The sequence below is a fragment of the Chanos chanos genome, chromosome 6 (assembly GCF_902362185.1).
Source record: "Chanos chanos chromosome 6, fChaCha1.1, whole genome shotgun sequence".
Lineage (NCBI taxonomy): Eukaryota > Metazoa > Chordata > Actinopteri > Gonorynchiformes > Chanidae > Chanos > Chanos chanos.
The window spans coordinates 15,137,281-15,209,200 of NC_044500.1; the positions used below are offsets into that span (position 1 = coordinate 15,137,281).

General features: G+C 39.2%; 4 protein-coding genes and 1 non-coding gene across 5 annotated transcripts in view; all 5 read left to right on the forward strand.

The window, feature by feature from the left end:
* The window catches only part of LOC115815131 (zona pellucida-like domain-containing protein 1), a 3,846-nt gene extending 3,521 nt beyond the window's left edge, over positions 1-325 (forward strand). Inside the window, exons 9-10 of the mRNA XM_030778096.1 lie at positions 61-81; positions 189-325. Of these exons, the coding sequence (XP_030633956.1) occupies positions 61-81; positions 189-325 (158 nt within the window). The remainder of the gene's footprint in view (positions 1-60; positions 82-188) is intronic.
* An 18,644-nt stretch (positions 326-18,969) lies between these two features.
* Positions 18,970-40,421, forward strand: alcamb (activated leukocyte cell adhesion molecule b). The gene is made up of 16 exons (XM_030776514.1): positions 18,970-19,170; positions 31,025-31,131; positions 31,460-31,676; positions 31,793-31,857; positions 33,228-33,315; positions 33,486-33,659; positions 34,259-34,383; positions 34,525-34,657; positions 35,050-35,162; positions 35,325-35,451; positions 35,786-35,907; positions 36,992-37,124; positions 37,686-37,715; positions 38,152-38,269; positions 38,404-38,513; positions 38,865-40,421. Exons 1-15 carry the CDS (start codon positions 19,116-19,118, stop codon positions 38,492-38,494), a joined length of 1,698 nt encoding a protein of 565 aa, XP_030632374.1. The 5' UTR covers positions 18,970-19,115; the 3' UTR covers positions 38,495-38,513; positions 38,865-40,421.
* A 10,273-nt stretch (positions 40,422-50,694) lies between these two features.
* dyrk1ab (dual-specificity tyrosine-(Y)-phosphorylation regulated kinase 1A, b) lies at positions 50,695-55,124 on the forward strand. Its single transcript, XM_030776829.1, has 10 exons — positions 50,695-50,891; positions 51,079-51,171; positions 51,695-51,883; positions 52,141-52,288; positions 52,400-52,686; positions 52,903-53,049; positions 53,304-53,444; positions 53,534-53,837; positions 54,038-54,162; positions 54,509-55,124. The coding sequence occupies exons 1-10, from the start codon at positions 50,772-50,774 to the stop codon at positions 55,088-55,090; spliced, it is 2,136 nt and encodes a 711-aa protein (XP_030632689.1). The 5' UTR covers positions 50,695-50,771; the 3' UTR covers positions 55,091-55,124.
* A 3,675-nt stretch (positions 55,125-58,799) lies between these two features.
* trnap-cgg (transfer RNA proline (anticodon CGG)) lies at positions 58,800-58,871 on the forward strand. The gene has a single exon. It is a non-coding gene; the product is annotated as a tRNA-Pro (tRNA).
* A 4,205-nt stretch (positions 58,872-63,076) lies between these two features.
* map6b (microtubule-associated protein 6b) lies at positions 63,077-68,690 on the forward strand. Its single transcript, XM_030778658.1, has 3 exons — positions 63,077-63,789; positions 65,069-65,285; positions 68,484-68,690. The coding sequence occupies exons 1-3, from the start codon at positions 63,077-63,079 to the stop codon at positions 68,688-68,690; spliced, it is 1,137 nt and encodes a 378-aa protein (XP_030634518.1).
* The last annotated feature ends 3,230 nt before the right edge of the window (positions 68,691-71,920 follow it).

The window sequence follows — 71,920 nt, forward strand, 5'->3', positions numbered from 1 at the left end:
CAAAACCGAATGATTTAGTCATTAGAAATTCACTTTGCAATTGTTTTGTTTCTCTTTCAGCTCTCGTTTCCAAAGAAGAAGGTAAGTGAAGTCATAATTCTCAAGCTATGCTCTTTGCTGGATGATGAGCTTCATCTTACTCTCGGGAAGTGCAATAACACTAACTGTGTGTTTGTTCTTTTCCTCAGTCACCGGCGGCAGACACGATCCAGGGGATGGTGCTGCCGTAGGTCTCGGCATAGCAGTGGGCGTGCTCATTCTGGTTGGCGCCATTGCTATCCTCATGGCTTTCTCATTCTATCGCCAACTGAGGAGGCTAACTTAACTGTCCAAAACTCTGGCATGGAGAAGGACAGAATGGTAATTGCTGAATGCTGGTGGAGGTGTGAATTTAAACCTTGCACCATTGTCTTGTCAGTGTCTGGCTTAAGCTAGACCAGCCTAACTGAAACTTTATTTCCTTAGCAGTTTTGTGTAACTGTTTACTTAGCAAACTATTAGGGGAGTGGTTTTCAGAAGCTTTGGGTGAGAGGGTAATAAGTGACTCCCAAAAACAAACAGCATAATAAAAAGAGGTCGCAGCTTTAACAGCAGTTAAGTGCCAAATGTTTCAAACTTTTTTTTCTCATTTGGCTACTTGGAATCAGTTTTCAGGCTAATACATGTGGTCAAAATACTCACAGTTTAAGGAGCCTGTTGGGAAGATTTAAGAGGACAAAACAGACACAGATTTTAACCATATATCCTCTAGGCCCAAGGTCTAACCACTGAACTGAGTGAAAACAAAAGCAGAGTAAAACAGAAAGATGCACTTGACTACAAGAGTTCACAGAAGGTGGCAAAAAACATGAGAAGTCATATCCCATTAAAGGGCAAGGATGCAATTTTAAAGAAAGCATAAATATAAGTAGAGTGAGATCTTGACGGAACTTAGGTACTTAAATGCTGTGGAGGAAAACCAGGTCATTTTACCCACTGATGTTTATTTCCTTAGTTATTATAATAGGTCCATTTTCACGGAGGAGTGGTCCTCTTGAACCAAATTTAAATTGTTTCCATGACAAGACCAACACAATGCATAAAATGGACAAGCTATGGTTGATTAAAGACTGTCACAGGTCCACACTTCCATTATTCTGACTGACTTTAATATAGATTCAGTAAAAGTAGGATTGGTCTGAAACATGGTTTTTGGCATGTCTGGATATATAATTTAACACTAAATGTCTATGTTGTGATAATTATTCCTGTAAACATTTTGTTTACAAGAATGAAAATGGCTACTTATTTACAGCTGTTTTTATTTGGATGATTTGTCTTTGCATGCGTATGTCATCATTAAAGCTTGAAGTATCATGTGCATGACGTGAATGCTTTGGCTTGACCTGTGTCGAAAAAACAAATAGCGCAGTTTTAGAATGAAACAGATGAGCACATGCGGAAATACTTGCTAATTGATGCTGTTAGGTCACTCCTGAGATTTTTGGACGGTTTTAATAATGTCCACTAGGTGGCATATCTGTAAGTGCTGATTGTAGAACTTGCTAGACAACAACACAGAAAGGTGGCACAAATCAGCCATACACAGAGCTCTCTCCTATTCAGTGACATAAATATATACAGATTTAAATGAATACCTGCCAGTTTAGGAATTCAGAGTTTTGGAACTGATTCCCTTTTAATTCTGGAGATTGAGTTTGAATAGAACAGGCTACACCCCACTACGTGTAGAACATGAAACTGAGTGACAGGAAATGATTTTAACTCAGTGCAACCAACCCCCTTGTGTAATTCAGTGCAACCAACCTAGCTTGTTTCAATGACGGGTTGAAATTACTAGACAGGAAAGGAATCCTATGAAAAATTGATCAACATCAGCTTCTTCAGACAGTGAAGGCTCAATCACTCCAGCCCCTGGAGAGTGAAAATGGTGTGCAGGACACAATGAAAAGGTTCATGAATCCTGCAGTTTTCTAGAAAGCCAGTATTTGCTCACTGCTACAGAACACACCATTTGTTCACTATAGTTGAAAAATGTTCTTTGGAAAGACAGAGGATTGAATAAGGACAAAACATGACAATCACACTGGCTGCTTGGTCAAAAAAGAGACATTCTGAACTTTACTTTACTTTTTTCTTTACTGAGAAAGTAACAGGAGACAAATGTCTTTGCTTAATTGGTTATAAAATTGTTTAGACACTGTGTCAAAAAATTTGTCTATTCAAAAATATATGGCCATGCACAGTTGGTTGTGTACAATACTTAAGACTAGTTGTATAACTACTATTATACTAAGGTCTGAAAAAATTAAATCCTCATTTGCTTGAATAATTAACAATGGGATAATTAACAATGGAACACAATATTCTAGCTTTTATGTAGCTATGCTGCTTTGCTGTATTTGTAGATTTACTGTCATCTTGTGCAATTCTGCCTCATGTCTTGCTAATATAAATGATGCAAACAGTTGCTTGTTCAGACAGGGACTCCTGTCCATATCGAACAGGAATTTACATTTACTCTCAGGAACAAAAACCCAATCAATTTAAATCCAGTCAGTAATGTGCACCATGTCTCTGCCCTCACATTTCATTAATTTTTATTTCTATTTTGTACATGTCCAAACAAATACCAGAGTGGTATGTGAGGGTTTAGAGACCTGTCAGAAGTTGAAAACAACATTTCTCCATAAAGAAGTAACCTGATTACCAGACTACTGAAATTTTAAGCACTTCTATTATTGAACTTAACTTGTGTGAGTTGATGAGGCATTGTAGCATCAAAGGTACGGCTAATCAGCAGAAAACGGATGAAGAATTTTTCATAGGTTTATTAAAAAGGGGAAAAAAAAAGTGACAGTTCCTTGATGTGCAAAGTTCTGTAGTTCAGCAGTGACTTAATTCTGACTTAATCCAAAGGAATCCCTCCCAGGTTTGCCTTGTTTCCCCAGAGTCTACACAGCACAGCACAGATGCTAAGCCCCCAATTATGCCAGCAGGGCAATGGGTTTCCTGAGTGTCAGCAGGACGTGTACCACTCATACAATCATAATGTCCCTGCACAGACCACCTACTGAGCTTAGGCCAGGCACATCCATCCCTCAGTGCCTCATGGGAGTCGATCTCCATTTATAATTTATTAAGAGGTCCAGACATCCCAGTATACAATGCAGACTGCCTAAGGCCTGCCCTAAGAGCTAAGACCACTATCTTACATTATGTATGTACTGTGTAGCATTATGCGCCTCAAACAGAGTAAGGCTCTGCCCTTGGAATTATTGTACAAATGATTTCAAAAAGGTGGAATGCAGATGCCTGCCAGCACTGTAATGGCACAGTCTACAGAAAATACATCCACGCGCTTTGATGTGTGGGTTTGGAGGTGCAGGTGTCGTAGTCTTGTAAGAATTTGGAAAATATATATATATATATTGGTTTCCAAACAGCAGCTTTACCCAGCCTTTCATTCCAATGTGCATAAGACAGAGGAATGAATTTAGAATACAAAGAGTGGTGCATAACTCAGTTTACCCCGTGGCACATCGATTCCATTGTTTGTGTTGTATCAGTAACACTCCCCCACTGATTATGCCTTCAAATACAAAATATTCTCAAGGATATCTTAGATATTTTGGTTCCATGCTGATGTTTTATCCTGCTCTGCATGCAGTGAAAGGCACATGTTGTTTACGTAAATTAAATGTGTGTTTGTTTACTAATTTTTCAAAAAGAAGAGTAAGTGAATCATTTGCAACACGCTAGACTCAAGAAATCAAAGAAAGATCTCTCTCGGGTGGAGGGGGTTCTTTTTTTTTACTGACGTTAAAGCTGATGAGCAAACAGGCACTCTCTCACACAGTACAACAGTCTCATTGTTTTTATATTCCCATATGGGGTGTGGGGGGTGCTAGCTGTACCCTACTGATGTGTAAGTATGGTGCAATGAAAATGTGCTAGTTGCAGCCGGAACTGAATGTACAGATATGTGATGAATGCAAGAGCAGAATGTCATGTGTTGTCATGTGTTGTCATGTGTTGTCATATGCATATGATCACATTAGCACTAACTCAGTTGCGCACAACATAATTCCACAAAAGACCATTTTTGTCTCCCTCCTCTTGATCCTTCATACAAATAATTGATCAAAAAAACCCAATTTTTAAGCAAACAATCTGTTTTCACACATCTTACATAAAACAATCTGGGTCGCCAGTCCAGACAGTTTCCACATACAAACCAAAAGTTTGTACACCAAACAAAAATATAGTCTGTCTAAACTCATACTAAGTCCTTATAAGGGCAATATATAGTAGGTTTAATTATTGTTTCACAAGTTCTCCCCAAATCCCCTCCTTATCTTTTCCTTTTTTAATCTCTAACAAGATACTGATGTTTAAGAATGTTTTTGTGGATGGTCTCTTCATGTTTCTGATGCACACTTGAATTCCTCAGTCTGTTTTATTCATGACTGAAGATGGGTACGTGTACGCGTGACATTCAAGTTTCACAGAGTGATTACAAGGTTAGAGCGGTTTGTAAGAGTTAAAGAAATACCATAAAAGCAGTGCGATATCTTATCTGATCCTATAAGGACGGTGTGGTGAGTTTTTTACGTTGAATGGGAAGACACACCGTGTGAATGCAGTGCACTTTAAATCTGTTACGGAGCTAATTTGCTATGGTCTTGTTTCGACACATCTCTACCCGCTCTGTTAGGGAGGGTTGATGTAAGCAAACCAGAGGCAGCTGACTTGAGTTGTTAAACGATGAGCCGAGACTGATATAGATATTCAACTTAGTTTACTCCCAGTTAAGGCAAGGAATGTATAACGGGAAGCGAGTTGGGTGTTTCTCAATATGCTTTTTGTGTGTTCTTACGTTCTCATGGACTCCCCCAACGTCATCTTCCACTTCCCAAGTTCAGTTGACCCTTATCAATTGCCGCCTTTTGTCCTGCAATCCTTTAGTCACAGCCTCGCAACTGCCGCAGCCAACATAACCTAAGTCAAGCTCTGACAACATTTCAATGAAAGTACCTTACGTAAAACAGTAAGACAATTTTCACTATGATCAGGAAATGGGCCTGAGTGACAGGTGACCGTGATACCAAATATCTTGAACATGTGGCCTTTTTTTATCCTTTCCCTAAAGCCGAGACTCCCTAGCAGCTGATTCCAAAAGCCAAAAGATGCTCACAGCAACACCTTACAGCAACATCTTTGAAGGACAGTTGAGTAATGGTTATTTTAGCCTACTATTAGCACTAGTTTAATTAGTCACATCTACTTAAATTTGTTGCTGTTAGTCTTACTACTATTCTGCATGTCTGTGCCTAGACAGAAATCTGTGGAGACACAACTTGCAAATGAAACCAAGTCATTCACACAAATGATACAAGTGAATGTAGCATTCTTGCAGTGTTCAGTTTATTGGAACAGTTACTATGTTTAAAAAATTTATCACACAGTTTTATTGTTGAGGCTGAATTTCAAACTTGTAGATGACATGGCAGACATGGCAAATGGTACATCCTTGGGAACACACATTAACCCCAACGACAACACAATATGGAAACAACAACCGAATGAGCTGAAATTGTTTGTCAAAAAGAATAAGCATGATGTTTGTAGAGGTCAGTGCTGTGCTACACAAAGAAAATAGTACTCAGTAGAAGAGCGCTAAGATGGTGGCATAGCTGTCGATAGTGTTTTAACACCTGGGGTTTGTAGGGTTTATAATTAACATAAATTCATGGACTATTATTTGTGAATACCAATGATAAAAACATGACAATTTAAAAACAATTTTGCTTCAGTAGGTAAGGAGAGATGTGTGAGTTTAACGGTTATGAGCTACAAAGTTGGTGCTGCGGTTCTGTGAGACTCAGAGGTTAGCATAACAAATAGTAACACATTTGCTCATGCTGCTGAGCCATGAATGGTGGACTGCTCCACTGTGAGAAACTCCTCTAAAAAGTCCGCCCTCTAAAAAACTGACCGACTAGCTTGATGGAGGGGACAACTGACATCTTCAGAGTTGTCCAGGCCTTGTTTGCTTAACAGGATGCTACTTTCCTAAAGCCATCTGCCAGTGGCATCGTTAGGTCCAATCATTCAGGGCTATAGCCCTGAATATTTTAAGCCTAGCCCTGAATATTTTTGACCTAAACAGGGACGAGTTTACAGCAAAACAACAGACATACTGTGTAGCAGAGCAAAACTTGACTTGAAACGTCTGAAGGAGGGGGGAGTGATCAAGCACTGCACAGTGCACACAAAGTGGAAGACGCGCACCCAGATGAAAAGCTCCGGTTTTCTTAGCCCCGGACTTAGCCCCTGATCTTTTCAATAGCTAGAAACGCCCCTGCTGTCTGCCACGCAGAAACAGAATGAAGTGACAGCCAAGGCTGGCAAGAACCTTTCCAACACTGGGCAAAAGCTGATATAAAAGTTCATGATCAAAAGATGCAAAAAATGGAAGTGGATGTAATTTGAGCCACAGGCACTGAACAGGGAAATCAAATTGCATATTGTGGTGCTGGAGCATTATAGCTGGTGCTGGTATCTAGTTTTGCATGGTGTGGCCGAAGGTGAGAATCTGCACTTGGTTCCCCTGAGCATACTAAAGCAAGCTGCACCAATATACATGACAAACTTGATGATGTAGTTGATTTTCTGCAACATGTGGGAAAACATAAGCAGGACGGCTCTCATCATAGCATCATACTGAGATTCTCTATGAGGTCATTCCGAGACATTGTATGGAAGGCAGTGAAAAACTGGGCCTACCTACAGGAGAGCAGCAGTGGATTTGGGAACTCGTATCGTTGCAAGAGCTAAATTGTTGCTCATGGTAAAGAAAGCAAGAAATGAGTGTAAAAAGGCTTCTCTTAAAAGGGCCCGTTATCATCATAGGTGGTTGGATAATTGACTCTAGCAACGCCCACAATACCTCAGTTAAGCGATATTTTTCCTCTCTGCAAAAAAAAAAAAAAAAATGCTTTTGTCAGTTTGCAGTGTAGCTTTGACCACAAATGTTAGCTTAAAAACTAGCTTAAACACTAATCAGTGTTACCAAGATTGCATGCTTCCAATAAAGAAATCAGTTATCACCGTTACCATGACATACTGGTACTGAGGCAACTGTTTATATAGGAAGCGGGTTTGCTTTTTAGTTTAATAGCATTGTTTTTGTTTACAGGCAGCATTACTGAATATTTTTGACTATGTGGCTTTCTTTCAGAGCTCCTCCTCTAAGCCCAGTTGAGGGAGCAGTTGTTTCCATTGCTCCATTGGTCTCAGCTCTTCAATGGTCTGGTGAGGCTGTAGTGAGCTGTTAGCTCACCCCATGTCATTGTCACAGTGTGACTGTGTTGGAGTGTTTTGCTGCTGCCATGTCACCCACATTGGTCTTCTTTGGAATCAGTTGTGAGTGATGGCTGTTTCTCCTCCTCTCTCCCTATCAGAGGAATGCATGGTGTAGGAGCACATTATTTCCCTCCCCTTCACCGCTGATGACGGATGTGTCCACCACTTTTCGTCATCAAGCTTAATCCTGGTTTCAACTCAGGTAAGTTATTTACTCTGTTGAAATAAAAGGTGAGTTGTTGTTTAACTTCCTCTCCGTATTGTTGAACAAGGCTCCGGTCAGCCACTTGGGAATGAGGTTGTGCCCCAGATTAGACTGCATAGTGCACAATATTCTTCCCATTAGAAGCTCTGACCGACTCACATTGGTCAACATAGCTGGAGTGGCTCTGTAGCATAACAGCATGAACATCAAATCTTTTTTGCATAAGAATTCTTTTGGCCATCTGGAGTGCAGGTTCAGCATGGCCATTCTCAGATGGATGATGCAGTCTGGATGCAGCATATTCAAAGGTGAACTTTACTCAGAGTCCCCTCTAGGAGAAGCCCTCCAAGTCCATCACTGCTTGAATCAGCCGATACTGCAGTTGGTTGTTCTGCATGGACGTATTAGCGCTGGCAAGTCTGTAAGTACTTCTTTCCACCCTTGAAAAGCTAGTTCTTTTGGCCAGTCCCACATCTAGGCTGCGACTTTTTTGAGGATTTTTTGAGGAGTAGGCTACCATGGCGTGCTAAATGAGGTATGTAATTTCTTATATGACTGATCAGTTTGTGCAGACTTACTGGCAGTGGAAGTTCTCTGATCATGTTCACTTTCTTGGGATCAGGTCTCACACCACTCTCATTACAACATGACCTAAGGAGTGTAGTTGACTTTGCCTAAAGACACACTTGCCTTAATTCAGTTTCAAACCATAGCCATATCTGGCAAAAGATACAATGAACGTGGTCACAGGGCTGGTCACTATGGAGTGGAATTTGTCAAAAGCCACTTTCTGCATCTAGGAACGTGAAAACTTGAGCACCTGAAAGCCTCACTAGGATTTTGTCTCTTGTTGGTAGTATGAATCTACCATTTGATGTTCTCATTCAGACTCTAGATCTACACAAATGCACACATTTCTGTTGGGTTTCATTACAGACACCATCTGCGCACACCAATCTATTGACTTAGCAACCTCTTTGATTACTTCATTTGTTACCATTCTGTGCAATTCCACCTTAAGTTTTGGGACCAAAGGGAATGGAACTCTATGGGCTGTGTCAACAGCATATGTTTCAGCCTCCTCTGACTGAACTGACTTACTCGATTCACCTCATGATGCCAGTCTCTGTTGAAGTCATTCTACTCCAGAGATTGTTTAATGTTGGACCTTTTACCAGACACACAATAAGATCATATTGTGTAGCTTTGCATGGTATGCTGGTGCTAAAGTGTCAAATGCAATACAGTTGTGTTAGCTCTCTCTTCCTCTCCTATTGGTTTTAGAATTTGTAATGTCTTTTTGTTTATCATGGTAGCATCTTCCTCCGCATCAATCTTGAATGAAACTGGGGAGTCCCCTTTTTCCAACTAGCAGTCCAAATTTCTGCGCGGCAACCTTTATTTTTATTCGCAACTCCAAGGTAGTACAGCATGAGTGGTTGGCAAAGGGTCCAAGATGTCAACACCCACCCTCACCATGGGCACCCTAGCACAGAGAGACTGCAGGGGGGTGCGAGAGCCCTTGCTGGGTTCTTTTTTGGCTGTGTAGGCATCACAGCAATAGATGTGGAGCTCCACATCCTGATGGCACCCTGACACAGCAGTAGAACTTATGCTTCAGCCATGGGCTACAAGAATGATGCCAGCCTCTTCCATCTCCTTAACCTTCTCTTCCACTGCTTGCCTCTGTGCCAGATGAAGCCAATGGGGACATCAGAGGATTGAAGCTCTGCTGCCCATGGTGATATGGTGCTTCACTAGGTTGAAGGTCAGTTATTATCCTGACGGGCAAAGATATCAGGGAGGATGAGGAGCGGCTCCCTCTCTTCTTCTTGGGCTGCCCACTGCCCTTTCTAGAGCAACCTCTCATTCCGAGCAGCAGGAACAGCCCTCATTGCCTTGGTCTCTGAGGCTCACCTGTTTCTGAGGCTGCCCATTGTCCCCCTAGAGTGAAATCTTGTTCAGAGCAGCAGTGACAACCCTACATGTTGATCTTCCTCACAAGGCATTGTTGTCTGGTGACACCCCCCTTCCCTGACCAAAGTGAACTCTTGCCAGGGTTGGTCACTGCTGGCCGATGAACATCGTCAGTGATTTAGGGTAGTTACCTCCACTGGTGTCTGGAGTCCCAAATGAGGGGCACTACAACCCTTCCCAGGGAAAATAATCTCTAAAGCCCCTTTCACACATGCACTGCAACCCTAAAATAATCTAGACTCTAACCGGAGGGGCTGTATGTATGAAGGCAAACGTACAAATCAGTCGGATCGGATCCTAAACGGACTTTATTCTACCAGCCCCCTAGTCCAAAGTCCACTGTATGTTTGAGTGAGTCCACATGCGAATAGAGCGGATTATAGTCCAGAGAATGCACAGTGAGCAAGTGGGCATGTTGATGGCATTTCTAACATGCGTCTGGCGCGAAACCGGAAGAATACAAACATCCAAGGGTGAAGAAGAAGGGTAATTTACACAAAGACGTCAACGAAAATGTCTAAAATGGAGAGACAACGAGATTTGGGAACTTCTGTCGGTAATGGCCGACACCAAAATTGGCAAACAAAAGTTGGTAGCCTCGTCCACCATTTTTGATGTGTCGTAAACAAAACACTGCAATTTTCGCAGTGTACCTTTTGCATCATGTTCTGCCTCCTACACGCTCTACACAGGTGCCCCCCCTCGCCTGACTCAAACGGAGTATTCAGAGTAGGTGAGAACACATCTGACACTGACAGTTTCCTGTTGTGTACTAGATGTGTGAAAGGAATCTTCCGACAAAATACAAACCTGATTTTGTGGACGTAGTCTGTAGTGCATATGTGAAAACGGCTTTACTCAAGTCTAGCACAGTTCCCAGTGAAGAGAGGAAGTCCAGCCTCAGAAAATACAGCCCCTGGATACTGACAAGCCGGGGGATGTCCCCCACTGTCAATAATTTGCATGGCAATTCCTTAAAAGGACATATACAGCATTGTAAAGATGGAGATGAGAAAACCACAGCAGGTAATTATTCAACTGGGAAAGTTTCATGATGGTAAAACATACATTTCACATCACAAACACACACAAGTTAAGTCTACATATATGAACTGACTAAGTGAAACACTAAGAAAAGATGGTACAACAGTAAGGGAGAAATCATACTATTTACAACAAGTTTCTAACCCAGTGTGCACTTCCAGGACCAGTGCACACTGGGGGCAGAAAGTGAAGAGAAGGAGAAACGTGGCAGAGAAGCTAGAATATATTAACATCATTCATTAATACAAAAAACATTGGATTGGCCTGTGATTAAAGATAAAGACTAGAACCTTCTCCCTCCATGCTTCCTCGAACCTAGGAAATAACTTGCACCATCTGAAGCTGGGGTGAAAATATCTTTGCCGCATTTCCATGACAAGCAAGCTCTTCCTTTCCTCTCCAAAACCCCACATACTCCACACTTCGCTTTTGGTTCAAAGAGACCTCTGACTGGTTAGTCTTAACGTGAGCCCGCATGTGCTCAGTGTGTGTGTGTGTGTGTGTTTGTGTGTATATATATTAAACATATATATGCGCCCTAGTTGACTACATCTGAATGTGTTTATAACAGTTAAATGTGGTTAGAGTGCCATTTTGTTTTAATCACATTCTTCCATTAAATCAACCTTTTTCTCTTAGTATAATCTGTGGAACTGCATTAATTGTTCTGATTTGTAGATTTGTACATTGAGTGCTTGATCCCAAGTATTACTGCAGCAGTTTGATTTATTGTACACATATTTTTTATTATTGTATTTCTTTCCATTGGTGAGTCTGTTTTATTCATGACTGCAGAGAGGTTGATGTAAGCAGACCAGACCAGAGGCAGCTGATTTGAGTTAACTACATTTTGTGTATCTTGTATAGGGTGCCAGCTATTAAAGACTGATTGTATTGACAGGAACACACACACACACACACAATGTACAGAGTGCTAGACAGTCAAAGTATAGAACCATCTACACAGTCTTTAATTTTTGTAAACAAATCATACTAGGTAATATAAATCTCCACTGGAGCTCTTGTATTCTTCCATTAAGGAATCTGAAAAGTTATTTACAGTGAGGTTTTTTTGGCAATGCTTTGATAAAAGGATATGATTTCTTGGCTCTTAGCACCAGGAGCAACAAACAGCCGTTTGATTAAAGATTTATAGCCACCATGGACAAGTGATTTTGCTCGGTGCAGAGCACAAGCTCAGACACTGTGTCCTGAGCTCTGGAGATTGACCTCCAGAAGCTGTTCATTGCTCTCAGTTTCACTTGTTTTGTTATGTTCATGCATTAGAAAACAAAAAAGCTCAAAATGTCATGTTTGTATGAGTGTGTATTTGCTCCTAGGCATGCGTGTCTGTGGCACGTAGTTTGTGCATATGTCAGCATGTGCCAGTCTGCATGCATGTGTCTTTGTGTGTGTGTGTGTGTGTGTGTGTGTGCGTGTGCGTGCATGTGTGTGATGGACGGGGGAGGAGGATTGGAATGTGACAACCATGGGAAAGGGCACAATCCAGTTTCATTTTAGAGAAATTGCTGGAGGGCTCATGAAATCCAGAAAGTGCATCTCCAATTGACTCATGCCATATGGTAGTAGTGTGACAGAACACTACTGCCACCACTGAAACACACCTAACATTTCACCACTGCAAAAGCAGGGGCTGGAAGTAAGGACACTCCTTATTCTAATGCAGTTTCACAGTTCTGTCAAGCCAGAAAGTTTTATAAGCTTTGATTAGCAAGATTGTGTTTGAGAAGTGTATTTTGATCACTTTTTATTTCCATTAGGGATTTTCACATAGGACTACTGCTTTTTCTTTTCTTTTGAACTGATGATTCTTCAGAGTAAGAATAAGTAAGGTCTGGGGGGAGCAGTGACTTTAGCTTCCCTCTCAGATCAGTTCATGTGTTCTTGTGGTGTGAGACAGGTCTCTCTGGATTTGTGATGGAGATTTGCATTCTTATCCATGCCACATGTCATTGGCTTTGAGAGCATCAAAGCCTGTATCGTTGCCAACTCAAAGCAGTGTGGTGACAAGGTTTTTACTTACCACAAACCTGTTTTCGCTCCTCAGAACTGTCAGTTTCAAAACTATTCTGCTCCAAGATCCTCTTTCAGTTTCCTCCCACCCTGCAAAGTTCATTCAGTTTTCAGTTTGTAAGACTTGCATCATATAATAATCCAGCTTCTTCCTCAGAAACACATGTCTGAATACATCCCCTCCTCATGGAATTCTGCTTATTTTGTGTAGTTGTTTGCTGTTTTTTGGGGGGTTTTTTTGGCTATGTTTTTACTTAAAGTGGAAAATATCAAAGAAGTTTTGCCATTAGTCCATGTATATTCTTTGTACTGGGTTCACATTGCAGCATTAAAATATGTTTGATGTGAAACATCATAGGAGGGATCTCTTGTTGTTTGCTTAGTAACATGATAATATCTGGAGCAAGCACCACTGCCTCGTTTCAGTTTTATGACCTGTTGATGAAGCAAAAGATTTTTGATAGGGTTTAAAGCTGTTCTTGCTATCCATCTAGCAAGAATCTTATCTTTGAACCACTTGAGCCTTTTGGTAGAATAGATCATTTTTAAAAATAAGCTTAGGGCTATTTTGTTTCTTTTGTAAAAAATATGTTACACAATCTACTGGTTGTTCAAAGGATGAATGTCATAAAAACTGTAACCTTCATTTTCACCCCTATAATAGGACAGTCGTTCCTTTTCCATTCGAAGCTTCTTTGTACAACGTCCTTGTCTGATGCTTTGTAAATATCATAACCTGTTTAGCGTTTGCCTGGAGGGGAAGCCCTGACATTATGTTCTAGTGCTTGTTCAAGGTGTTTTTGGTTCAAAAGTACATTGTCCGAGACAAAACACGTGCTGCCTGAATTATTTTCTGAATATTTGTTTGCTTTTTGTGTCTGTTTTAGCTGTAGTCTTTTTTAACACGAATTCCCATTCCTCAGAAACTAATTTGTGTTGTGTTTTTTTTTTGTGAACAGAGAGAAAATTAAGATCTGAGTGAGAAATCCCACCTCAAACTGAATCTGTCAGCAATGACTGAAATGCCCATCTCAATGATTTTCAAACAAAATGTTAGTTGACCTCAGTTCTGTGCATACTTTGCTGTTTAGATCTTGTTTAGAGCCCATCAGATATTTACACTGCCTTTGATTTTAGCAACTTGCAGGCCCCTTTCATATTATATGACAGGCAGAACAAACACATCACTGAAAGAACAAAGCAATTCTTAAAAACGGGAGAAATAAATGTAAAGAAATTAGGCTCTTGTTTTGCTTTATTCAATGCTTCAAAGAAACAGTTTGTGCTAATTCAAGCATTTATTATCAGTTCTCAAAAGGTGGGGCTACGGGTCTCATAAATATTCCCTCTTTGGTAAACTACGTTTTAGATGAATGACACGGTGTGATAATCTCCATATGAAATAAAGACAAAGAGGCAGGAGAGTAAGCCCTGAGGTGAGCAAACAGACAAAGCCTATCAGAAACTCCAGTTTAAGGAACACCCTAACCTCACAAATTCCAGCCTGAACTTCTCTCTGCAGACATCTAAAATGAATTTTCTTCCAACCTCCTAAGTCACCATGATCAAACAACAAAGACTATAAACAAAGTTTAGTTGGTGCCTATAAACTTTACATCCATAGCTTCTATTTGATGTGAAAGCTTCATAGCTTCTGTTTGCTGGTGACTGTGACCAATAGAATGACTCAGGATTATTCCTACACCTACCTGAGCTGTGGACAATGAAAGATATGTCTGTTGTTACTGGTTACACAACATGCCTGAGACACTCGGTTTTCACACACTGACAAATTATTTGTAATCAAAAATTTTTGTGGTCCTAAGGTTGCCAATCAGAACAGTTAACAAGTTATATTTATTTGAATGTTGACCAAACAATTATTTACTATTTGTTTAGGTATTTGGCACTTTCCAAATCATCGTTAACTGGACATGTAAATGTGGGTTTGTTGGTACACAAAGCTGAAAATTAGTTCTACCATGTCATTTCTACACAGGCCAAGGAGGACATGAACAGAACAGTCTTTCCATTGTTATTCAAGGCCTCAGGCCAAAGCACAGATAGTCAGTTTAGTTGGACCCTTACTCATACAGCGTTTCCTGAAGAAGGAACTCGTATTTCTAGTAGTATTGGCCTAGGGCAGTGAATACAAATTTCTTTTACTCTACCATCCTTTGGTCATTATCTTATTTGGCTTATCCTCAACACCTGCTCCTTGGGCCAACAAAGAACTTCTGACCTGTTTGTAAGGGTTCCAAAGGACAGTAAACTAGAATATTGATATTTTCTACATAAGTCATGTTGCCAACAGAAAAAATAAGGAGAAATACAACATAATGGGATGAAAATATCACCCAATAGTTTTCAGTGCCCAGGACTACTGTTGTCCTAACAGAAAATTTCATCATGAACAATGAGACTGTTGCTAACATAAGCAGAGGTGCTGATCAAGCTTAAGATGCGTGAGGTTAGGAATCAAAACTAATTCTCTTTCCTTACACAGTCAGTACGATAGTTGACAGTACCAGGTTGTCTGAAATCCTTGCCAGTTTATCTTCAGTTTGAGACAAAAAGAAAACCTTAGTAGCCCTTTTTAAGGATAAGAAGGCAAATGCTATTTCTACAAGAACGGCATTTGTACTAAAAGTGAGGAGACCACAGGGGAGGCTGAGAGGGAAGTGTCCATACAGGAGAAAGTAATAAAAAGTTCTCCTCTCTGATATGGTGTCACCTGAACCTCAACATGAGAACAACATGTCCGTACTGACAACCAGAAACCCAGCTACACTTCAGCCTGATCAGAGATCATCTGAACCACATACCATTGTATCTCAGTTTGCATGCTTTAGATGGGCAAATTACAGTAATCTTAAATTCATAATATTCGTGTTAAAACTTATACTACCAAATTGTTAAATTAGTAACGTTAATAATTTTTTTTTTATTTTTTACAAGCACTACCATTAAGTCTGAGCCATGAGATTCAAAGAAAATCAAACTCTTTCTGAAAACACTTTCATGTTCTGACTGCACTTTGATTTTTCTCCACTAAACCATTTTACTGGGTCTCAAAAATGCTGTTTTTGAGGAGCAGTGTCTTTTATGTTGGGATCTCTCATCATCTCTTTGATATTCCTGTGGGACTCCTTTGCTAAAATAGAAAAAAAAATCTGAGCAAACATTTTATTTCAGCCATCCAAGGCAAAAGTTTCCAGACTAGTGAAATGCCTGTCTTTGGAATGAGTTCCAACAAATTATAGTCAGAAATTTGTCACAGAATTAATAGGACATAGAGATCAGTTTTACCCGATTTACAATTACATTTGAGCTAAAATATTAGACCTCTTACAAGCTAACATATAAGAGTGTTATCCTTGACTCTTGATTGTTCCTACAAAATCCCAATCATTTGATATTAACGGCTACTTTTCTGAATGGTGCCGTAAACTGCAGGGTGTTATTACTCTAATCACCTCAGTGACAAAATTGGAAACGACAACTTGGGTTAATACCAATTATTCCAAATCTGTTATTTTAAACTTGTAAGAAGTGGACTCTGGACAATTTGGAAATGTGTAAGTTACAGATCAGATGTCACATAAGCTCCAGGTAGAAGTTGTATTTCCTAGTTATTGACATGAAAATAAATATAGGAGATTAAAACTCCGAGCAATACAGAGAGACATCATCTTTACACTTAGTAAACAAAACTATGACCTTCACTGCCTCAGATCACAGAAAAGGTTTGACATTGACATTTACAGCATGGGAAGCACAATTACTCACTAGAACTCCATCAAAATGGAATGAATACTTGAATAAATATCAAACTCAGAAATATGGAAATTGTGAAAAATGTCATTTATAGGAATGAGATAAATGTCTCATTATCCATGAGCCTTACCAGTTGCATTGCACCTGTGGAAAAAAATGACAAATTGGTTTAGGAGTTATGTAAAATTCGACATCGGTTTTCATTAGGGATGATGACCAGAGCGACACAAACTGTTAGCTAACACCATTCTCCCATACATACCTTTAATTATAACCTCACAAAAATAATCTTAAAGTTTCTTATCTTAAAATTCTCTCCATTGCACCCAAAGGGTGCACCTGCCATTTTATGCAGTTCTCTAAAAACAAGTCCCCAATATGCAGATTAGTTACTGCTAAATCAAAGGCTATTTCTAACATAAAGTGTAATATGTCCCATTTCATCTTAAATTGTACAAAATAACATTTAAAAAAATAGAGAGTAGAAATGTCACAGTTATTTTGCACTATGACAATAATACAAATTAATGTTGTCTGTGTTTGTCTGAAACATTGAGTGTTGTACAGTGATAAAACAACATCACCACACAGGTATGCTTAGAGTTATGTAATGTGCAAGACCCAAAGAAAAACATGCAGAGTTCACAACATTCAGATGCTTTATTGTGGCTGGCTTTGCGTAACCCCATACCCACATTTTCTTCAAGCAACTGCCTGCCTACATTTCCCCAGACCACACTAAAATCAACTGAAACTAAAACTCCACACTAAACCCCTCTGGCACCAACCTGAAACTTGTACTTGCTTGATCTAACACACTAATGAAGCATTTTACTAGTTTAGCTGTGCTATTGACTGGCACAGAGTCACTCATTAAGTGAATCCACACCTCCTGCAGACCTGTCAGATCTGTCAGGGTCACTGTTTTCTCCTCTGCTCCTGTCTCCGTGTTCAACCGTATACAGTATAATGAGTTCCACTGCAGCTAAAAGACAAAATTGGACGACAGTAACTTATTCACTCTCTAAGATGAATCATTTTAAGTTCCCTTGAGTGTTGGAAGTGACTCCTCACTGTCTCATAATTGCTTCAGACCAGATAGGCTCTAATTACTAGACATACGAGTACTTTTGACAAAGTTGATTCATTTCTGAATGAAACATTAAACAAAGCTGATACTCTCAAATAGTTCAGCAGTTTAATTTCAACACTAGTAACAATGCAAAGCAGCATTCAAACATCATATAATGATGTAGAGAAAGGTATTGTGTCACACCTTGAATTGTTATTCTCTGAGCCCCAGCCCCATTACCCTAGCTATTAGAAGGTGTGGGAGCCACACAATACAAACTGAATGAGGTGAAAAGACACCACACCCAGAGCTCCCACAACTCAGTGAATAACAAGGAATAGCAGGGGACTTTCAGGTAATATCAATGTGTGTGATAAAATGCAAATGTGGCAGAGAGAAATAACTAATAAACTCTCTCTCTTCCTCCCTATGTCCCTCCCTCCCTTTCGCTCTAACCTGATTCCAACTTTCCTCTCTCTCTCTCTCACACACTCTCATATATATATATATATATATATATATATATATATATATATATATATATATATGTATGTATGTGTGTGTGTGTGTGTGTGTGTGTGTATCTAGCTATATATATATATAGTTCCATTCCTGCGTGTGAAAGCCTGTATTCCACACCACATCCCTTTAACTGTTATTCAATAAATGTCCGAAAAAAAAATTACTGGCTAAAATTAATTTTGTAAACAACTGAATAAAATTTCTGCAAACTTTCACGGATACATTGTAGAAGTATTTGAAGTATACAGTTACACCCTGTTTCGCAGAGCCAGAGAAATACGACTATAGTTACGATAGGTAAACCCCTGGCTGAGTTTGCTGTTTAAACCGAATTGTGCCAAATGGACGTAATGTGAGGGACTAAATTTGCAGGTAACAGGTTGAGAATAATGTGAAACTCAGTAGGCCTACATGTAGTTCGTGTATTTATTCTTAATACACATGTAAAGAACCAAGCTATAATACTTGATGCAATTACACAGACGTGCCGAAAACGCTACACAGGCATGCAGGAATGATATCACAAATGTAGCTAACGTAGGCTACATTGCAAAATCTAACAGTTAAGTTTTCTCTGATGAATCATCTGTCTCCGAAGTGCAGGCTTCATTCATCAGAGGAGATGCAACTGCGATTTTTTCACTCAAACACACTGGGTCCATGAATCTTTCATATGATTTGTGGTTTTCGCCGGAGGTAGCATGACTGCTGCGTTCTATAGAATAAAATATGTTTCCCACGCTTCGTAGAGTGGATCGAGACGACAAGCGGTTTAGCGTTGGCAAGATTTTGAATGTGGCTAGATTGATTCCAGGCTGGCTAATTACCGACTAAGGGTGGGCGAAAGTGGCGGTCAGTTCTGTGTATACTGGGAACCTGGGCGGAGCTCTGACTCAGACTTTGGGCGAACCCTTTTCAAACCCAGTCAGTTCAACAGTGTAGGTGCAAATCTCGGAGCACGTGCTGAGCTGCAGAATAAGTTACCAGACAACTTTAATGTATTGAGTTGCCTTAGAAACAGTACCCGAGCATATTTTATTAATTGACCCCGAGGATCAACATTTGCAGGTTCCAAGCTATTTTACTCATAAATAAGGAGCTTTCATTTGGCAAAAGATGCTTTCGGCTGCATTATCCGTGGGTGTCCTCCTGGCATCGCTGCTTTATCAAGGTAACGTCCAGTCAATAATCGTTTTATTTAACGATTTTGTTCAATTTCTTCGTTAGTCATCTGTTACTCTCTTACTCACAGAATATTCTGTGGTCTTAGACGCAGGTGGATGAACTTTTAAGCAAAAGCTTGTCTAATATTATGTCGATGAAGAATAATTAGCGAAATGTGAAGTCAAAGTTTAGCGGTTGATTCGTCTTATGTTGACTACTCTGCAAATGCGCTTTTGAAATTGACATGTAACAGATATTTGTTTATTCCAAAAGTAATTTAGAATTTTTTCCCATTCTCATGTGCCATGTTGCTTCATTGTAGGTCAGGACTGCTCTAGCCTACACTACTTGAATTCAGATAAACGTAAACTTTACATAATGTAAAGATCCCCCAAAGTTTAATGCTGGATAAAACGTGACGATCATGTTGACTGTTCACAATGTCATATGACTCTACACGAACAATAGTTTTTGTACTAATAGTCAAACAATTTATTTTGAAAATCGCTGTTTAAATAATTACGGGAGGGGGATTTAAGCGCATTCTGAAGGGGTGCGTGCGTGTAGTTTCGTGTTCGCCTGTGATATGAGCTTGGTAGGGGGCTTCCTCCAAAATTCGTCTTTATGATCGTCAAGTGGTTAGGCAGCAGACTGAGTTTCAAATTTGATCCGTTCTTCAAAAAACAGCCTTCTCCCATGACATTTCTTTTTAGCCACTTTAACGCATTGGCTCCATTTCTTCAAATATTTCCTATTTTTCCGTTAATTAAGATCTTTGTAGCTGTAGGTCTCGGTCATGGGTAATTTCTACAGTGATAGAGTTTACCTCTGAAGAGAATACATGGAAACTATTAAGACATGAATCACATTTCAGTAATGCCTTTACTTCTAAAACGTGATGCTCTCAGGCCATTACTCATCACCCTTTTAGACTCAGGTATTGCTGTTCTGGACAGGAGGAATGTTCTCCTAATCACCCTCTGCCGTGTGCTGAATGATTGGTGTGTTTTTCTGCTGTGTACTGCGGTAAAGAATGCTGTGTAAGACTCTTATTCCTCAAATCACGAAAGATGCTCTCAAAGTACAAAAGCTTCACTGCTCGAAAAGAAACGATGTTGTTGTAAGGATGTATTCACAGTGTTAGCACTCTAAACATCTCCAGTAGAGCAGAAAGAAGAAAAAAACTCTCCCTTTAAATGTACCCTTTACCTGTCTTTATTGTCTTGAAATAACTAAAAAAATGTCAGTTTTTAAACAGAAAGCCATAAATCTTAGTTATTTTTTTATACTACTTTTGTTTTATTTGGGTAATGTAGTTTTGCTCAGATCTATGACTGTTTGTATAAACCAGACAGGACTTGAAGATCCATGTGGGGGCTTAAGGGCGAGTTGTCTTGAGTGAACCGTCTGTTTTTTTGTTCTCTCCTCTCTCAGCACCACACCCCTTCCCCTCCCCCTTTCACCCTTCCTCACTGGTCATCGTTACTGTCACACCTGGTATGACTGGTTAGACTAGTGGGTTTCATCGAGCAACTGGGATAATCTCTCAAGAACAATTTTATTGTCCAGTTCCCTGGAGCGCTATTCCGAAATACAACCTCTTTCCATTAACTGTTAGTGAACTGTTAGACTTATTTTTGCGTCTTTATTCTCCTGGTGCTCTAAGCTGTAAGACTGTCTTTGTCAAGTGCTTTCTAAACATTGAGATAATCCTGACCGTGTAGGTATATTCTGTTGAATTTAGACACATCAAACATGTCTTTAAAAAGCTTTAAATAAGAATTCCCAGTAAATACTTTGACAACATACCCTAATAACAGAAGCTGGTTGGCAATAGCTGTACAGTTTGGCTGCACGCAGATGGTCTGCAGTAGTCTCACTTTGTATACAAGGCCTTGCAGTGCTGGGTAGAATTCATTTCTGTGTGTGCCCCTGACACGTGAGAGCGAGTTCTTCAGGTTTCTATCTGGTGCCAAAGACAAGCAAACTCCACAATATAGGTTTCCTTGGCTCCCAGATTCTGATTTATCAGGTTAAGGTAACTTCCTTACTGGAGAGTACTGTGTATTGTCTTTCGCATTTGAAATTGTTTCATCAGGAATTTTGGATGACTGAGCAATTTGCATATTTTTTGTAGCTAGACACCAACATGCTGTAATTTGGCTAAGTAAATATGAAAAAGGACATACTGATGTGATCAGTGGTGAGTGTGGATATGCTACTGAAGTTTAACATGAGTTAAGCAGCAGAAAATGGCAGCCATGGGAACTTCGGTTACAATATTCTGATTTTATCGCTTTTGCTTTGACCGCTGAAAAGAAACCCTTCCATTTAGCAACAGTTTGGTTTATTAAAGGAAGACTTTAATCTCCACATTCACTTGAATGTGTCAGTGATTGGATAAATGTGTAGCTCTTTGAAAAGTGACTGTAAAATTTATGATACAGAACAGTTATAAATCTATCATTGATGCTTAGAGAATTTCTTAGCAGTGTTTCATGGAAACTGAAGACAGTTTTATCTTGTTTTGTTTTTTTCCCCCATTTGTTTCTGCTCTACCCTTCTCTGTCCACTCCTCCACCGCGTTATCTCCCTCTTTACTTCACACCAGTCCAGCTATTCTCCAGAGCCACTTTATCTGTTATCTGGATGAACAAGAGAACAATCGGTTTGTGTGTTAAAAGAAGGGAGACACTTTTGCTTTACAACAGGCAGTGCATTCCTGTGTTTGAGCCCTTTACGGTAGCACACAGGCCAATGCAGAAAAGGGGTTTCCATTGAAATGCATGAAGGTGTCCATGGATTTGTGAAGCCTCCAGTGCACTTGCGTGGGTCTACTCTCAAGCTGAACAATAAGTCAGGCCCTTTCTCCTCTTTTGTTATTCAGTCTCCCTCTGCCCCCTTGCTGCCTGTATTGTTCACTAGGCTTTTCTGAACTAATGTGTGTACAATTGTGACATCTCCCATAGACTCCTGTCCTATTGTAATTAAATGGAAGTGTGTGCACCCCATCGAGCAGGCATTAGTATCTGCTTTGTGTCCTTCTCTTAAAATGCGCATCTCTCATTTTTATGCTGAGTTTGCATACATTGAATCTCAGCATGAGGTATATTCAAATGTAATATTATATTCTTTTCATGTTTCTGTAATAACACATTAATAATTGCAAACGATTCAACATTCCCCCTGTTCTGAGGATTCTTTTGTTGTTGATTTTTTTTTGTTGTTCTTTTATTACCCATGAGTGGATACAGAGCTATTTAAATTCGCCTTTGTCTTACCAACTCCCAATAAATGCCTTCTGCCTCTCCTACAAAACTGTGGAAAGCAGCCTAAAGGAAACAAAGGAGCTTTAGTATATATGTCCTCTTGAGAGCCCCTGATCCTCCTGTGAGAACGTCAGAGAACAGGAAATGAAATGAACGATTACCACAAAGGTCTTTCTAGCCGAGTGCGGTCGCATGTCAAAACTTCCTGCATTTACTGTACTAAAGGTAATACCAGACAGAGAGCTGTTTTCACTTCGTCCTTTGGTGGCGTCTCTACGCATTTTAAGGGACACAGTTTTGTCTTAAGCTGCAGACACGTGACTCATTGCTGTTCTACATTTACGGAGATTTATGCGAGACAGTCACTCTCTGTGACTGTTGTGACAGTTTGGACAGTGTTGACGTCTGTCCGTATCTCACACTGCAGGACTTACTGTCCTGTCACTCGGTTCCTTATGACGACTCAACCTCTCGCATGGCAATTTCACAGCACGTTACGAAGAGTGAGAACAGGCCTTGGTGAATTTCTAGTGCAGTTCTTTTTCCCTTTTTTTTGGAGGTTAGTTTATTATAGCACTGCTAGATGTATAATGGTTTTGTGAGAGAGTGTTTTTTTCCCCACACATGAGCAGTGCTTATTTATTACAGAAGTACTGCACTGAGACATGACCTCCAACCAACACGCTACTTTCGATGCTCTGCCTTTTATTTTGGTCACCTTGATTTCAGCCTCTCACCACAGAGAAGGTGAAGAGTCTCTCAGTCACAGATTAGATGCCAGTCTCGAATTTCTAATTTGAGTCGCTGTGGAGTCACGAAGCTTTTTTGAGTTTTTAAGTGGTTGTAAGTGTTTTATTTTCCACTGGAACTGTGTTTTTGGTGTTGGAACATCTATCATGTAGGGACTTCATTTGGTAGTAAAAAGGTTTCATAGCATGTAACAGATTCATATTGGGAACTGATGTGTGCTTACAAATCAGAATATCTGTGAGGAATTCATTTGTGATTGAATGAACATTGGACAGCCCTCAACTCTGTGTTCAGTCATTTGAAATATAGTCTCCACTCTGAAGCATCGTACTTTTAATTTAACAAGCATGTGACACATTCAACAAAACTTATTTTGTGGTGAGAATAGGTTCTCAGACTCTTTAAGCACAAACAAGTGTTGCTTTGCACTTTGCAACGCATGAGCGCATTTGTATGAGCCTTGGAGTTATTTGTTTACCTGGAGTGGGACTGGTTCTCATAGAGTGTCTTTGTGAAGTGACTTCCTGTGAGACTTCTGCTGAAAGACGATCAGAAGTCATTGTTTGTTTATAAGTAGACTTCAACAGGAGACTTGGATTAGGTGTTTGTACAACACTGATGAGTTCCTCCCAAAGAATCTTCTCCAGTCTCTCGCTAAGGATCCGCAAGAGTGCACCCCAGGAGTTGTCTGCGGTGCACCTTTGTTGACATTTGACACTATTTCATATACAGCCAGTTGAGTAGACAACGAACAAATGATCAGAATGATATTCTACCATTTATGAAAAGACTGGTTATTGGCCAGTCTAATCTTAAATATTCATTAGTGGTCTATAAAAAGGACAGTGCAGTATAGAGAGGTGTATTCAAATTTGAGCGGTGAAGACAAAGCATAGAGCAAATGCTTAAACTGATTTGACAGTGTTTAAAAGGAAACATAAACACCGACGTACCTTATTGGTTAATGGTTGTAACCTCCCACATGAGTACGGTGTCAGTTACAGAGGATCTTCGGAGTCTTTCCTCATTGGTTTACAGCCCGTTTCCCGCTCGACTGGTTTAAAAAAAAACTTTTTTTTTTTGCAGTTCAAAAATCAAATCTCAAACTGTCACTCAGCACCAGTGGTGCTACAGTCAGAGTTGCTGATAACACGGGCGTCGTAATTATATTTCATTAGAGGCGATGTGCTTCTGGCACTGCTGGCCCTGTACTCCCTGTTTGTCTAACTGCATAGCTCCACACATTTTTTTTTTTTTTTGGGGCCTGCTAAGCGTTACTTTTATCTCTCTAAGCCTTACAATTTATCTCTTTTATCTGCCCCCTGTGATATGTGCTCACGTTTTGCTATGCGGGATCAATGACGACCCGGAGGTCAACACTTGGGGCTGCTAAAACCTTAACCCCAGGACGTGGATTGTTTGAGGTTTACCAGAAAAAGGGGGGAAGGGGGAGGGGAATGGGCCCTAGTGGGGCAGGCTTAGCTTGAACAAGCCCACCATTCAGGCACCTTTGATGTCCCCAGTTGTGCACAAGCGTGCCCGTACAGGTCGCATAGTGGCTAACAGCAGTCACACCTGTTCCAGGTGCATGGCCACATATACCTCACAGCATGGCTAAAGAAACGCTTTCACTCGCTTCCAGCAGGACACGGGTTTACCGTTGTCCTTCATTGTTACAGTTTTGTTGTTTTTATTCTGCAATGGTGCACTTTAGTCAGCAGAATACTGTTCTCCTCATTTGGCTCCTGGAATATGGGACACCAGGATAGTAAAGCTAGTTATGCATTAACAGAATCATGAAGAATGGTAGTTCATCAAGCCATTCATTGCCAGAATGAATCATCCTCATCTTTAAGAACATTTGACTACGTGTGAGTCTGTGAGAGACTGTATTTGCAATGTTTTGGTAAAAGAGCTTTAGAGTAAGCATTTCTAAACGACCCCCCCCCCCCCCAAAAAAAAATCAGTTTTATTGGTTGTTTTACATTTGAGAAGGGCCAGACGAAACTTTCGTGACTTTGTAATCCACCATGCATTAACTGCAGCTTAGCATAGTTTTTTTCTTTAAAAAAAAAAAAAAATTTTGCAAGACCCCCAAGATGCTGAGCTCACAGGCCAGGAGACAACTTATGACCTCTCTGACCTTTTAAACAAACCACGGTCTGGACGGTTCCTAAAGTGCACAGGAATGTGAAATGGATCTGCTCAGTTGGTAATTGTATCACGGCACATGACAAGAAAAAAAAAAAGGACTTTCTGACTTTGAAACGTAGAGAAAGAATGCTATGTCCCTGTTGAGCTGCGTTGAACTGTGTTCATTCTTTTGTATGAAATAAAACCAATAAACACATTTTAGAAATGTAGGAAATGCTGATAAAACAAACAAACTTTAAGGGAAGTAAGGGAACTATATGCAAGGTTACTATATAACTATATGCAGCCTTACCTCTCATGCCACTTAACTAGTAGAAAATATTTGCTCTGTCTTCGTTTACACAGCTAAACATGATTCTGCTTTCGGGGATGGTCGGAACAGTAGTTACCCACATCTCGTGTTGCAATTAGGTTCCTCAGGGGCGGTGTCTGTTTGTAGGACCGGACACAGAGAAAAAGGGTTATTTACCTCTCAGCACAAGCTATCTGACCTCCATGTTTTGACATCAAATCTGATTTGTATCTGCCACCAGTGCCTGCAACCAAATGCAGCTATTGTGAACACAAGGGGCCCTGTTGGGATTGCGTGGAACGCAAATGTTGAACGCCCAGGGGGATTGAGACAAGAGGAGACTCCTCAAAGGGAGGAGGAGTAAAGGCACATGCCAAATGTATGCAAAGAACCAGACACCTTCCTGTCTGATACAATGACTGTTAAAGAAATATGTTCAACAGGAGCACTTTGATGTTTGGAATGTGTTTTTCAAAGACACGTGCAGAGATATGCGATTCCGGTCTCGACTAGTTGGGATTCCAGACAAGTTCATTTTGATTATCGAAACATGCTCTGTTTAAAATGAATGTCATCAGTTTCTTTTCAACATGGACATCACACTAAATTTATACAATTAGCCGTGATATAAGGCGGGGATACAAAATAATCTTCTAAGTGGCTGTAGACTGAATGCTTTACGTTGTGCTTCATGATTAGATGAGTTGTAATAAGTTGTGTAGAACAGCATATAACCTATGGAATGATGTAATCCCTTACTTTTGCTGTAGTGGCAAAATGATTTCCTCCTAACCTAGAGCTAGTAAATTTCATTAGCAGTTAATGGACCTCAGAGTTTCGGCTGTATTTTGTTAATGGATCCCCATTTGGTTTAATAGCTGGTCATTACTGGGAGCTACCGGTGAATCTTTATGGTCAGCACTGGCTACGCCGTGATCCGCTTGTCATACGGAGACGTACGTTAAACCCCCATGGGACCCCTCCCATCTAATACATAATTTAAAACTTAATGGATGGGATTTTAGAGTGCACTTGCCTTTTAACCTGACAGCCGCCTCCCCCTTTTTTTTGTTTTGAAAGTAATTGCAGTGTGCGGCTGTAGATGCACCCAGACTTAATTTATGCCATTTTCAAGGGAATTTAATGGCACGCGCATATTAGAGTGGATAAGGAGAAGAGAAAGTGAACTAATGCAGCCTTTAGATCAATGCCTACTACAGTCCCGCTGTCCTGGCCTCTCAGGATGTTGGCACTCAGTAATGAATTTGACCCCTTTCGGTATTTTTTATCTGAGAGGAGCACGCTCTCGCACGGTACTGACACATTCTCTCTAAAGTTAATTTTTAGTGGAGATCATCTCCCATACTCCACTTCTCTCGAGAGCTTTGCTCCAGTTCTGTCTGAGCTTACCTCTAGAGAGTCCTTTTCCTTTCATGCTGGAAACACAATTACATTTTTTTCCTACCTTATTTACATTGCTTAGAAGTTTTTGTTTTCAACCATTTAAATATTCCTCATATTTTATTGAACCATTTAAATAGAATATATAATACACAATGTGAAGGTTTTGGCAGTATTGAAAAGATTATGCTACTTTCCTTCAGAATTTTAAAAATGGTTTAATTCTCCAAGTGTCAGGAACTAAATGTATTTTCAGTCTGTTGGAGGTTGAAGATTAATTTGTTTTCTGCGAATAATGGGAGTGTGTTCATAGAGTAAAGAAACAGAGTAAAAATAAGAATTATATTTATAACATTTGTTGTGTTCTGAAAGGCATTCGGAGCATGTAGAATGAAGCACGCACACACACACACACACACACAGGGGCAGGCCGATGAAAAGCAAGCACCTGTTCACAAACAAAGCCGGGTGTTTAGGGGGGAAGGGCAGAGTCATTTGTTTGTCTCACCTGGCATATGGCTGTAGTTTTTAAAGTGACAGCAGCTTCTTTCTCCCTTCCTTTCTCACGTATTCCTTTTCTTTTCTAATGTAGGTCACTGTGGAGTTTCTCTTACTGAGCAAATAAAGAGGCTCCATTATTGTTCATATGATATTGGCCAAGAGGGGAGTACTGTAAAAACACACATTTAGTTAATGTGTAGCTAAGCAGGCTAGTTCAGTACAAGACCCTGCTGGTTGCTCTGTCCCGTCCATTTTAATCAGTCGACTAAAGCACGGCATGTTAACCATGTTAGTTTGATCACGTTACCTTACTGCTTAGAAATATGTTTTTGACTTTATGTTTTCTCGGATGTAAAAGATGTTTGCATGTTTCTAAATTACACAGAATGATTTTTCTGAATACTTTTCCAGAATACTAGGTTATTGATATTGCAACAGTATCAAACCTGATTTGCACTGCGAATAGAACAAAAAAAGAGTTGTTTTTTTCCTGAAGCTATACAGATATAGATACAGAACCATAGAAGTAAAGTGAAAATTTACTCTGAACACAATGATCCTTTCACTGTTTGTTGCACTTTTCCTGAACACCCTCCCAGAGGACATTAAAAACAGGAACAACATCCTGTTTTATGACATGTCAGCACAGGCCTGGACTAGCAGTCAAAGAACAGGCAAAAATGACAACAGCCTATGCAGAAATGACAGGAACTCCAGCCAATGCACAATATTAGACACATCATATTAATCACTTAGGGCAGTGGACCAGCCTTGACGCTGTGTGTGCCACTGTGTATGCCTTCCTGTTGATAGGTTAATACTGACTCATTCTACCAGGTAGTTTTTGCAACAGGAAGATGATTAGGCCCAACACCACTAAGGTAAGAATATGAAAAAATACTGAAAATTTGAGTGCAGACAGATAATTAACCAAGATTAATTTGTAGTTTTCACACACCGTTTACACCATGAAAGAGTGTCAGATCCTCTAAAGATGAGACATACGATTATAAAGACTAAAGCGAATGCAGTCTGGCACATCAGATTTTGGATGTAAATGTCTTTCATTTTCTTTTTTCTTTTGTGTGTGTGTGTGTGTGCGTGTCTGTGCAGCAAAGTGATGAACTGAGGCTTTTGAAAAATTTAAAAGCGCCCCTTTCCTTTTTTTTGTTGTTTTTTCTTTTTTCAATCCGAGTCGTGTCTGAATTATTAGAAGATGTTTTCTGTGTTTTTATTCATTTATGTATTTTGGGGGGATAATTGTGTGTTGTGGTAGGATACCTCATCTGGAATTTGTACTTTTGCGGGGTGTCTGGGGAGAAAAGGGTTTTTTTGGGGTTTTTTTTGTCAGCATGTTGTTCAACCGGTTTGTCAGTCATCAATCAACCAGTTGATCTCATCCCTTGAGTGGAGAGACACAGGCAGCTGTGTGCCATACGACATCCTATATGTCACTGTCAGGTGACCTAAGTGTTAAACAGTGACAAAGCTGCTAAAAAAGTCACACTGAAGGTGAGACATCCGAAGGCACTTCCTTTTTGAAATGTGGCTTGAGTCCTTTTTTTTTTTTTTTTTTTTACAAATCATAAACAGTCAGCTTTGCTTCAGGTCAATCTTTTACAGAGCGAGATTTCTCTAGATTAAACCACGTTATGCCTCATGCTTGTGGGGATGTTTTCACCAATCACACGCCATCTTTATTTCCTTAGAAAGCACAGGAATAGAACTTTATTGCACACTGTTGTTCTCTAACCCTTACTTTCTGAGTGCTGAAAAGTCGGTCTTTTCAGTGCATTTTGACAGCTGTAATCAGTAGTTCTATGTTTAAAGCTTTGACTCTAGTCCAAAGCGTCATCATTCAGTATACCGCTGGTACACCTCACTCTGGCCTTTGGTGGTGTTTGCTGCATTGTCCTTGTGGGTGTGTCCACACCTCTCTTTTCAGCTGCCAATTTTATCTCTCAATAAGCTTGAGCTTATATGTCTTGATCTCCCTGAGAGAGAGAAGGAGAGAGGGAGTGAGAGACAGAAAGAGCAAGAGAGAGAGAGAGAGTGAGAGACAGAGACAGAGAGAGAGAGTTATGACAAGAGATAAGAGAGGAAGAAGAGGGCATTCTGATTTCCCCGGTGCCCATATAATAAAAGTAAATGAAAAACCTAGATATCTCCTTGGACACACACACACACTCTCTCTCATACACACATATATTTGAGATTGCTGTGTCTGGTTGATATAAACAGTTGGATCGGTTAATGTAGTGAGAAATGGCCATTATCAAAATGACTTATCATAATAGTCCTTAAGTGAAGGCGTTTTTGATTGGAAGAAAGCCATCCTTAAATTAGGCAACACAGGAATCAGCTAATAGTTTGATGGACTTGAATAACTGTAATGATAATGGATAAATATGTCAAAGATGAAATTAATATTATATTGTCTTTCTCAATCAGGTAAATAGGATAGATGCTTCGTGTGTAATTTAGCACAAACATTTTTAGTCAGATTAAGTTATTACATTGAGTAATTGAGTAACTTTTTTTTTTTCAATGGTTAGGTAACCTCTTCTAATTACACGAGTTGAAGCATGTGTTTGACTCCATTTGAATAGTCAAAAACTGGTATTTGAATGTGAACAATGGGTTTAGCATTCAAATATTGCATGGCAGCCAGGGACGTGGTTGGGATGCCAAACTTCTATTAATCCTTTTATATTTGACTGACACCATCTTCAGAACTAAATGTGAATTCATGATCATCACCTACTGGTATAAATTGTTTCTTAAAGATGCTGTATGCTGTAAAGATGTTGTCACTATTAAGCTTTTCCAGTGTCCAAGTCATGTAGTCTATTTTTATAAACCTTACTTCAGATTTACCACCACAAATATTTAATAGTACAACTGGTTTTAATAGGAAGGTTATTTACTATTTTGGTACAGCATACAGTCACATCACTTCATAAATTTGCTTTAAAAGGACTACTTCATGTATTCATCTGTTGTGTCCCAGAGTTAGACAGCCCAGTCACTGTTTATCTTTAGGTCTCTTAAGATCCATGATTGTTTTATATTTCTTCCTTTAAAACTTGAAGAGCGGCCTATTTACCCCCGGTCCTTGAAATTAGAGGCTCTGTTGTTGTTGCTCAGTATATTTCACCAACCAGTGGACAAGTGCCCGCACACCTGTTTCCCAACAATGAAATCAGGCCTTAATTTGAAGGCAAGGGTGGAAGTCAGCAGGACTTTTGCCTTCAAAGCATTGAATAGGCTTATTTTAGACTTCTTTCTCGGTCATCTTCATTTCAGTGTGTTTGTCAATTTATCAAACAATTTCAGAACGAAAGAATCCCAAACAAAAGCCAGCAATCAGTCTGGCTGATAAAGCTTTTCCTGTTGGCTCTAGTATTCACACAGGGTAAAGATTATTGGAAGCTGACCTGTCTTTAATTTGTGAACTGGATTCATTTCCTCACTTTATTTGCTCTGTGTTTCAGCGAGCGGTTTGGCAACTGTGACTGGCCGTTATGGAGAGACAGTTGTGGTACCCTGCAATATAGAAGGCCAAAATCCAGCAGACATCATCATCACAAAATGGAAATACGTGAGTTTTGTGCTTTATCTTTCCTTTCACTGTTTTGTATCTTTCTCTGTTTATCAGCAGTAACACTGATCTGTGATGCCTTAACACAGCAAAGAGGAACTCAAGGAGGAGAAGTCACTCGATATTGAGGGTGACACACCTATATCACTTGTTTGGTTCAGCATTAACCTCAGAATAGCTTTGTAAACATTTAAATCCTAAGGATGCATCCAAGCAAATGAAAGCCACGGAGTACCTTCTGTCTTTAATAATGCATCAGATTTTAGAGCGGAAATTCAAACAGGGATTGTAAACACCATCTCTCACCATGCCTAATGTGTTTTTCCAGGCAAAAGCAGATGGGTCTTCTGGTGATCTGATAGTGAAAAGTCGAGGTCAGAATGCTACTGTTTCAGCCAGTGAAGAGTATCAGGACAGGGTGAGCGTCAGTGAGGACCTCAGTCTGCATATTGCCAAAACAACTCTGACTGATGAGAAAGTATTCACCTGCATGGTAGTGGTGGGTGCCGACATTTTGGAGTTCCCCATCCACGTGACGATTCAGAGTAAGTGTATGATTGGTGATGTTTGACGATATCTGTGTTATTATATTTTGGGTGGTTGGCATCATGTTTATAGATTGTCTTGTTTACTACTGAATGTTCTCTTTTCTGTCATACAGAGGCTCCTTCCGCACCAGAGGTCACCGACCCAGCGGCAGTGATGGAGCTTGGCAAACTAGCCCAGGTGAGTTTAACCTGAGCAACACGACACTTCTTCAGGACAAAAGAAAAGGGATGTTTACCGGTGGATGGTTTTTTTTTCCTGGGACATTTCAAACAGTCCGAGTTCACTGCGCTCCTCGGTCGATGTGTTTTTTTGTTTTTGTTTTTTTTTTTTAAACCTGTTTTCATGAGTTTCGGAGAAAAGAGAAACAGCCACTCTGGCAGTTTGTGTATTTTTCCATATGTACTTGTAGTTGGGGGTTTTTTGTTTGTTTCTTTGTTTCTTTTTTTTTGGGATGGATATGTACAAATTGCTTTGATTAAGAGAACTGTTTACCTTGTACCTAGAGCATGCAAGAATATAGGACTAATTATAACAGCTTGATGCCAGTAGAGCTGCAGTGCTCACTGCTATAAGAAAAAAAGAAGAGAAGGCTGTGAAAAAAAAGCTTTCCTTTAGATATCTAGAGAGGATTTAGCATGAAGAGAGCATGTTCCAGAGGCTTTAGATATCTAGAGAGGATTTAGCATGAAGAGAGCATGTTCCAGAGGCTTTAGATATCTAGAGAGGACTTAGCACGAAGAGAGCATGTTCCAGAGGCTTTAGATATCTAGAGAGGACTTAGCATGAAGAGAGCATGTTCCAGAGGCTTTAGATATCTAGAGAGGACTTAGCATGAAGAGAGCATGTTCCAGAGGCTTTAGATATCTAGAGAGGACTTAGCATCAAGAGAACATGTTCCAGAGGCTTTAGATATCTAGAGAGGACTTAGCACGAAGAGAGCATGTTCCAGAGGCTTTAGATATCTAGAGAGGACTTAGCACGAAGAGAGCATGTTCCAGAGGCTTTAGATATCTAGAGAGGACTTAGCACGAAGAGAGCATGTTCCAGAGGCTGATAATTTCAAAGTTAGCTTTGAATCCTGTTTGATTAAAAAAGCAAAAAGAGAGTAAGACTTTACTTTTGCGTGAGGACTCAAAACTAGAGCTTTAGGAATGAGCAGTGTCTTATTGACAACTCACTGATATCTCATAGTGAAGGTTAGAGGACAAAGCTTTTTCAGGGTGTCTATGGTTATCTAATAAACTGTATATGTACTTGTATAATCGCTGTTTTTCCTTCTGTGCTCATTTCTTTATTTTGTGTCAGTATAACTTTTTAACCTTCTGTCCCCAAAAAAGAATGGGTGAACTGTTCATTCACATGTTGATCATTATTCAGCAAAGTTATTTAGTGCTATTCACATATAACAATTCCAATTATGATCAAAACATTTAATTATCACTATGACCCCATTGGCTTACTTCCTCTACCTTTTCATGTTGAAATCTCTTTCTTTCTTTCTTTCTTTCTTTCTTTCTTTCTTTCTTTCTTTTTTTTATTTTTTATAGTTAGGAGTATGTACTACCACAGATGCCTATCCAGCTGCTAACATTACGTGGTATAGAGACAATATTGCTCTGGAAAACGATGGAACAGGTATGTAATTGACAGTGTGTTTCCCAACAAAGTTAGAGTTATTGCTACAAGTAAAAAAAAACTGCAGGATAATATTACATGAATATGCTAGAAATCTCTCTGGCTTAGGGTGTATGTTGACGTTTGATATCGCCAGAACAGCTGTAACAGATATCTGTTTATGATTTTAGATATTATCATCACCACCACTGTGGAGACCGACAGTGGGACGGGTCTTTCCTCTACCTCCTCAAAGCTTCAGTATACAGCAGGGAAGGAAGACAAAGACGCCAAGTTCACCTGCGCTGTTCAGCATAGCCTGGCTTCAGATCTGGTGTCTTCCCCTGTATTATTCACCATCAACTGTGAGCTCCCCCACAAACTTAATCACTGCAATAATAAGTCAGTCTGTTTAATTTAAATGAAATTTAGAACTAGCCTTTAATCAATAACAAAGTCGATAAATGTATTTGCTTTGGTTTGATTTCGCCACTCTAAACACACAACTTAGACAAGGCAAAATCAGTGTCAACACCCACATTAGTGTATGGTCAAAGAGAAAATAGGCGCTTATTATAATGCTTTGGGATGTTTGAGGACTTTATGTTTCTTTTTATACTTGAGGGAGGCTGATGAAATAAAATTGTTGGCTGTCTGAGTTGTGTCTAAATAGAACCATGAGTAATTTTCTAATTTGACTTGTCTGGAACAGCACTTTAAAAGCTCTGAATGAGTCTTTGTCTAGTGCCTCTGTGTGTGATTTTTTTTTTTGCAACCTGCCCTACTGCTGCATTCAAGAGAGATGATCACAGCATGCTCGTACTCCAAACCTGAGCTCTCAAAGTTCAAGGGCCACCTGCAGAATATTAGAGATCCCTGTGAAGTGCCTTTATCTGTCAGGTCTGCACCGTGGCCTTTGCAGTCCTCCACAAGAGCTTGTCTCACACAAGCTGTCTCTTCTCAGTCCCCACAGAGAAAGTAAGCCTCCAGGTCATCTCTGAAGGACCCTTCATGGAAGGCGATAGCGTGACCCTTAAATGTGAGGCAGACGGTAACCCACCACCTTCCAGCTTCACCTTCCACGTCAAGGTGAGTCTGGAGCTCCATCAGTGTCAGTCAGCCCACCAGGAGATTCAGGGTTATTTTACTGCCCATAGGATTAGACTGCTCCAGCCTGAGTGCAGGCTTGAATTAACTTGCTCAGAACTGCATGCCTTTGTACCTCTGCAGGGAGAAAAAGTGACGGTGGAAGACTCTGACACTTACACCCTGACCAACGTCACGCGTGCAGACAGTGGAGAGTACAAATGTTCTTTGGTGGACGATGAAGATCTGGAATCCTCAGCAAACATCACAGTCAACTGTTAGTGTTATATAGTTCTCTCTTCTTCTTTTTGGATTACTTTAATCGTGATAAGCGCACTCATACAGTATGTGTATGCGTGTCCACGCAAATACAGTACATCTACATTCTGTCCTCTCAGATACTGTATGTGGTTGTATGTACGCTTACTTCACACCTCATGTTTTTGAAACATACTCTATACATTCCATTTTTCTTTCTATTTTTAAAACATAGTACCGGAGAAGTGGATAAAGGGCCTTATGTCTTATGGCCCACAGAGGTTTTGAAGAGAGAGGCTTAACTTCTCAGATGTTTTCATGAAGTTCGTAGATGGTTTGGAAAGTCCACTGGTGATAATGAGCTGTATTAGAAGACCAGATCAAGAGTCATGTCTGTCCTTTCCTCCATAGATCTGGATGTCACATTCAGCCCTTCAGGCAAGATCACCAAGAGAACTGGAGAAAGCTTGGAAGTGACTCAGCAGGTAGATGCATCTGGAGAAGTCCAAGTTTCCTGGAAAAAGGTAATTGACCTTAATGCAGATGTTCAAATATGCTTATTTGGCATTTTTGGGATCTTAAAATAGTGCTCTCTATGGATGAATAATGGATGAAATTCACTATTTTATGGTTTTTTAAAGAGATCATTTGACTTGCAGTTAATTTAAAATGTCATGTTGTTTCAGGGCAGTGTCAAACTGAGCAGTCCGCCCAAGTTTGACAAGCTGACATACACTGACTCTGGAATGTACGAGTGTATAGTCTCCATGGCAGGACTTGTCAAAAGCCATTCCTTTGAACTGACTGTTGAAGGTAAGATGAACTTGACAGTGCGCCATCTTTTAAACATTTGGTTTTTGACAATGTGCCGAGTTAGAATGTGGTTTTTAAAAAACAGTCTAGGTCCGGAAACTTTACTGATGTCCACACTAAGCGACAACTAACCCCATGCAATAGCACAGGCAAAGTCCCCCATGTATTCAACTAGCTTTTTTTTTTTCTGCTGTATCTGTACATGTGTTTTTGGACTGTTTATTCTTCGTAGGCCCTCACTGGGAACATCTCCGTGTGAGCATATACCATGCTTTTGTACACGCGCCATAATTCTTTCAATCTCGTGTAGCTGAGGACGTAAGTCTTCTTGCAGGTGCTCCGGTGATCAAGAGCCTGTCCAAACAGCGCAGTGACGACGACACGCACAAAGTCCTCAGCTGCGAGGCGGAAGGTTCGCCCAAACCCACCGTGATGTGGAGCATCAACGGCACAGATGTAAGTGCGAGCTTCCAAATACGCTTCGATCGAAACACAAAAGCCTCTGTCAATTTCAGAGCCCTGTCCTTACTTTACTGTGTGCTGGTATTATGTGTTACTGCACTTTTAAAAAAGACTGACTTCAAACTTATAACGCGGTCTGTTTTCAAACTTCCATTTTATTGACGTCAAGGACTCGACTGTAAGCCCTGGCAAGTCTGCAATCGATGAGTCATCCGCATTGCTCTTTTGTGCGTGCAGTCTCCCCAACTTTATCTTTTCTCTCTATCACAGTGAAAGAAGTGTGTACGGTGGAGGGAAAGTTTGTACTAACTGTTGTATATGAAACAAAACCAGAGTTAACAGAGTTGTTTAAAATGCATGTGCTCGGCGTGTACCCTGAATTTGTGTGAAAGTTTGTTCAGTGGTTTTAAATGTGGTCAAGGCCAGTGCTGCATAGTTTTTTCAGTTTCCCACAGGCAGCTAGATTCTGCTGGTAGGACATACTGATAGCAGAGCGTGAGACTGAATCCACGTGCTAGTGTGGACAGTATGTGTAATCAGAAGAATGAGACTGCTGTTCAAAATGAGAGCTAATCCTTTTGCCCGGTTAGTAAAGGGCTAATTATCACTCACCACTGAGTTGCTCCATTAAGCCTTGCAGTTTATTTCCATGATGTAGTTCCATTTACTTCCATGTAGTTTCCATGCACTAACTCTGAGTATAGTCCTTGCTGCTAATACATCATCAAAAATGATTTCTTTACATAGGAAACCTACATGTATAGTTGTGAGCATTTTAAAATTGAGCAGTGCAAAAGAGCATTTTTTCCCCTCTTGCTGTGAAGTTGCAGTCTTATAGTCTTGGGTGCCCTCTGCAGTGCGAAATGCGTTGATGGTGAGGAGAACGCAACACAGCAGGACAGTGTTGCTATGCTGCCCTCTGGTGATATCCAGTAAAAACATCCCTGTTTCTGTTGTATAAAACCCTCAAAGATGATCAACAAGAAATGCCTGAAATGCAACATTGTTATGACTTACAACAGCCTAAATGTCTAAGACTTTTTGGAGACACACTGATAATAAATGCATGTGGTTTCAGGCAACGGAAACTCAATACGTCGATGGATCGATCACCTTTAAGATCACTATTGTACCCACTGCTAATCTCACCGTGTCCTGCACTGTGTCCAATTCTTTGGGCCAGAGTACTAAGAGTATTAATGTGTCTGCACGTAAGTATCATCCTTTTGTCACAGTGTCTGCTATTTGTTTTCTAATCATTCTCAGTGACACTGGATTGTCACCTATATCTAAACATTATCCTATCACACACAAAGTTATTATGGGGAGATAATTTATATAAAATCTCTGCTGAACTCCAATGAATAATTTTTGCTTCCCTTGTCAGTGCAACAGAGCGTTGCCCATGTTTAATATAAATTATTTCGGTGAAGTACAGAATAGTTTTCGAAGTTCACGGTATCTTCCCATAATAATGTAAGACACACCTTTCCTTTTCACTCCCGTCATGTTTTTGTTATGTTTGTCGGGGTGCTGGACTGTTTCTGTCTCACCGCATGACTGAAAAACTTCTGGCAGTAGACACTTGACACACCTCGCCTTTGTACTTACAATCTGCACTACACTACAGTCCTCCCCTGTCAATGCTGTGTATTTACACAAGTGAGGGACATCATAACAAACTGGCTAATGTAATCAAACTTACAATAGGGCAAAAAAGTCTTATTTTCTTTTAGAAGTGTAAGTTAATCTGGTTTTATATCTGATTTCAGTATATGAGGAGGTCAAATTGAACAGACAAGGTAAGTTCCCAAGGTCTTATCGATCTTTTCTTGTGAAGCAAGAGCTGTGAAGCATTGTGTAACGGCAATGATAAATGAACATGGATAATACGATATTTGGCCAAACGATATCCAGTAAACATTTAAACCATTCTGGACAATTACAATTTTTTTAAATATTGGGTAGAACAGTTGACTTTTCTTAGAGGTCTTTAAAATTTACATTATTTTTGTGCAGCCAGTTTGAGGGTGCTGAACCACCCAGCATCCTGACAAAACCTTTTTTTTTATCATTTTTATTATTTATTCGTTCATTTCCATATCCATAACCAGGCACAAATGCAGCATGAAGAACTGTTGATTTTTGAAAATATCTTTTCAGTGTAAGAAGCATATTATAGTCTCACAGTTACTGGTCTGCTCTTCCACTAATCTGTTTTCTCTGTTCCTGCTTCAGAGGAACAGACAGATGACTCCAATGACCAGGCCAAACTGGCAGTAGGAATTGTTGTTGGTCTTATTTTGGCAGCTGTAGTTGTTGGTCTGGCCTACTGGATATACATGAAAAAATCCAGGTAAAGTTATGTCATCAATAGTCACAAACAGTGTTTTTTGTCATCCTTTTCATTCTGTTGGAAATGAAATTTCTCCATTTGGTGATGGTGGTTATGGCGACACTGACAAAAGCTAACATGCCGCTTCTCTTTAGGCAAGGCACCTGGAAAACTGGAGAAAAAGAAGACGGTACTTTGGAAGAGAGCAAAAAGCTGGAGGAGGCCAGTCAAAAAGCAGAAGCTTAAATTTGAAGAGCCATTCAGGGTAAGAGTAGTAAAGACCATAAAGATGATGAATCTCTCACTCTCTCTTTCTGTCTCTGTCCCTGTCTCTCTCTCTCTCTCGCTAATACATGCATATACTGTATTGTGAAACAAGACCTTAAGATGGTTCTGTATTACAGGTGAAATCTACTGAAATCTATTATCAGAAATCTATACTGATTGCATTTATTTTCTTTGTAAAACAATTTGTGTAGTCATTAGTTGGATAAATTGTTTCTTTTTGAAATTGTTACATCATTGTAATTTAAATCATACAATGTTATTTCTGAGCTATATATATATATTGTTTGTTTGTTTTGGTCTTTTCAACATCCTGTTTTTCTTTTTACAGAAAAAGAAACTTCCTTGCACACATTGCAAGTTATGTGTCTGTGAAAAAGGGAATTCATTTTAAACAGATTCTCCCATCGACAGAGTTCTGCTGATCCCCTCTGAAGAGCAGTGTGTAGTTGTGTCTTTCTCACCACCTTTAAAGGCAGAGAAGACATAAACAATGAAAATATGGTATAAAGTACAGTTTGTGAACCTACTGCACTGATGATTCATTGTGTTATGTTTTTGTTCAAGAAAAAAAAACAAAAAAAAAACCTTTTTGTCTGTGAGCTGTGTATTATCATAGGTTGAGTCAGGTATTTGGTCATTCCACAAGAAAGTGATGCCCAATCAGTAAGTTTGATTGTTCAGCCATTTCTAGCAGATGTGATTCTTGTAGGCTAAGTTGCCTTATATGTAACAATGTGTCGTATTATTTTTTTTCTCACTTTGTACACTGGAGGAGGATATGGAAAAAAATGTAAAAGTTGTTACTTTTCCTTTTCTGACCTCACATCGTCACCACTAATTCATCGTCGTAGTCAGTTTACATCCACTTTCTGTAACTTTTTAAGTCTAGTTAGCAGTGTTTGACATGAATTGTGTAAATATTGAGACCAAGTGTCATTGCCTGTGACTTCTTTTTCCAGAAGTATTTCGGTACTATTGGGTTTTTTTCTGTTTTAAAAAGACCTATGAGCCAGGTGGTAACTTGAAGGTAAAAAAAAAGAATGCATAGGTGAAAAAAGCCCCAATTAGGCAGGAGTGAAAGATAAATAAATAAACCTTTTTTGATGCAGGTGTGATTAGTGGCCTTTTGAAAGATAAAGTTTGATTGTGTATGAAGTAAAAATTATTTTGCATAAATTCAAAAACATTAGTTTAACTGAAGAAATGCCATCTATTGTCCAGATTATTCTAATTGTGCCTTGTTTGCGTTGTGTTATTAAAATGGATAAAAACACAAATGAAGAAAAATCCAATAAATATGTAATGGTATCTAGCCTATAACATGAGCATTTCAGGTTAGGATATGTTATTATCTATATCCATATTGTTTGATTTTATTTTGCAAGGACTGTATTAAATTCGATGTTTTCTCAGGCTGTCTTCAGTTAGCTAAGGCCACATGAAAATTATTTTAAAAAAAAAGTTACCTAACCCCATGCATGTTCAGTTATTTACCATGCTCATGTACATTGCTGCAAAGTACTTTAGTTTGAGAGTGTACCTGTAAATATAACAAACTTTTTTTTTTCTTTTTGGTGGTTTATTTATATCGTTCAGGTGTAGCTTTATCCTGCTGTGTTTCAGCATTCTGCTAGCCAGGTTTAATCAATTTTCCCTTAAGATATACCTCTAGTACTATTGAAAAGTACAGAAAACTGATGTTAGTTACTTGCAGGCATTAAAGACATGATGTTTAATATGTTAGGCTTTTGTAGTGTGATGTTCATTTGATCTGCTGAACCTGTGAGATGAAACTAAAGAGGGTTACTAAGGCCATGCAAGTGTTGTACATACTGACTTGGTTTTGTACTTTTGTTGAAAATAAAAGTGTACATTTTGAGGAAAGCCACCAAGGGTGTTTTGTTTGGTTTGTTCTAGCCAGGTCAGCTGAATGGGACCCTGGAGCAAACCCTGTATGCTGGGATATATAATACTCAGGGCAAAAGGTTATAAAAAAAAAAAGTAGCAGGCCTTAATTCAAATCAGCGGAGGAAAAACCACAAGCTTTCCTGTTCCAGAGTTGGGAGATCTCAGATTAAGGACTACTATGGTTAAGGAGGTGATGGTGAGCAATGTAATTCAGTCCTCTAAAATGCAATTATCTGGGAGATAGTGCTATGTGAAAATGTGCAGAAGCTCTGGATAGAAATGCGAATAGGGCTTGCCGTCCCAGCTCACTCACCAAAGGCTTGAAGTATGTCTCTATGTGACTTCAACATGACATACAGTGATGAAGCTGCACAACATTGTGCCTTTCATATACATAGATACACAGATATACAGATCCAGGAAGATTTTCCCATCATCTGTGCAGTTCCACAGGTTTTTAGTCACTTGTTGAGACAATCTATCATGGCAAGGTATTCTTTTGTTAAGAAAACAGATCTCTCACAGTAAAACTTAGAGATCACAGGTGCAGCAATGTTAATGTCCTTGGCTGAAACAGATGACCATTGAAATGTGTTAAGCGGCGATCAAGGCTGATCTAGATGCCGAAATGTCAGTTTAATAGTTAACATGAGACAAGTTTTCATATGAACACATGTTTATTATATTCAAATATTTTAATCACTGTAAAAAATCGACTTACTTCACAAATTTCTACCTTCGCTGGGTCGTTCGAGTGGAAATGATGCTAACCACCACCGCAGAGAATTCCAGCACCGGTGTTTCTGGGCATTCGCACAGGTGGGAATCCGGCAGGGATCGCCTTCGTTTTCCCGCAACAGCGACTCCAACTGGTTGGTCAGGGCGCCAGATTAGTGGTGACAAGATCTGGGGAAGATGGCGTGAACGGCTTCCTGGGAAAGTCGTCTGCGGTTTGATAAAAAAGAAACGATCGATGACTCTACACGTGTCGGATGAGAAGTGCTACACCTTCGTCAACGCGCCAGGTTGTGCAATTGGCGAGCAGGGAATAAAAATACGAGGGAACTGGCCTTGATTACATTGGGAGTAAAGGAGATAAAACAGGAAAAACCCTCCGCCTCCTCTGGTTATTACTAAATTTTAAGTCAATATGAGGTTCCATAGAGAATCACGCAACTCGCAGAAGTAACCCGAGAATAATAGTTTTTCATTACGTTACTGCTCACCAAAGAATGGGGGTCCAGTTTAGACAGGTGAATGACGAGCTCGCACTTATATACTCACATATTTATTCATTATTTCTTTGGAGTAAGGTGTAAGCAGGAGGGGCATCAGGAGAGGGAAGAAGTTAGAACGTGTGCAGTCCTGGGGAAACATCAATCAGTATAAAAGGTTATTGTAAATGCCATATTTTGGTATAGATACATAGTTGCATTAAAGTTCTGTATTACTCTATTCTATTTTAGTTTAGAAAAAGTGAGAACTGTATTTTTAAACAGCTGTCATGTTATTTCTTTATCTGGCAAGCAATGACATATAGATTTTGATGGAAGCATTCCTATAATCCCATTGTTTCCAGATGACAATGCAAACTCATCCTCAACTTCATGTGAACTCCGCTGTGTAGTGCTGTTTTAAGGTAACAGAATAAAAGGGCGAGCCCATCCTTGAAGTGATCCTCTTCTAAAAAAAAAAAAAAAAAAAAAGACATTGAAAAATATTAAAATATTAAAAGACATTGATATAGATGAGAAAACATGAAAATTGAGTAAATTTATATCTATTTGTATATAGACAAACTCAACGGTGAACTCAGTGATGTTTCAGAATAGGTGTGCACAACTCAGACTTAATCCATAAATCCTGTTGGGTTTTTTTGTATCAACCACTGCACGTCTCTGACTAGCTAAGGAATGTGTCAACATGTTTCAAAAGTATAAATCAGCCTTAGATTATGATTTATGGTCAATCAGTGGGTTTTCTCTGGCCTTGTGGCCCAGTCTTAAGCACAAAAATGTGTTGATGTGTTGAAGGGATGCCATAACAAAATGACTTGTTTTTGCATTTCTGTTGCTTCTGACTATGACTGTTGCTGTCCATGGTGCTGCAGCATTTGGTGTTGATGCTTGAACTTTAGCTTGAACTCTGTGAATGTGAAACTTTATATTTGAAGCTGTGTTTCTCTGGACCGTGTAAGTATCGTGCAGAACCAAAAGACACAGAGATCTAATGCCTGCTAATGTGACTGTTTATATTTTCTGGGGGAGATCAAAGAGACTTTAAAAACTTTACTTTCTCCAACAAAAATCAAAATGCTTATGATTGACTTTTAGTGGACTAACTTGTTCACATAGGATGAAATATTATTGCTCCCCTCTTTATGCTAATCAGCATTTATGCTTGCATTAGACTTGACTAGGAGAAGGATCTTTCTCATTGTTCACCTTGAGACAGTGGTGCTGGGCCCCCTAGGCCTGGCATGGCCATTCAGAGTAGCTTTCTGTGTCATCTCTCAAGTATGTTTTTGGGATTATGTTGTTGACGCTTTCTTTGACCTGGCTGGTTATCTATATGATTGACAAGTTGGAACTTGCTTCCTGTTGAAGAGATAATAGCAAAAACACAATCACCTAACCACAATTCAAGAGCTTTCGGCAGCAAGTTGTAGAATTTCATTAAGTCTCATTACATTCCTGCCATGTGATCTTTTATGTAAAAAATTAATATCAGTATAGCAGATATATTTATATTAGTATAATTCTGGTTTGTTGGGAAGTTAACCAGTTAACAATGAATGCTTTGTTGAATATTGCAAGCTATCAAAATGAAAATAATATTTTCATTAGCAAATCAATAAATAATCCTGAAGGGTTTTTTTTATATAGAAATTACACCAGGTGCTCATTTCTTGATCATAGAAGCACAAATATCTAAAAATAGTCTTGCATCAATAAATGTCTGCTTGTTTTTCAGTCTTCAGTCTTCACCTCCTCCCTGTCTACAATGTTGTTAATTATAAAGATTTTAAAGGCTCTCTTACAATTATTCAAGTGTTTGCTCTCCTGAAATGTAGTTATCTCCCTTCCAGACTACTTCATCAATAAGTTATTACCATAATGTGCGTGCAATTTATGATAGTATTTCATGTTTTCAGAGAAAACAGAGCAGATACTTCGCACTGTGGCCATTACTCATTGGTTATAGCAGGGTCCTGAGCATGTGCTCATAATTGTGTAGAGAACGAATTCTGTCAAATTTCAACAACTTTATTATTTTTGCAATACTTTGAAAGAGGAACAATGATTTACCATCGAGGAATGGTCAGGAAGTCAGGAATGAAAGTGAAGTCAATACTTTCAAGTTACTGGATACCGTGCAACTTCACTCATCTTTCTCACCACTAGTGAAGTTATTCCCAATCTCTCACTGAATCCAGCAACGCGTCTCCAAACCTAGACGTCGGAAACAGGTCATCAAAGTGATTGTTTTGTTCTGTAACAATGAGGCGGTTAGGTTTGCGCATTAATCAAAAGAGACGCCATTTGATACAAATAATCATTTAGCGTGACATTCTGACAAGACCGCAAACTTTTTCCACATCTCTGTGCCATTGCAAAGAGATTATTTTATGTTATCTTGAGTAACTGGTTACAAAAATATATTATAGTCATCATAGCAACTAAGCGATCAAACCACGTGTTATTGATATGCAGCATAGGGTATTATTCAGAGTACTATTTCCTAGAACTATTGCATTGATTGACAAGTTATAGCGGTGGGCTCCGTTGTTTTTAGTCGTCATTGACACATCCGGGAACTACACAGTTTGATTGACAGTCGTCATGGTAACAGCCCAGGCTGTCGCCATTTTGTCAGAACCTTTTTTTAAATCTTTTCAAATGCTTTCTCTTCCCGCCGGAATAATGCAGTCATATTTTCTTAAGACTGACAGTTTTGTTGGAAGACGTACATCGACTGCATCGGACTGAAAAAATTACGGAGTGAACGTTCTGACACAGTTGGAATATATTTAGGCGGCGCCGAACTATCATAGCTAGTTGTCCGTGTCTCAGGTCTACCGGGCCGGTCCGCTGCGCAGGTTTGGAACGCGCGCCATTTTGTGAAAATTGTCATAAAATCTTCTGTATCAGTAAGCTTTGTGTTTTGAGGCATTGCCGTCATCGATATGTTTTATATCCTAGTCGTTTGGAATTAGCGGGTCTAGAATTATTATTTTCCATATTCAATTAGCTAGAAAACGAACAATCTTAATGTGCGTGTATGAGTGGTAGAATAGGCAGCTGGCTAGCTTACTGGCTAGCTAGTTAGCCACGTTTGTTAAAGTCACCTAGCTAGCTAACTACTTGCTAGCCAGCGCATTAGTGGTTCTAGCGCTATTAACCAGAAGTTGTACGACTGAGAAGCCATGGCTGACGCAGCGACGTTGTTTGACATTCATAAATATGGGTTAATTCGTCAATTTTGATACCTATTTTTATTAAGAAAATTGTTCTAAACGGGTTCGAAATTTTGGGTGTTTCATTGGAAGTATCGTTAGAGACGCTGGATAAGTTCACCATATTGGATCTGGGACTTTAAATGAAGATCGCATCATCAAAGGTGAGTTTCGTTGAATGATTTCATTTAATACTCAGAAATTAAGCTGTGCTCTAAAGACGTTTAATTTTGTCCGGCTCGCAACAGCCTTTGCTCTGTTAACGCGAAGTTGAGTGATCTCGAACGCTAGCCAAGCAGCTAGTTAGCTCTGTATGCCCAACCACTGGCCTAGCCAATGATGTTGCCAGATATCTGGGGGTAGCAAGACCGCTAGCCGAGTGTAGGTTTGTTGACTAGCTAGCTCGTTTGTAAGCCAACATTTGCCTCAAGACCTCGCTAGCTTGTTTGTATGATGGATGGGGCAGTTCGTATCATCCAAACTAGCAATCGAAAATGTTTGCATGTACTGCAGATGATTAAATCTGTGATTATTAGCAAGCGTGTTTTAGTGATATTTGCTAAAATGAAATACTAAAAATATTAACCTAGCTAACCAAGACATCGCTTAGCTACTATTTTCTGGATTCCGTTGCGTGTTTGCCAGCTAACATAATTATACAGGTAAGGGTGCTGAGCTTTGACACTTGCGCTTGCAGATGATAACTGGTTATAACATCGATAGCCCATGACTAGATTGATTGCTTGCAAGGTAGTTTGTGAAAATAAAGGGCTGACGTCTGTTAGTGAAATGTTATCGCTACCCATCCAGGGTCTTAACGTTAGCCAGCTACTTGGCTATATGACGTAGCCATCTTGTAAGGCATACTATGACTTGATAGCGTTTGAATAGACCGCGACAAATTTCGCTTGATGAATGAATGAGATGTTTGCCAGTAAGGTAAGATTTGATGTTTAACTTTGCCACCGCGCAACATGGTAATAAGTGTTCGAGATCCAAGCATCCAAGATTTTGTATGGGATGTTTGACAAGTTAGCTGACTTGCCAGCCACATTCCAAATTGATTGCTTGCTGTAATGCCTTGGTTGCTTGCTGTTGTCAGTCACATTAAGTAATTTTCTGAACTTTCCAATAAATGCCTTGTTATATTAGACAATGGACATGCCAGGCGTGGCTAGTTGAATTGTTGTTAACTTTGGTAGATGATCGGTAATGTCGCATTTTACTAGCCAAACACGCTTTGGGGTTGCTTCAACGGTTTACATGACAGCAAATTGTCGACTAAAGGCATGCTCATTTTAGTACCAAAGGGTTGTATGTCACAGAGATACTGATGACATTTGTTTACTTGCTTGCGTTAAGGGCCCTTATTAGACTCGTGCACTAATGTGTTGAAACATACCAGTCGATTCCAGTTGAAACATACCAGTGAGAAAACAATGGTCAAACCATTTTAACTCGACTCTGGGATTTCTTTAAAGTTTACGAGATTATAACCCAAGGGTTTTTATGAGCTGTTGTGCTTTCTAAACCTTCTCTGTTTTTTTTTTTCATCAAAGCCTAGGCTATATAAAGAAATGCTCTGTAACTTGTGTCCTCCTGCATTACATTTTACATGAGACACACTGTAAGACCTCTTATTCTACAGCTGTGCCAGGATAGGAAAATTAAAAAGATTTTTTAAGGATGTGTTAACTGGTTAGATGTAGGAAAATTCCTTCCTTCAGTATTCAGTAAGGGTTCTGATTTTGCGTGTGTGTTTGCAGTGAAACATGGATTTTGTACTACACTGCTTTGGGCATGTTCAGTTTAAGTTGGCACTGAACTTCCTTGATTGCACCCTTCCGACTTTGTGGAGTACCTGATGGAGAGAGCAGAACTTTTGTAAGCATGTTCAAAACTGTATAGCTAATAACCGCCACTCAGCCTGTTCATTGTCACTGCATTTTCATGCTCTGCATGTTTTGGTAACTTCTTAATCAGAAGATGCATCACAATAGAAAAAATACACGTTTACTTAGGTACACATAATGATAGATCTTAGGTTGGATGGTTGTCAGCAAGTGCTGACTTGGATTCTTTTAGCTTGGTGTTAAGAAGAGACTTAAGTGTACCATAAAGGTAAAGCTGTGACTATTGCGATAAAGAGGTGAGTTGGGCATGCAGCTGAAGAAAACAAAGAATACTGGGACATTTTTGTGTAGACTGTCGACAGATGGATTTTTTAGATGCTTTTAGAAGAGTTGCCTGAAGTTAAGACAGCAGGTCTCTTTGCAGCTGTGCCCACTGTATCTAATCTTACTCTGACTGTACCCCCCCTCATAGCATCTCTTACAACACAGATCATACCGTCAGCAAACTGGTTTACAGGGTTTTTGTTTTAGTGAAACTTTAATTTTCGAGTTGCTTCAACTAACTGCCAGAGCTTCATGTCTTAATGACCATTGTGGCAGTGGCTGCATGTGCAGTCTTAGATTTTGGGTTTTTTTTCATAAAGATACAGAGCTTGTGATCTTCAGCACATTCTGAGAGGAGATAAAGGGTTCACCAGCTTCAAATCACTTCCCAGTTTCCATATGCAGTGGTCACTTGGAACCTCCTGTTTCAAGTATGAAGACTGCACCAATCCCACAATTGTAGGTGCACACATTGTATTTGGGGATGCCTTGACCAGAATATCATCTATGGGGTCTAAATAGGTACTGATCAGAAGAACCCTTTTATGTCCACACAACAACCAAATTTAAGGAGCAGGAGGGTTGGAATGAAGTTCCTTGTCTTTATTTAACCTCAGTATCTTGTCTTTGTCCAACCCAAGCATTAATACTTTTTTTACTTACCTGCTTCTTTAAAGTAGTACAACATTTTGTTTCTCCATATCACTCATAAAATGCTCACTGAAATTGTGTTTTTATTCTTTGTAGTGGGTTGTGGTTTGCAGCTGGACTCTCCTCCCAGGATGATATGAAATTATACAGGCGACGATGCATCCAGGTTAGCGGCAATGGTCTGTTATTGTTTTTTAAGAGGGATGTCATGAGTTCTGCTTGTTTGTTTGTTTGTTTTTTAATTTCACATGGAATTATCTGTTTTGTCCATTTGGAATGAGTGCACCTCAAGATTCACTTGCTGTATGTTAGTGTTATAGACTAATATCAGGTCTCATACTTTGGTTAGTATTCATACCTAACTCTGGGCAGTTGCTTTATATTGCAGGAGTGAATTGCAGCAAAAAGTTTTTTAGTGAATCCAAATAAATCAGTCAAGACAAATCAGTCAAAAGTGTGTGAGTTCAACTGGTTGGTCTTAGGTGCTCTTTTTGTTTACTAAAGATAAACTTGATATCAGTTTAGCCTCTGAATTATTATCATGATTGTTGAGGTGTCCTTGTGGTCTGTGTAATTATCTGTGTTGAATTTGACAGTTATACCGAGTCAGGCGTATTTTAGAGCCTCTCAGAACTGTGTACCTTACCAAGTTTGTGTCCTAAATTTCACTGTGTCATGTCACCACCTTAGACTAAGGCCGTAGTTGGGTTATAAAGGGAGCAAAAGAAATGCATGTCTAAAAAGGGCATATCTTCTTTATAAATATTGTATATAACCTGAATGAAGATGTTTTTAACATTTGAAAAGTTTGCTGAGTTATAAGTTCAGACCTTATTTTCATTCTCTCTGTTAACAAATGGTTTGTGTTATGTGGGCAGCAAACTAGCATTAATTTATCTAGGACCAGTTAGAAGTATTATAGTGAAAAAATTAGTTTAAGGTATTTTGATTTACATTGAGCTATTTCTTGGGTAGAAATAGTTGCTGTTCAGATGTGACTGGGGAACCCAGATGTAAATAAGAGATGGCCTAAGAGCAAGCTGATGATTGTTTAAGACAACCAAGTCACCTAGTCCCCATTGTACACCCTAGTTGCTGTTGTGTTGCTTGACTTGACAACTTTGTAAACTGGCTGACAATGGTTGAAAATAGCCATCTTACTGAGGATCTTTTAATCATTTTTGTGTGTGTGTGTTTGTTTTCTTGTTACTTTGAGTCTCCCCCATCCACACAAGAGAATTAAAGCGTCATGAAATACAAAATGGAAACATTCTGAATATGAGCACAAAGTACAGTATTGCTTCATGGAGATGGGAGTGCGAGTTCTTACTGTAGGTTTACACAGTACATGGATGTCACCAAGGCAGCTCCACTTGTCTTTTAAATAGCTGAACACTACATTATCATAGTGAAATTGCAGGGATTCACAGTGAGGTTGACCCACTAAAGTAAAGGCAAAAAAAAAAGAAGAGAAAGTGACTGAGAGATGTACATGCAGACAGCTTCATAAGCAGTAGGAAGCAGGATACAGTACAAGACTGGGTTACATGAAAGTATAAACAGATCTTTCCTTCAAAAAAAGATGAAAATTACCAGTAAGCACATTTGCCCTTTGCTCAAACAGGGACATATTGAAAGGTATGTGCATGAGTCAGGAGGCAGGAGCAGAACAGATGGTTAGGCTATACAACATCCTGAACCACACTAATAAAGTTTATTTAAAAATGTGTTATACTGTGGTTTAAATGATTCACAATACCGAATTATTATATGTCAAGCTTGTTTTGAAGATGCATTTGTAAATTTTCACAGAATATTTTGGTTTTAAAATGAGCCATGTTTGTACAGTATATTTATTTTTCTGTTTTTATTTTCGTATTTGTGCTGTAAAATTTACTCTTGCATTGAATTCACTTTAAATTAATTGTTCTGTAGCCAATATTTAAGTGTTTTCATCCTCTGGTATTTTCAGAATCATTTGAATAGTTTGCCCTGCCTTAGTTAGGTCAGCTGAATCATACTTTCGCCTCTACAACATGAACAGTTTTGAGCTGCTATTTTGCTGTCAGGCTCCAATGTGGTGGATGCTGCCTCTAAGTGTGCCAAAGTTCAATTTTATTTCTTGTTTATTTCTTGTTTTCTTATTGGAAAATGGGAGCTGCTCTGCCCTGGCAACAAAAGTAGGTTATTTGCATACTCTCCTGTGATTGGCTTGAACATTGATGGGCTTGCCAAATCACACTGTATCTTCTTGGTGATAGGCTATGCTAATTAGGTGCTGTTGCTGGGATTCTGAATAGTGGTGGGATTCTGTGTGGCTGTGGTGCATTGTGTTGCCTGGTGAGAGATGTTGATAAATGAGCAAGCTCCTTAATAATTATCAGAATTTACACCAAAAAGAGGACAGATCTCTGAGCAGAAAACATTTCACTTAAATATTTGAAATTTGCATCCTTTAGCATATCCTGATGAGGTTAGTGAAGGGGTTATAGTTGTATTTTCCTTCATTTACAGTTTTCAGACCCATTTATTCCAGAGAATGTGAGCTTTTTGTGGATTGTGTCAGAATCTAGTCTCTGTTCTGCAGTTTTGCCACATTTTTTTGTCACAGGCTCTTGCTCTTCCTGCCCCTCCCTGTCCATGTTTTAATAGTGCATGCAATCAAAGAAATTAGCACATTGTAAGTTAATGACAGCAATTCAAATAGTAAATGTTTATGGTCTCATTTGACCTTTTTTGTGCAATTTTAATTCTGCAATATGGATTAGTGAGCCTCATACAAACAATTAGACAGGGAGTTCAAATGAAAACCTATAACACAGATTGAACTTTCTTTAACCCTCTGTCTATATTGAGTCACTATTTACATACAGTTGCATTGATGTTAATTTGTTGTGAAGAGGGTTTTTTTTTTTTTGCCAGAGAGAGTAGGTGATATGTTTTAATAGAAGTAAACTTTATTACAGGGGGAGAGACCTCAGCATGCAAACCTTCGTCCGTCCGGCTTGCACCCTCTTTTTCTTTCCATGCTGCTGGTCTTCAGATGGCTGCTCCGATGCCTCATTCGCACCAGCAGTACAGTGACTGTCACCAGCAGAGTACAGATCAGTCTGTCACTGTACTGCCATACAGTGACCAGACGCAACTACTCACTGCCAGCCAGGTACTTAGGTTCACTGGCACCTGTGCACAGACCTTTTCATATTTTAATGTAAAAAGCTTTACAGTTTGGAAGCTTAGTTCTTTGGCTATGTTATTTCTTTGCACATGTTATTATAGTGTATGTCATTGGTCCTGTATAATGTGATGCAGACAGACAGTGGTGAGACATGAATGTGATTCCTTTACAGAGGCACATGCCCCAGTGCTTTCGTGACCCAGCTTTAGCTCCTTTAAGGAAGCTCTCTATTGACCTGATCAAAACCTACAAACACATCAATGAGGTAAGATCTGCTAGTGACACAAACCCTGCCATTTTGGAACAAGTCATGTCATTACAGTATTACATTATTTAAAAAAGAAAGCCATGTGGCACATGTAAAGAATGAATTTTTGATGGAGTGTTTCCCTAGTCAGATCAGTATCTCTGGTATAGGGCAGTTACAGGTTAAAGTCAAAACACTTATTTCAAATCCATGGTCTGAAGTAACAGAAACATTTGTGTTGGACATGTTAAATATAGCTTTGTAAGAGTATACATTGACAGACATTAAATAGAAATGTTTTGGTTGAGGTCTTTATTGAGAATTGTTGGGGGTTAAAAAAGAAAGAATATTTAACAACTGATAACAGACATTCTCTTTTGCAAATGAGGCAGTTTGGGGTAACCCTTTTAACAGTCCACTTTGATAGGCGGTTATAATGCGTTTTATTTTATGCCTTTTGTTGTTCTTGTTGTTATTTTCGCTGTTGTTGTTTGCTTTCCTCCTGTTGACGTTTCTGATGCCCCCTTTGCTGGTACTCTAGGTATATTATGCAAAAAAGAAAAGACGGCATCAACAGGGTCAGGGAGAAGACTCCAGCCATAAGAAAGAGAGGAAAGTCTTCAACGATGGCTATGACGATGACAACTATGACTACATTGTCAAAAGTGGGGAGAAATGGATGGACCGATATGAAATTGACTCTTTGATTGGCAAGGGGTCATTTGGTCAGGTACAAGCACTTACCCGTTCATTGCTAACACACAACTTTTAGCTGGAAGTTACCTTCTGCTCCATAGGGGAGAAGCTAAATGTTATTGTTGTTTGAACAGGCATGCACACCTGTATTTGGTGTAATAGTATAAAATGTGTGCATGTGTTTGTTGGGATAGTTGTACGTGTTGTCTTTTTTTAGGGCAGACTGTGAAACTTCTTTTTAACATGAGGATTGTACTCACTCTCCCCCCCCCTCCCCGCTCTTTATGTTAGGTTGTAAAAGCTTACGACCGTGCTGAGCAGGAGTGGGTAGCAATCAAGATTATCAAGAACAAGAAGGCTTTTCTGAATCAAGCTCAGATTGAAGTGCGGCTTCTTGAGCTCATGAACAAACATGACACGGAGATGAAATACTATATAGGTAATGAACACTACACACTTGCATCTAAAACATTCACACAACACATGAAGTTTAACCTGACGGCAGGCCGTTGAATTAACTGAACTTTCTTTTTCTTCTTCCCGAATTTAGTTCATCTGAAGCGTCACTTCATGTTCCGGAATCACCTTTGCCTAGTATTTGAAATGTTGTCATACAACTTGTACGACCTGTTGCGGAATACAAACTTTAGAGGTGTCTCGTTGAACTTGACCAGGAAGTTTGCTCAGCAGTTGTGCACTGCGCTGCTGTTTCTCGCCACCCCAGAGCTCAGCATCATCCACTGTGACCTAAAACCAGAAAACATCCTGCTGTGTAACCCCAAAAGAAGCGCCATTAAAATAGTGGATTTTGGGAGTTCCTGCCAACTGGGACAAAGGGTTTGTTTTGCCTAAATTCTATTGCTAGATGACCCAACTGTGACCCAGTATCTCAATCCTGTGTCTAGTATTTTGTTTCTGATTTTGGCACACACTTACAGATAGGCATCTGTTTGCATTGAGCATGGATTCAGGTCATTTGCGAAATTCCGTCACCTGAGATGGTCTGAAGTTTTGCGCAATGATGGACTAACGACTTTTGGCATTTTTCTGCAGATATACCAGTATATCCAGAGTCGGTTCTATCGCTCTCCCGAGGTGCTGCTGGGAATGCCATATGATTTGGCCATAGACATGTGGTCACTGGGGTGTATTCTGGTTGAGATGCACACTGGAGAGCCTCTGTTCAGTGGAGCCAATGAGGTTAGGGCACTTGACATTTTGAAAGTGAAACATTAATTTCAATGTGGTCTTTCCTTACCTTAATATAAAATGGTCTTTCAGTGACTGGATTGTGTATTAATTTTTCTTCATTGACTTAAGTATCCACTGTGGACTCAGCATGTTAGAAAACGTGATGCAAGAAATGTTTAGTATTGTGCATCACAACCAAGCATAACACTTAAGTCTGGCTTATAGAACCTGCCAAAAACCTGCCATCTCCTCTTTTTTGTCAGGTGGACCAAATGAATAAAATAGTTGAGGTTCTTGGTATCCCACCAAATCACATAATGGACTTAGCACCAAAAGCCAGGAAGTTTTTTGAGAAGTTGTCAGATGGGACGTGGAGTGTAAAGAAGACCAAAGATGGCAAAAGGGTCGGTATAGTAACGGTGTTGTCTTAACGGAGTCTCATTATGATATCCTGTGTACACTGCTGAACTTTTGTTTGCTCCTCCCCCATCAGTACAAACCTCCGGCTTCTCGTAAGCTCCACGTCATCCTTGGAGTGGAGGCTGGTGGGCCAGGCGGGCGTCGAGCGGGGGAATCTGGCCACGCAGTAGCCGATTACTTGAAGTTCAAGGACCTCATCCTCAGAATGCTGGACTATGACCCCAAGACGCGAATTCAGCCCTACTATGCCCTCCAGCACAGCTTCTTCAAGAAGACTGCAGATGAAGGAACCAATACAAGCAGCAGTGTGTCAACGAGTCCAGCACTTGAGCAGTCACAGTCCTCAGGGACCACGTCTAGTACATCCTCAAGCTCAGGTGCTTTTCATATACATTTGCAATCCGTTTTTTTTTTTTTTTTCTGACCGACTGCCCTTTTTGTTTCTTTAAAGCATGTTTAGACACTTGAATGGATAAACAGGTGTGAATTAAGCGCAAGTTCCTGTCACACACACTTTAACTCACTTAAACCAAGATCTAACTGGGATTTGAATGCGTACCCTTTTCCGTGTATCCAGGAGGATCGTCCGGAACAAGTACCAGTGGCAGAGCAAGGTCCGACCCCACACATCACCACCGGCACAGTGGAGGGCACTTTGGCACAGCCATGCCAGCCATAGACTGTGACAACCTCTGTCCTCAGGTCAGCCCACACACCCTCTGAAAGCACAATGAGTGTCCTGGAAAATATCTCTAGATGCTTTGTAATACACTAACTACATTTGGAGTGACAGCTCCATCCATATGTGTGAATGTGCAGTGTGTTTTATAGTACCTGTTATACTTTTTTTTTTTTTTTGACACCTCAAGTTGTGATATGTGATATTGGTTCATATTATACTTTGAGTAATTTTGCATTGTCATTCTGTACATCTTCTATGATGTGTTCTTATTTGGCATTTAACTAAATATTGAAGGGGTTTCTTTTACCTCTTCTTTCATAACAGATGTGCTATAGTCATTGTTTATTTTATGTGTGACTCTTATAGGCAAGACAGCCTTACCATCCCCCTGTAGTATGGACTGGCAGTGTTGGACCAGAACCTGTCACTGTAGAAACACATCCAGTCCAAGAGACTACCTTTCATGTGCCTCCCCAGCATCCCAAGGCATTGCACCCCCATCACCATCATCACCACGGACAGGTCATTGCGACACGCCCAAGGCCACGCCTCTACAACTCGCCCACCAACAGCGCCTCCACACAGGATTCCATGGAGGTGGTACATGGCCATCTGTCCATGACTTCCCTGTCTTCCTCTGCATCCTCTTCCTCCACATCTTCCTCTTCCACGGGAAACCAAGGCAACCAGGCTTATCAGCGCCGCCAGGTCCCTGCCAATGCCCTGGACTTTGGCCAAAACGGAAGCATGAACATGGGTTTGGGTGCCTTCTCAAATCCCCGCCAAGAGACTGGCATGGCTGGACATCCTACTTACCCTATCGCCACGAACACGGGACCTGGTCACTTCATAACAGAGGGGCATCTGGGCATGAGACAAGGCATTGATAGGGAAGAGTCTCCAATGACTGGAGTCTGTGTTCAGCAGAGCTCAATGGCCAGTTCGTGACTAAGCTGAAAATGAAATTTGTTTCTCTGTGTGTGATTTTTCAAAGGTGGTGTTATTATTATTTTTTTGTTTGTTTGTTCTTTTTTTGTTTGGTTTTTGTTTTTGTTTTTGTTTTGTTTTAAGGTGCATAGAGAACAAAAGCTGCTCACACCCGAGGGGAGATATCACTGAACCGCTACAATTGAAGAGTATTTTTAAAAAAGAAAAAAAGACAAAAAAAGTATATATGTAATTCCATGATTTTCCTTTTTCAATTAATAGGCACATTAGTAATACTGCAAAATAACCATAGTGAAATTGAGACATCTATCTGCCAGTTCACTCACTGCACATAGTACTTATTTACCATCTATTATGTGGAAAACTAGGGTATGTTTTTTACAGTGAGCATTACAGAGTTGAGAGCTGTATAACAGCTAGCTATATGTAAAGCAATGCAAAAACATCTGTTTAGTTTGGACAGTGAAACATTTGACATTTTTGTTTGGCTGGTTGTTAATTTATTTACCCTTTAAGTGAAATTTCACAAAAGAGCTGTGTGTTTAAACCTGTAGCGTGTCAAGGAAGCAGTACTTGCAGTGATATTTCGTGTTGTCGGTATCGTGTAACTCTTCGAGAAGGGGCACATAGCAGTGGAGTTGAGAGATGGCGTGCACTTGCCCAGAGTAGAGGAAAAAACCCTGCGGTGAGCTGGGGGCCGGGCTTTGCGACGCAGACGCAGACACAGTACTCTTCAGGCAACGGGGTCTGCCGGCCCAGGCAACTTTGACTATGTGTGGCACCTGAGGAGATGCACTGAAGAGCAACAAAGGGGGTGGGGGGGTGGGGGAGGTCAGATCCAGAGGAATCTGGGGTGTTGTGGAGAGAACCCTTTTGGCCTTATGATTTTTGGACTTTGAATGAAAAGGAGCTGGACATTATCATTCAAATAAAGATGGCTTTCCTCTATTTTTAACATTTAAACAGTCCTTAATTGTGTAGGGAAATGCTGAATAGAGTAAAAAAGTAATTAAGAATGGTTATTAAGAGGCCTTTATTTAGCAAAGATTTCTCACTTGAGGGGACTCTTAATTGCAGGGTCTTGTTCAAATGTCACAAACATGACTTCCTAGAATTTTCTTACTGAAGTGGGATTTCACAATGAAGGTAATCATATATTTGAATCTCTTGATTAATTTGTATTATTATACTTTTTACCTTTTTTCCCCCCTCAAGCATGTGGTTCCCATTTTTACACATCTGCGCAAATTTGCCTCTTCATTATTTTTTTTTTTTTTAAACGCAGAAACAAACATGCCGAATCTTATGTGACTGCCTTTTTTTCTCCTCTCGAATTATGCTGTGAATTTTACACATTTCTTTTCCCTTTTGATGATTTTTTTTTTTTTTTTTTTTAAATACCAAAGCAGTTGTTTTATAGCACTAGGTGTCTGTAACCAATAATGTAGCAGTTCACCACTTCAATTCAAGGTTAATTTTTCTTTCCTTTTTTTTTTTTTTTTTTCCTGCCCATGCGTTTTTCCCAAACTGGAACTTTTGCTGAACATTTATCTTTTGACTGAATCCTGACCAGAATTGCTTGTCATGTGGTTTAACTTCCCTCAGTTGTGGTTTCCCCAGGGTAAAGTCTATGGGGAGCCGAGAGACACTGACAGTTACTCTGCAGGCTCCGGAGTAGCTGACCGATAGCAAATTATGCTAAGGAGAGGATAGTGTTTCTTTTTTTTATTGTTGTTTTTTCCCTTTCTTTCTTCCTTTCTTTTTTAATAACCTGGTCTGTCAGTGGGTGATGCTGCCTTTTATACATACTGTCATGATCATGTTAATTTCTACCTTTTTAACATGAGTGGCTACTCAAATTGAAATTTTCCAGGCAGTCCACTGTAGCTACAGTAACATCTGAAGTACAATTTGTTAAAAGTTATTGAATGATTTGGCTCAGTGCTTGCTTCACAATATTGTATTTCAAAGGGAAAGAGTAGTGACTGTCATCACATAGGCACACAGGTGCCTAGGCACATGCATGCTCTTTCTAAGAGGCGTTGTGTTTAAAGGCACTCTGCAGTCACGTAATTGTTGATTTTTTTTTTTTTAATTTGTTTGTTTGTTTTCCATTCTGATTTTACATTGGGAATTGTGAAGTGTTTTCTCGCCCATTCTCTCACCTTTCACATTAAAGCTCAACTCTGACAAGTAATCAAGACTAACCACCCTGCTTATTTGAATCTAGCAGTTTGGAAAACAGACAGCAGGACGTCATCCTTGTAGAAGAAAGTGGTGTTAATTTTTGCCATTTTGTTACATGAAAACATCACTACCTTCCTAAAAGGTTCAATCACCTTTGATATATCCACGAATCAGATTAAAGGCGAATTGTAATGAGAGTTGTGTATTTGAATGTTGGGTTCATTAAAAGATGTTTTTTATAAATTACATCATTTGAGTGGGAAAAAAAATCCAGCAGTTTTGCTGAAGTTCACACAAAACATTCCAAAATTTAAAAATAACGACAGAGACTTTTAAGTGTGCACCAGTTTCAGCTGTTACTAAATGACAACTGATTTAGTGCAGTTTTCATGAAATGCAGCCCCTTTTTAATAGCTGAAATAGAATTTATGTATATATTTATATTTTTTTAATAAAGGAAGTATAGAACTCACTACATTGCTCCTGCTGGTATGTCAATTATCATCAGTTACCGTTCAGTAGAGATTTTTTGTTTCTCTCTGACTTGGGTATTGAAATAAAATTACATTTAGGGAGAGGTACTTGACTTCACCAAGGTGACACTAAAAAGGTAGGGCTTGGATTGGAAAGGACAGGCTAGATCTTGTACCTAAAAAAAAAAAAAAAAATATTCTCACAGGGTATATAGTTATGCATGTATATCCACAAACCTATTCTTTTTGGTTGTATGAGAAACTCATGGTTCACAAGGTCTGTTTTTCATAATATTTATTGAATGCATTCAACAAGATAAACTGTCATTGTGTTTTCCACAGGTAAATGAAATCCTTGGATTTAATTAACATTTTTTCTGCCCTTTTTTATTTACTTGACTTTGTTTTTACTGGCTTTTTTACATGCAACATGCACTATATAATTGAACAGCATGGGGAAAAGGATAAGTGTCCACAGATTGTAAGATCTAGTCAAGACTTTGCTGTGTATATGATAATGCCCTTTGTATTATATTCAAACAGTCTTATGTATGATATATAAAAAAAAAGAACTTAATTGACTTGCTGTGGGCTTTTTTTTCTTCTGTTCATTACTGCTTTATTGTTTCCAACATTTCATGTCTGTGACCAGGCAGCCGTGTGTTTGTTCACACAAGGAAACCTCTCAACCCTTGCTCAAACAGTTAGGAGGCCTGAAGTATACATTTTTGCTCATTTTGTTCACATCTCTTGTCATCTTAAGGTAAATCCTGAGATCTGATGTATACATGACATATCTAATGAGCACATGAACGTGTCTTATTTTAAGCAAGTTGACAAAAGTTCACTTTGGAACTTGACTGATACCACACATTCCCTTCCCTCTGTGATCAATGCACAGTAAATTGTGTTTTAGCTGGTTAAACAGGAAAGGTTTGAAATCAAATTTTAATGAAAACAAGTCTACGAAATGTGAAATTCACATTGGCGACTGTTCAGCAGAAAGCGTTAAACCCAATATGAGTCGTAATATGACATATTCACTGCGCGGCTCGTTGGTCTAGGGGTATGATTCTCGCTTCGGGTGCGAGAGGTCCCGGGTTCAAATCCCGGACGAGCCCTAGTTTTTTCCACGCAAAAGAAAACAGCAGCGTGTAAAATGAACCAAGGATGTAATGAGCAGTGAACCTATCTGATCTGTAGGAATAGCGATATACAAAGAATGTACAAGTAATTAGCATCCATAGGTCATCAACCAACTGGTAAACTACTAGTCAGATGGCGCTGAGGCCTGTTGTTGAAGCACGGAAAGTATCATACATTACTGACATCTGCTGGTCGATTAAAGTAATGGTAGCTTAATTTCACGTCAATTCGCGTGTTCTTGGAACCTGAAAGTGTTACTATTGTTATTATTATGCAATTACTAATTAAAGAGTTTAAATCGGGCGTAACAGACAACATCTGACATTTAGTATACTTGGTGAAATACCATTTTTTTCCGGCTTGTCACTGAGAGTCCAAACTAAAGCCAAACACTCAGAATGCTGAATAAGTTCGCTCTGGATCAGCTGGAGAGGCCAAGTCGCCGTTATAAGATCAGGCACAACCATCTAAACACAAAAGCAGGTCATGAGTGACAGAAAAGTCAGAGGAAACAGATTTTGAATGAGTAATATTCAGCACAACAGAAAAAGAGTAGGCCGATTTGAGAGCCATGACATAAACACGCTACTTCGGATATCTGTGACAGATGCTGAACCGGTATCTCTCTGACCGTGGGTGCCTAAGAGGGTTCAGGCTAACACCCGTCGAAACTTACACCTGAGGCATAATAGCCATCGAAAAAGACTTTCGTGAACTTTCATTCTTACAGAATAAAGCGATGTTTGTGGTGTTAGAGTTGAACATTTTTATATATAATTAAATGAAACCGTGAATATAAAACAGTCACTAACAGATCAGAAGTCTTGACAAATCTTCTTTAAGCTTAGAGGAGATCCTCGTGGTTGCGTTTCTAATATGAATTAGCCATCTGACATAAACTTCAGCAATTGTTACCTTGAAAAATAAAAATAAAGTTAAAGAGTTAAAAAGAAATGAGAATGGAAACAAATGGTTAAAAACACGTGGTAATTAGAGCGTATAATGTCTTATGAGTCAGGCTTTAGATGATTCCGTGAGATCTGAGCGTCACGGAGTCTCAGGCTCTAGAAAGACTTATTGGAAGGGTCTTGGTGATGTCGGGCACTTTGCCGTGGACCTTAAGAGCAAGTACCTGTCTGCTGCTAAACTGATACTGAAGGCCACAGGCATCAAGACACCACTAGTCTCTAGGGGGCATTGAGATGTGCCCCATCAGAGACAGTGAGACAGTGTATTAGCTGGATTTCCTTGTCCTCAATCGGAGCATTAAGCACAGCTCACAGGGCAATAAGGACAGGTAAGCCACAAAATAAGGAAATGTATCTTTAAATAAAAAAATAAAACTCAAGCGTTTTCTTAAGTGTCCTGAAGAGGGCTGATTTTTGTATATCTACAGCAACTCTAAAGCAAAAACAAGCAGCAGTTGATTTATTGTGGAAGATTTTTTAGTCATGAGTTTCTTACATCAATGTTTATTTTTTACTGAAGATTTTCTTTTGTTTTATAATGACTGAAGATATCCACTGTGGCCTATTCTGCTGAATAGTTGTTTGTGTAAGCTGAATGCACAAACACTTTAAATTGTCAGAAATGTACTTTGATGTTAGATACTGTTTCATCCCTAACAGTAAGAACATAAATTACAGACACAGTACAACAAGAATCTGCAATGGACTGGTGACCTGTCCTTGGGTGTTTCCCTGCCTTTTGCCCAGCGAGTGGTGGCATAGGCTCCAGCACACCCGCGACCCTAATTAGGTTAAGCGGCTTAGATGATGAAAGAGTGAGTGAGTGAGTACAACAAGAATTCACATGGAAGTGACAGTTGTGACATAACTGTGTTGTGGTCAAGGTGACTGAGAGAGGGCTGTGGACTAGTGCAATTGCACATGTCACCGCTGCTGTTATTTCACTAGGCAGAAATGCTTTAAAGTGGTGGAGAGGCAAATCATACATAAAATCACACTTTAATCATGTTTCTGCTTTGTAAAGAACACTGTCGCCTCTTGAAATTTATAAAAATAAACTGGCTGTGTTTTGAGGATTATTTCAGTTTAAAGTTATTTCACAAAGTAAGTGATACTATTGCAGTGATAGCTTGGGTTTAGGTGGAACAATACTATTGACATTTAGAGCTGTCAAAATTCTTATTTGTTTAAGTTTCTCTAGCATTGTGATTTGATTTGCTAAATATATCAAGACCAGTCCTCTTTTATCAAATTAATTTAAAGAACTGATGTGTCACATCAAGAGAATGAATGACCATGGTCAACACATTTACTGGACTGCATGAGACAGTTTATAGTTACTTTTAATTTAATGTATGATCAGTTTTTATTACCAGAATCGACCTCAACACTGAAACCATACATTTGTGCTGAATTCTTTCATTTCCACTTTGACCGCCTGATTAGTTTGAAGAAAATTATTGATGGCGTATGTGTAACAATCGTATACACTATCATAATGACGCTATACAAATCATTTTCATGTGCAAAATCTCAGTTTAATGTTCTATGAATATGGATTTTATACGTAATAAACTAAGTGCCCAATCTCGCAGTTCAAGTGAAGGTGTGAAAATAAACTACTTACAGCAGCATAATGTCTACCTGCTCAGCACTTGAATATTGTTTTCTTCCACCATCTTTAATAGTTTAGCCTCGTTCCATCTTCCTTCTTGCAAATACTGCAATGCATTGCTGTGGACTAAAACAATAATCAGAGTATATTCAGAACATAGTGCAAGAGAGGATTAGCTGCATAAATGTTGAGGTAGGAAGGAGAAGGCATTACTGCTTAAATTTGCTTTCTTTCTTTCTTTTTTTTTCCTGAGAGATTTTAAGTTCATATTATATCCACTGATTGTGGTATGACCATATTTATAATAATATATATGGAAATATTTATATTAATCCGTTTGTATTTCCGTTTAGAGTATCATAGTCTTGCAGTTAATGTTTTAAAAAAGCTTCTCTCAAGAGAGTTGGCGAGGACTGAAAAGACGATTTAACTTCATTATTAGCTCTGTAAAAACCTTTATTGTTTCACCTCATAAAGCATAAGAAATTGTGGGCTGAATCATGTAATTTTTTACGTTTCTTATGCCTGGCGCTCATTTATAATACCAGACAGGTCTTTCACCCCTACAGTCAGAATGACTAGGGGTTAGAACTTTTAAATAATCTTTCTCTTGCCATTTTCACAGAACAGCGTAATTATTCCTGACATCATCCACACATCATCAGCACTCTTGCAAAATATGTATATCTGTGCATTTATAAATATATATATATATATATATATATCCTTCAGACATCCATTAAACATTATGCCCACTTCATCCTCGTTATTTTTACACGTTTGAACTTCGTGTCCTTCTCCGTATTGACTACATGATGCTATTAAGACTCACGCCACTAGATGGTAGGTAAAAGGGAACAGCATAACATTATCCTAAAACAGACATCAGTGATACTAAAACTAGCTTTAACAGTGATTGAGATTTCTCCTTACTGTAACTCATGAAAATAATCAAACGTTCTCAACTTCTGCTCTGCCCCCTGAACAATAACAAATGACTCACCATATATCATTGGCACAAATACAAACAAACATCACAGTTCGATTAAAGCAATTGGTTGTGAAAGAAGTACGTAGCTTTGAATTTTAAAATGAATTTAAATTGTATTGAGACATACATTCGAGACGGATTTTCAAGGCTATAAATAGTTAAATGAGGGGCGTCTCCTTCCACCGTACTGCCCAGACGCTGACGGTTGCAGGTGATAGTTCACTCTGCAGGACTCGTAGACCGCAGAGCCTGTGCATTTGCCGAGGATGCTTGAGACGTGGGGTGGGGTCGCTTAAATTTGTCGATGAAATTTGCTGAACTGCAACTTGCCTTTTTGACGAAATGTATCGCAAGTGAGTCATATTTCGTGGCTTGACATGTTTCTCTTTATGCAAAGCCCGCAAGTTTGATTTATACAGTGTCGGGGGATTTTAGGCATCTTGGAATCAGAGAGATATAAAGGAAAAAAAGACTGTTTCGCCCCGAAGACAGCACTATACACGGTTGAGGAATTTGTCTGTTTTAAAGGCGGAATTGGACCCTTTTTGTACGTATTACACATTTTTATCTTTGTCAAAATCAGTGCTTTTTTGGCCGTAATCAATCATGGCATGGCCCTGCATTACGAGGGCTTGCTGCATTAACCGCTTCTGGAGTGAGTTAGACAAAGCAGATATCGCCGTGCCTTTAGTTTTCACTAAGTATTCGGATGTAGCCGAGGTGCAACATCTACATCCCCAACCTAAGCAAGTGAATGTGCAAAAAAGGACAAAGCCAGTCACCATAGAAACTCAACCTTCCCATAGTGTTCCGGATGCGTCGGCTAAAGTACCTCATCCAACCGATGCCGCATCGACTCAAGATGGGTCAAGTGCCTCAGTGATGCGCCAGGATTTCAAAGCGTGGAAAGTGCGTCCCGAACCTAGCTGCAAACCGAAGAACGAGTATCATCCATCTGAAACACCTTTCATCAACGAGACTCAGTATCAAAAGGACTTTAAACCGTGGCCCATACCGAAAAAGGGAGATCACCCTTGGATTCCAAAACCCAGCCCCACGACTTCTAGTCCGAAGGCTCAGGGCAAGTACTCAAAGCTAGAAGATGCAACAACTGAAGTTGAAACTGGTGTTGAAAAATGTGAAATTGAAGACAAAGTGCAAGAAAAAGTTATAAAGGAGAGCAAAAAGAAACAAGTAAAGAAAGAGAAGGATACCGAGAAGAAAGCGGAAGATGTTTCCTTGGAGGGTACAGGGAGGTCAGTGGCAGATGCAGTGAATAGGCAAATTAAGCAAGAAGTGACATCTTTGAGCTCTTATAGGTAAATATTTATCTTCCCTATACTTGTGTTGTCTCAGGTATTACCCATTATGCAACCACACTGCCCTTACATTATGGTTTAAAAACGTCCCATTGAGTCTTTATATAGTAACAGTAATTACCTGTGAAGACAATTTAGGTTGCACTGGATTTTTGTAAATTTCTGTATTTGGTATATCAGATTTAAAATCAGTTTTGCTTGAACTTTCCGACGTTTCAACAAGCAGACAAATAAATGTTTTATGGTTCACGTGATAGTTGCTGCTGCCACCAGAGCTTGATTGTTTGATATCGTATTTCCGCCTTCTTTGGCCTGATCATCCGTTTGAGATTACAGCTGTGCTGCTGCTGCAAGAGGACATTGATTTTTTTTCCCCCACTGTCTTTATTCTTGCAAATAGTATTACAAAACCAGTCCAGTGGCGGATGTCTCAACCAATAATGATTCAGATGTCTCGATCGATAATAAGGGAAAATTGTGCATAAATGTATTGCAAACTTCTCATTCTCATCACTCTGATATTATTTAATATCAGTGTAGCTAATTCATGTTTCCTGTAAAATGTTAAGACAGCAATGCTGACAAGGCATGTAATTACTTCAAGCAATTTGTTATTCTGAAAACTGAACAATGGAATGCACTTGACAATTGGACCGACACTGAGGTTTAACTTACCAAGTACTTGTTCAGCAAAAACTGTGCTGCCACCTCTGTGAATGTATCCGCGTGGCCTATTTAACTGAAAAGACTGAAGTAGTGTCAGACTGCCCACTTTCTTAGCTCAGATCTGATGAGTCATTTCTGCTTTTTCTGACCATCTATGAGTAAAATGGCTGCATAGCACATGACACCTAATGAGAAAACTTTTTTGAAGTAAAGTTGAAGTTTCACAATAAATTTGTTGTTTAAATTAAATAAATGTTTATCATTAAATTTTAATGAAAATCATTGTCTAAGCAACTGAGCAAACGTTGGTAGTGTAACCGTCATTGTTAACGAGCTTCACGTTTTTGAACTGAATGTCCTGGCTACGCCCAACAATTTGAGAATGGTCACATATTTTTGTAAAACACTACAGGACTTTGATAAGATTATTGAGATGAACATTTTTCTTTACCTCACAAGCATTTTAGTACCGTTGAATGTGCATCACATGTCTGTTTGCTGGAGCTTCAGGATAGTAAAGCCAGCTATTCACAAATGAAAGCTGAGAAGTTTGGATACATGGTACTTTGCCTACATTAAAGGTATGCTCTTGTATTGCTGTGTGCTGTTTCAGAACTGAATTCAAGGCTTACACTGGTGTTAAACCAGTTAAACCAATAAAAGCCCAAAGTCAGTATAAACTTCCGGTAGAGGAGAAGACAAGCCTGGAGACCAGCTACAGTGCCACCTTTAAGGGGGAGCAGACCAAGTCTCAGACCACAGATAACAGGCTGATGGAGCGCCGGAGGATACGGAGTCTATACAGTGAGCCAAGCAAAGAGTCCACTAAAGTAAGTCAGCTGCACGGGGATGTCAGATAATCATAATCTATGGTATATGAATATAGGCTGAACATGTACTCTAACCTTGTCAGGTGTCCATTGGACCTGGGTGTTAAAAAGGCTTAGAGTTACAAACATCCTTCTAAACATTATTTCGTAAAATAATTTGAAATTAATTTAATGAGGTGTGATATGTATCATATTTCATCATATTTCATATCATATTTATTTTAATACTCAAACGTAAGAGGGTTCACATCTTTCTTTCTTTCTTTCTTTCTTTCTTTCTTTCTTTCTTTCTTTCTTTCTTTCTTTCTTTCTTTCTCCCTCCTCCTCTCTCTCTTTCTTTTTTGGCATTTTGTGTTTGTCAGGTTTTTTTAGAGGGTTGGTAGCAGGACTGATCCATAATGAGTAATAAGACACAAAATGCAAAAAATGGAACAAAAAGTCTGAAGTAACCTAGTACATGCTACAAAATCAAGAAGTCGACCATATGGAGTGTCTGCATGCTTTGTTTTCATGTAGCCCTTCCCTCTTTCACCCTTGTAGGACTGTTCTGAGAGTGACAGCCGCTCAGTTCTGTAGTAAGGTGTGTTTTTTAGCTGTTTGAAAGGCATGATGGACAGCTTGGACTATTTCACAGCACAATAACTGCACTACAGACGAGATGATGAAAACACGTTGCCCATCAGTGAGCTCTATTCAATCCTTCTGCAGAGTAATAAGCTATTCAGGTTCACAGGTTTATATTGTATGTCCATTTAACTGAACCTCAACAATAGTTTTCCATGCACTTTATGTAAATTTGATTCTTTCAAAACCTTTCAAAGTCTTGGCTGATTTGACTGCTGTACTAATGAATACAAATAATTGGATAGTGAATTTATTAGTTTTCAGATCCATAGTTCCAGTGTGGTGCCCCATGATAATAGCCTATACAGTGTACTGTAAGTGAACAGACTGACAGATGGATGGTGTTGTAGAGCAGCGGTACAGCATGAGGACATTTGTACATAATGTACAAAATGTACAAAATTAGTAAATCACATCAGGAGGATTGAATGCTCAAAATTTAACCACTGTCAACTTAGGCTTATGCACCATGACAATTTACAGCACACAGGCTGTTTTCTTTGCATGATACAGTGCAGTTTTCGGGCCCTATTTTTTATTTTTATTTATTTATTTTTTTTACTATTGTGAAGCAATGCAAATGACTATTGGAGGGTTATTTCATTAACTGCCACCTGGTACAGCACAGACGGACACAGCTCAAATCAAGAATGCATATACCTACAAACATTGTTAGCAGGCAAATTAATTGAACAGAAGCCGTGTGCTGACACAAATGATCATTTAGAGGATTGAGTTTTATGAGATGAAGTCATGTAAGGGCATTATGTACAGTGGGTAAAGGGTAGAAAACCAGACACAGTCTTAAAAATACTGTAGACAAAATCGAATAAATAAAAATCTTTTTATTTCGGTATTTTGTTTTCACACACAGTAATATCTTAATTAAGATAATTGAGATCATGTACAAGTGGGGGAAATGACTTTGTAATGTGTTTAATGTTGTTTATGCATCACTAAGAATTTTAGACAGTTTTTGGCCATGGTCAATTTGTCCCCTCTGTTGTGCTGACATTGTCATCTGCATCTGTGATGTTAAAATAGGGCCCAACAAGTAAAATTAACAATTCAAGATAGTGCTATATTCTACCTTAGCTTCATGTTTTAGATACTAACAGGAATGGAATACCACTAACAAAAAATAATTCAAACATGTTGAATTATTTGAATTGGAGTTTTAAAACATTATTTTGATGTTTCTGAGACAGTTTTATTTGTGTGTGCCAGCCAGTGATGTATCGTCTGAGTTTGTACATCCATGTTGGCCCCACCCTCTCTGAACATACTCAGTGTTGAATCAAAGTATGATAAGTCTGTGTCATTCTTATGTAAATATGATACTTCTCTTCACGGGTGAGCAAAATGATTAACATACATTTAAGTCATTCCCTTAAAAATAATAATTAATTATCAGCCACTTCATGAATCTCTAAAATGAAGTTAATTGTGGCGTTTTGGTGATTAGTTGGTCATTTATGCACAGAAGCCGAGGGAATTGTGGGATGTTTTCTGTGGTGTCTGTGGTAGCAACTAAAGTTATCGTCGCTACATTTTGCATCAGAAGAAAAGAGATCAAGAGTAAACACATTTAATAGGTAAAAAAAGTAGATGTGTTTGCTGAATGGAAGGCATGGAGAATACAGCTGAAATGAGTGAATATGAGCTATTTACATTGTAGTTTCACTTTGCTAATACTGTGGTTATGTTAATGGACCACGGTGCCAATTTTACAGCTATGTTATTTGGCCATCATGTCAGTCGTTCTGGTTATTGATAGGCTGCCATGTGAATTGTTTCTGGTTATATTTGGCTACCATGCCGGTTGCTCTGGTCATTTTATAGGCAGTATAAGTGCTTGAGCCTTAGCCTTAGTTGTTGAGGTAGTTTCCAAAAATACTCTATGCTGTGTTACAAATGTCCATTCACCCACTATATAGTGTACTATATGGTGAATCAGCCATGAGTGCTGACAGTGGTGTTGACTACTCTAGCCCAGTTGCTAATGACGTTTTGTTGGGTGTGAGCGTGTTCCACTAGTACTTCATGTAATGAAATCTTCACTGATATCATGAATACATAAACACTCCTTTGAGCATGTTGTGTATACTGTGAGTAAGTGTATACAGTAAGTCTTGTATGTTTTTCACCGTTAAATAATGACATTGACAATATTCCAGTATGAGGATATTGCACCACCACCTCAGGTCCAAAAGCTTTGCATATGAGCTGAGCTTGACTTGTGTTGTGACCTCATTGGTGCCAGCAAGCAACTAGAGGCGTTGGCAAAACAATTTTTTTCTTTTTAACTTTTTTCTTGTTGGAAATTTTTTTCTTAAGTATAGACAGGATTGTAAAAAATCATTAATGTAAAACTAAGTTGTTCCAACTTTTACGTGATTTGTTTTGGTCATAATGCATAGAGACATAGAGTATACTCAAACCTTCATCAAAATTCACCGAAATGATTTATTTGAAATCTAAGGATCCAGGAGAGCAAAGATGCAGTTAAAAGGTAACATGGTATAAAAGGTGAGAATTTCATTGACTTCATTGTCTTTTTTTTTGCTTCTACAGGTGGAGAAACCAGCTGCTTCACACTCTAAACCAAAAAAGACAACAAGCCATAGCAAAACAGTGAAAAAGGCTAAAGAGAAGCAAATTCCTGGCATCCAACCTGTTAAGAAGAAAACCTCAGTTAGCAACATTGAGTCCAAGCCAGAGGGGGGAGTCACCAAGAAAAGTAAAGAAATAATGAACAGACTCGCTGAGGGGAAGGATTAAAAATACTGCTACGTCTGTGCGAGTGTATGCGCGCGTGTGTGTGTATGTGTGTGTGTGTGTGTGTGTGTGTTTGTGTGGAGAGGGGGAGTAAGTAGGTTAAAATATGAAATAGAGGACTCACTAATCCTCTTGTTCAACATCCTGCTTCATCATAGTCCTGTTTTCTGCCTCGTAGCTAACTTAGGTCTTAGGCCTGAGCCTCGTTAACGTGACTTTGTCTTCACTACCACTGCATAATCCATAATGGATATGTCCCTGTTCCGCATTTCCCCCAGTCTCTTCCTCCTCTCCTTAATCATTCATGACCATCTACACTGCAAGGACTGGAACATTGTTGCATGTGGTTACTAAGCAAATTTAAAAAAAAAAAAAAAAACCCTCACCAATTGTAGGCTGTTTTGTTTGCATTTTGAAGGAGAAGCTTGGTATGTGAAAACAGAATCTATTTTGAGCTGACTCGCATTTGAACATATTTTGTTTGATAAAGACATAACTTTCATTGAATTACTACATCAGTCACTCTAATTAGATGCAATGCAATGAAGAATCTCTGCTTCCAATTGCTTATTCCATAGCAAATAGTAATTCCCTCCATGTTCATATCCTTTTCTTATTAAAGAGTGGAACAACAATGAAGTATATTCTACCAAATCTTTCAGACTGCATGTTTAATGATTATGTAGTAATACATAAAGATCAGTGATTCTAAGCAAAGAACATCAAGTAAGTAAAACCAGTATAAATTGCACCTAGTGTGTTAGCTGCTGTTGAATAAAGTCCACAGCTTTCATTTTCAGCCATCACATAAATGATGCAGCAAATTAATCCTTTAAATGTTGAAACAGCAACGTGAGTCTTTGTCCTTCAGATCGTTCCAAAAATTTTTCACGTGTAAGGTTCACGGTTCACAAAAAATAGTCTTTCTTGTCCCAATCATGTGTACTTGCTTTGTTCATAGTATTCAAAAAATCACTTATAATAGTGAAACCTCTCTATACATATTTACGTGTTTAACTCCACCACAAATAGTTATCAGTGGCCAAAATGTGAGCGTATATGTGATATGTTAGGTGACAAGAAAAATAAATGGTTCATTTTAACTTTAGAATGTCCGCTATCACTAAATTCAAGGAAACCACAAATGCTGCTCACTGTTTAGCTAGGTTTGATTCTTTTGATCACCTCTGGGAACAGACTTGGTCCTGTAATCTTTGTAGAGCTATTGTTTGACCAGTTGTCTCTGATGCAATTGCAGTTGGTTGCCAGGGCCTCACAGGTGGACTGCATGCTCTTGTCCTCTGTCTCTGAATCATCTGGCTTGTCCAGAGCCTGCCAGTAAAGTTCCAGCATGGTTTAGAGGGGTAAGGGACCTTTGAGCTAACTGTGCCTCCTGGATTGTCCTTAAAACTTGCTCATCACGCCACACATGGTGCTAGGTCTTTGAGCTGTGCTGTTTAAAAAAAAAAAAAGAAAGAAAGAAAAAGAAAACCTGTATAGAAATGCTTCTGAGATCATGGTTATGTGTGATATGCTTATACTGTCAGCTTGCTTCAAAAGAAATGATTAAATATGTGAAACCAGTGCAATTGTCGTGTTTTATGTTAAGATGAACCTGTTTATATGAATACACAAATGTAATTTGGGAACGTGGGAGAGGTCATTTAAAACTCAAATGCCAACAGACTGAATGACTAAATGGATGTTAATGTCCTTCTGAGGTAAGTGTGGTATTTTTGTAGCAAAACTACACTTGTCTTACCAAGAGGCTGATCCTGACTTGGATGCATTCTAAAAGACAAAGATAGAGGCCACCTCCCATCTGTGGTTCATTCATCCTGATAAAATGTTATAAATAATTCAGTTTGCAGCCAATACTGTATTCAGTCAGCAAGCTTACACTCGGCTGTCACTAGTATCCAGATCAGAGGGGGGAAAACAAATCATGTTAATAGATATAAGCATGTCTCATTCAGCAACCCACAGTTAAGTCAGAAAAACTATTTGACTGCAGAGCCCCTGTTGCAAAACCACAGTGTGCCTAGGGGGTTTACGTATCAGCACATGATAGTCTTAAGCAGGGGAAGGTTAAAGCAATATTTGTATTGGAAATTGGTTAGCTAACAATGTACACACCACAGATGTGGATACCCCCCCCCCCCCACACACACACACACACACATCCACCACCACACATTCTCTCCCTCTCCTATGTAATAAAACATCAGTTTTGTCACCAACAGCCTTGTGTGGTAGACATGACTGCAACCATTCTTGTGTCACATGGGGTATATTATTGTTCCCTGTGTTTCTCTAATGGAAACCAGAAATAATACATTTGTTACACCTCATTATACGCTACACGTCATTATATACACCTTAAATAAACCCACTGTCCGCAAAGACTGGATGGAGGTAGTCATAGAAATGAAAAAAAAACTCAAAATGAAAAGAGTATGTCCATTAGTCACAACAGTTTGAAAAAATAATTTAAATGTTTGAACAATATAATTGTATAGATGAATATGAATAATTTTCATTACACGACAAGCCTTCCAACTTCCTCCAGTAGGACAGAAAATATTGAGAATTCTTCAGCAGTGTTCTAGAAGATTTGCATGACTAATTTTTTATCCTCACATAAATATTTTGCTTCATCACAGCTTATTGTCAGGAAAGCAGACAGTGCACTGAAGAACTATAACACGGAGGAAAATAAGCTGCCTTTAAACTTTCAGAGTAAAGGCCGGTCATAGTAACATAAAGCAGAACAGTTACTGAGATTGAATGGTCTAGATCTGCTAACTAAGACAGTAGTGACATTTGGTTTACATCATTATCATACCAATCAAAGCATTCAGGACCTCCCAAATGCTGTGAATAGAAACACTGTCATCCTACAAGACATTGCTCCCATCAGTGTAGAAATGCTTTACCAAATTGATCACCCAGCCCAACTTTTTGATTATCAACATTTGCCCTCTGTGGGGTGAATCTAACTCATGCCTGTAAAATACATCTCACACCAAAATAGAGCCTCCAGGATGTTTCACTGCAGGAGACAAACACGTGGGCTTGTATGTTTCTTTGGGGCCTGAGTCACAAATGCAAATAAATGAGAACAGAATGAAGGATGACTCACTGCTCAATAGACGAATTTCTGTGCTCTTTCAGCTGAGCCGCGGTTGTCAAATTCATGGATAATGGTTTATTTTTATATCGGAAACCAAGCA

Bases quoted from the DNA above. Each gene is read 5' to 3' on its own strand.
- alcamb (XM_030776514.1), top strand. From the start codon at position 19,116: ATGCTTTCGGCTGCATTATCCGTGGGTGTCCTCCTGGCATCGCTGCTT. The intron at 31,132-31,459 runs GTGAGTTTTGTG...GTGTTTTTCCAG, and splicing joins TCATCACAAAATGGAAATAC to GCAAAAGCAGATGGGTCTTC. The intron at 34,384-34,524 runs GTGAGTCTGGAG...GTACCTCTGCAG, and splicing joins GCTTCACCTTCCACGTCAAG to GGAGAAAAAGTGACGGTGGA.
- dyrk1ab (XM_030776829.1), top strand. From the start codon at position 50,772: ATGGCTGCTCCGATGCCTCATTCGCACCAGCAGTACAGTGACTGTCAC. The intron at 52,687-52,902 runs GTTTGTTTTGCC...ATTTTTCTGCAG, and splicing joins CCTGCCAACTGGGACAAAGG to ATATACCAGTATATCCAGAG. The intron at 53,838-54,037 runs GTGCTTTTCATA...CCGTGTATCCAG, and splicing joins TAGTACATCCTCAAGCTCAG to GAGGATCGTCCGGAACAAGT.
- map6b (XM_030778658.1), top strand. From the start codon at position 63,077: ATGGCATGGCCCTGCATTACGAGGGCTTGCTGCATTAACCGCTTCTGG. The intron at 63,790-65,068 runs GTAAATATTTAT...GTGCTGTTTCAG, and splicing joins ACATCTTTGAGCTCTTATAG to AACTGAATTCAAGGCTTACA. The intron at 65,286-68,483 runs GTAAGTCAGCTG...TTGCTTCTACAG, and splicing joins CAAGCAAAGAGTCCACTAAA to GTGGAGAAACCAGCTGCTTC.